The sequence below is a fragment of the Triticum urartu genome, chromosome 3A (assembly GCF_056163025.1).
Source record: "Triticum urartu cultivar PI428250 chromosome 3A, HENAU_Tu73, whole genome shotgun sequence".
Lineage (NCBI taxonomy): Eukaryota > Viridiplantae > Streptophyta > Magnoliopsida > Poales > Poaceae > Triticum > Triticum urartu.
The window spans coordinates 58,192,444-58,264,532 of record NC_141875.1 but is presented as its reverse complement, the minus strand read 5'-3'; the positions used below and the strand labels follow the sequence as shown (position 1 = coordinate 58,264,532).

Genomic DNA, 72,089 nt, shown 5'->3' with positions numbered 1-72,089 from the left:
TTTTCTGAAGAATACCCAATCCACGCCTACTTATTTTTCTACGCCATGATGGGCTGCAACTCTTTCAAGACGCCTGCAAATCTTGAAAGTAATATGAAATGAATTGTAAATATAAAAATAGATGACAAATCGGCAATTAGTTTATAATTTCTGAATTTTATTACATTTTCAGATTCCTATTTCACTGGGCATTAACCTAATTTAAATATATCTTCAAAGTACTTTAAATCTGGCTGGACATTTCAGTATTAAAAATAGTTTGGAACCCACAGAAATATGCGAAATTGGCCCTGGCCAACCAAAAAAACGATTGCAATAAATTGCATAAGAATTTGCCATGAGCTATATATAAATTATTAAAAAAAGGGAGTGGTCTGCCTTGTGGGCCTGTTTAGTTGACGCGTATGCAAGATTTTTTTAGTTATTATATACGTCAACAAACGATTCTAGCATACGTAACCGTTGGATTTCAATCCAACGACCGTCGTGTTTCTTCAGTCTCTGATCTTCTTGCTCCAGCCGCCAAAGCAGCGTCGGCAGGACCGCCTACTCCCGCCTCCCGTGGCCGGCTGTGCTGCCGTGCAGGCCTCAACGCCCCCTACTACTCCCACCACTGGCTAGGGCATCCCTCTACTCACCCACACCCCCTGTTATTCTGCAGCGACGGCAGCCTCACACCGCAGCCGAACCGGTGAACGCTCGTACTCCTCTGCGCGTGGGCATCCACTGCCGCGTCTTCCCCGGCTCCACGTCGTCCCCTTCCTATGCCTCGCCGTCGTCCACCGCCATGGAGCTCTCGGCGCGGCGTGGTCAATGTGGTCAATGACCGACTTCCATCGGAAGAATACTGTACGTGGAGAGGCTGACAGCTGGGTCCAGGGCAGCCGCAAGGAAGTGCCTCCTTATTACGCGGAAAATAATTATTCCTCCACCTGACAGCGGGGACCCACCGGACGGGCCACCGGTATTTTGCGAAAAAAAATCGTTTCCCCCTAACTGTTGGGACCCACACGGACGGGCCACCGTATTTCGCGAAAAAACGTCCCCCCTGCTGTCAACTCGGACCCACCGGAAGTTCCTCCTTATTACGCACAAAAAAATGAATACTCCCCCGTCTAGCTGGGACCCACCTTGGTGGGAGGCTGACTTCTGGGCCTACTAAGTTGACGGGGACGAAGGGTTTTGTCAACTTAGTCAATATGAACGATTCTAGCTCCAGTGACCGTACGATGTCCATCCAACGGCCGTAGTGCTTCTTCAACCTCTGGTCTTCTTGCTCCAGCCGCCCAAAGCAGCGCCGGTCGTGCCGCATGCTCCTGCCTCCCGTGGCTGGCTGTGCTGCCACGGAGGCCTCATCGCCCCCTACTATTCCCACCGATGGCCAGGCCCTGCGGTGACGGCAGCCTCACACCGCAGCCGAACCAGTGAACCCTCGTACTCCTCTCCGCCCGGGCTTCCACTGTCGCGTCTTCCCGGGCTCCGCGTCGTCCCCTTCCTAGGCCTCGCCGTCGTCCACCGCCGCGGTGCTCTCGGTGCAGCGTGGTCAATGTGGTCAACGACCGACTTCCATCGGAAGAGTACTGTGCGTGGAGACGCTGACAGCTGGGTCCACGGCCGCAGCAAGGAAGTGCCTCCTTATTACGCGCAAAATAATTATTCCTCCACCTGACAGCGGGGAACCACCCGACGGGCCACCGTATTTCGCGAAAAAAACGTTTGCCCCTGACTGCTGGGACCCACCAGCTACATCTTCGCACGCAAGGAAGTGCCTCACAGTCGGGACCCACCTGGTCGAAGCGTACATAGCGTTGTCATTCTGGTCGCGAACGTGTACGTACATATATACTGGTCGATGTAGAGGCGCGCACGTGTCGTAGTAGAGGCGCGCACGTAGCATGTACACGTACGTACAGCGGCCAGGGTGCAAGAAAGAAAATACGGCCACGTATGTGTACATACGGGCGGGGTCTCGAACGCCTACTCGCGCATACGTACGGCCAGGGCTCGTGTACATGGCTGGGTCGGAACGGAGAAACAACATCGTCGTCGTGTTAATGGGGAGGCAACGGAATGCGTCGTGTTCATGGGGAGGCAACGGAATGCGTCGTGTTCATCGGGAGGGCTTGGACAGAACAGGCGATGGAAACGAGGCCTGGCGTACCGCAGAACGGAGGAAACGGCCTTGTGTTCGACCGGCCACGTTCGAAACGGGATCATGTTCATCGGGAGGGGTCTGGCATACCGCAAAACGGAGGAAACGGACCTCCTACGGTCGAAACGGGGGTCCTGTTGATCGGGAGGGGTGTGGTGTACCACAAAACGGACGAAACAGACTTGTGTTGGAGCGCTACGGTCGAAACGGGGGTCCTGTTCATCGGGAGGAGTGTGGCGTACCGCAAAACGGGACTCCACGGGATACTGTTCATCTCCATCGTCGACCCCCTCTAGCCTCCACGAGCTACTGTTCATCCACCATCGACCTCCTCCAGCCTCCACCTACGACTGTTCATCCACGGGCTCCTGTTCATCCAGCCTCCACCGCGCGCTACTCCACCGGCTATTGTTCAACCATCCCTCTCCACGGGCTCCTGTTCAACCACCCCTCCACGGGTTACTGTTCATCCTGCCCTCCACTGTCTATTGTTCATCCTGCCCTCCACGGGGTGGGCCTGTTCATCCAGCCCTCCACAGGGTCCTGTTCATCCAGCCCCAACCAGCTCGACCGATCGGGGTCCTGTTCATCCAGAGGCAACACCACGGGGTCTTGTTCGTCCACCCCACCGGGAACTGTTCATCCAAACCCCCCTCCCCCCCCCCCGCAACGCTCACTATTCATCCAAAGGCAGCATCGATCGGCTTCAGTTAGCAGCAGTAGCGAAGGAATCGCTCGATCGGGTTCAGTTAACAGCCGTCGATCGATCGCTCGGGTTCAGTAACGCGTAGCCTGCAGTGCAATCGCTCGGCTTTAGTTAGAGCCCAACGCCTCGCTCGGGTTCAGCTAGAGTCAACGCCTCGCCCACATGTGCGTACGTGTACGAGAGAAGCGCGCATCGCTCGGCCCCCGACCTCCCACCGTAACTGGGAACTCCCTGAAATTTTCCTCGCCCTCGCTTCTACCACAGTTTTTTCCATCATGGACGGCCCAAAGAATATCATGCAGCTGCGTCTTCGGCCCGCCCAGGACGAAAAGCCCATTTTCTGTCATGATTTTTTTCATAGAAGTAGGAGCCCACCACATCTATGATGATACCGGGTTTTGTCACAATTATCGTCATAGAAGTGTCATATGTATGACAAAAAAAAATTAGTTCGGCCCAAAATGTCATGGATGTGTCTTTTTTGTAGTGTAAGCAGTATAATAAAGCCGGCATCCCTGACAATTCAGGGCCTCTGTCGTTTCACTTTCTTGAAGCTGAGTCTATCATCACTTAAGAGGCTCAACGCCCACAATCCTCGGGGACCAAAGAGAGTTGGATGCACAGCACAGCTCAAACATATGTCCCCGATGAGTAAGATTCATCAGTGTATCACTTGGGGGCTTCCTGCTCATCGAGCATAGCTGTCGGTACCCTCTTGATTGGCGCAATGCCAAAGTTTATATGGTCACTTGGGGGTTTCCTATTCAAACATAGGTGTATTCACCAAAGAGAACATAGCTGTCGCTACCCTCTTGATCGGCTCAAACGCCACACTTGTAAGTACGTCACTTGGGGGCTTCCTATTCAAACATTGGTGTATTCGACCAAAGAGAACATAGTGTTACTACCCTCTTGACCAGGTTTGTTCAAACATAGGCGTATTCGACCGAAGAGAACAAACTCTGACCGGGTCATCCTACCTGTAACCAGCTGCTTCAACTACATTGGGTCATCCTGATTGACCCGCCAAACTCTTAAACGATCAGTCTTTACGGCGTATTCGACCAAGATCTGAGCTCGATTAAGGTTCGAATGGTGGCTTGTCATGCGAGAGAACGGTTTACAGATAGTCAGGATGAACCCAGGATTCATAAGCCGCCTTCCTTGGAACTTGGATAAATTGGCCCGTGATGTATGTTGTTACTCTGGCCCCGCGTACTCTTGATAAGTCTTTGAGAAAGACCAGACTTTATCTAGGGTTCAAATGTCGATTGGGCACACCGTGAGTCAGGCTCACGGAATGCATGAATAATCCAGTGGCTCCGTCTAGTTTCATTGAAGAAGACACTTCGGCTTGGCAGCCTACAAAAGCCTCGAATCTCTATTGATTTCTTATTTGTATTTGGGTTTTTCACTATCTTCTAGTTTTTTATATAAGTCGGGCCCAGCTGCCCCGTTTACAGCTCATATTTGAAGCATATTTTGGGTTTATACAACCCGTCAGAAGGGAAGACTCTAAGTCGCCAGTACGTAATGAATCCTATGGTCAGAGTTATAGATCTAACACCGCTCAACTACATGAAGCTAATAAGCCGGCAGTTTAAGTGTATACCACAGGTATGTAATTTGACTTAACAATTATCAGACCGGCTCTGGTTATGGACTATTCGTCCCCGGCGGCTTTAATTGGGTATCATGACCCGCCCGACGGTAAGTCGCCAGGGCACTTGTGTTTTTCTTTGTGTGCATGACAATAATCATTCAAACCTGCATAAATCAAATACTATCACACCCATAATGGTTTTTAAACCGGTGGATCAGCAGTATTATGCAAAACAGAAACGTGCACGATGGTACGACAGATTTAAGTTTTAACTACCCTATTACATGGCTCCATGAGCCAAAATGAGGTCAAGTGTTTTTTCAAAGATCAAGTATTTAAGCCACCTGGCGGTTCAATCTTCTTGGCCTTGCTGATGGAAGGGGCCATCAAGGCATTTTACACCTTTATGTTGAGCGCTATACCCAAGAAACACACACTGCTTGGAGCGAAACATAAGCTTGCGGCTGTTGTAGGGACGGAGATTCAGCCAACAAGTGCATCCAAAAACACGAAGAGATTTATAATCTAGTTTTGTGTGGAGAAGCCTTTCTATGGGAGTTTCATTGTTGAAAACCCGACTAGGAAGCATGTTTATGACGTGGATGATAGTGAGGAATGCTTCGTCCCAAAATTTTAAGGGCATAGAAGCTTCGACCAAGAGAGCAAGACCAACCTCAACAATGTGCCTATGCTTACGTTCCGCAGACCCATTTTGTTGGTGAGCGTGAGGGCATGACACATGATGGGAAATCCCTAGCATTCGGAAGGAGTTTAATTTTTCGTACTCCCCTCCCCAGTCGGATTGGACAGCAAGAATCTTTCTGTTAAACTGATGTTCAACAAGAGCTTGGAAGTTTTTAAAGACTTGGAACACGTCTGACCTTTATTTTAAGAAGATAGAGCTAAGAGAATTTGCTATAGTCATCAATGAAGCTTACGTAGTATGTGTGTCTACCAACGAAGCTTGGGGCAAGATCCCATACATTAGAAAAAATTAATTGCAACGGTTGAGTAGAAACACTAGTGGAAACAGGGTAAGGAAGTTGATGACTTTTTGCTTTCTGAAAGGAATCACAAATGGTTTCAATATTGCGCTCACCAACAAACGGGTGCTTATTCTTTTTAAGTAAACGATCAACTAAAGAAAATGAAGCATGCCCTAAACGGTCGTACCACCATGTGGCTGAGAGCTTCATTGCACCACAAGCTTGTTTATTGTATCTTCGAAGCTCCGGAATCAACATGTAAAGGCCTCTACTACCTCTTGAGCATGCCTTGGTTTTCCCTTGAAGAGGAAAGGGTGATGCAGCAAAGCAGAGTAAGTATTTCCCTCAGTTTTTGAGAACCAAGGTATCAATCTAGTAGGAGACCACGCGCGAGTCACCTCGTACCTACACAAGCAAATAAGAACCTCGCAACCAACGCAATAAAGGGGTTGTCAATCCCTTCATGGCCACTTGCAAGAGTGAGATTTGATAGAGATAATAACAATAAGATAAATATTTTTGGTATTTTTATGATATAAATTGAAAGTAAAGATTGCAAAATAAAATAGATAGGAAACTTGTATGATGGAAAATAGACCCGGGGGCCATAGGTTTCACTAGTGGCTTCTTTCAAGATAGCATAAGTATTACGGTGGGTGAACAAATTACTATCGAGCAATTGATAGAATTGAGCATAGTTATGAGAATATCTAGGTATGATCATGTATATAGGCATCACGTCCGTGACAAGTAGACCGACTCATGCCCCAATCTACTACTATTACTCCACACATCGACCGCTATCCAGCATACATCTAGAGTATTAAGTTCATAAGAACGGAGTAACGCTTTAAGCAAGATGACATGATGTAGAGGGAGGGATAAACTCATGCAATATGATATAAACCCCATATTTTTATCCTCGATGGCAACAATACAATACGTGTCGTTTCCCCTACTATCACTGGGAGCGAGCACCGCAAGGTTGAACCCAAAGCTAAGCACTTCTCCCATTGCAAGAAAGATCAATCTAGGCCAAACCAAACTGATAATTCGAAGAGACTTGCAAAGATAACCAATCATACATAAAAGAATTCAGAGAATATTCAAATATTGTTCATAGATAATCTTGATCATAAACCCACAATTCATCGGATCTCGACAAACACACCGCAAAAGAAGATTACATCGAATAGATCTCCAAGAGAATCGAGGAGAACTTTGTATTGAGATCGAAAGAGAGAGAAGAATCCATCTAGCTAATAACTATGGACCCGAAGGTCTGAAGTAAACTACTCACACATCATCGGAGAGGCTATGGTGTTGATGTAGAAGCCCTCCGTGATCAATGCCCCCTCCGGCGGAGCACCGAAAAAGGCCCCAAGATGGGATCTCACGGGTACAAAAGGTTGCGGCGGTGGAATTAGGTTTTCGTGGTGCCCTCTGATGTTTTCAAGGTACATAGGTATATATAGGAGGAAGAAGTAGGTAGGTGGAGCCATGAGGGGCCCACGAGGGTGGAGGGTGCGCCCAGGGGGTAGGCGCGCCGCCCTGCCTCGTGGCCTCCTCGTTGATTGCTTGACGTCCACTCCAAGTCCTCTGGATCACATTTGTTCCAAAAATCACGCTCCCGAAGGTTTCATTCCGTTTGGACTCCGTTTGATATTCTTTTTCTGCGAAACACTGAAATAGGCAAAAAACAGCAATTTGGGTTGGGCCTCCGGTTAATAGGTTAGTCCCAAAAATAATATAAAAGTGTATAAATAAGCCCATTAAACATCCAAAACAGAATATATAATAGCATGGAACAATCAAAAATTATAGATACGTTGGAGAGGTATCAAGCATCCCCAAGCTTAATTCCTTCTCGTCCTCAAGTAGGTAAATGATAAAAACAGAATTTTTGATGTGGAATGCTTCCTAACATATTTCTCAATGTAATTTTCTTTATTGTGGCATGAATGTTCGGATCTCAAAGATTCAAGATAAAAGTTTAATATTGACATAAAAATAATAATACTTCAAGCATACTAACTAAGCAATCATGTCTTCTCAAAATAACATGGCTAAAGAAAGTTATGCCTACAAAATCATATAGTCTGGCTATGCTCTATCTTCATCACACAAAATATTAAATCATGCACAACCCCGATGACAAGCCAAGCAATTATTTCATACTTTTGATGTTCTCAAACTTTTTCAACTTTCACGCAATACATGAGCGTGAGCCATGGACATAGCACTATAGGTGGAATAGAATGGTGGTTGTGGAGAAGACAAAAAGGAGAAGATAGTCTCACATCAACTAGGCGTATCAACGGGCTATGGAGATGCCCATCAATAGATATCAATGTGAGTGAGTAGGATTGCCATGCAACAGATGCACGAGATCTATAAGTGTATGAAACCTCAACAAAAGAAACTAAGTGGGTGTGCATCCAACTTGCTTTCTCGCAAAGACCTAGGGCAATTTGAGGAAGCCCATCATTGGAATATACAAGCCAAGTTCTATAATGTAAAATTCCCACTAAGTTATGAAAGTGACAACATAGGATCATGAAGATCATGGTGCTACTTTGAAGCACAAGTGTGGAAAAAGGATAGTAACATTGTCCCTTCTCTCTTTTTCTCTCATGTTTTTTTTATTTGGGCCTTCTTTTTTTTCTTTTGGCCTCTTTTTTCGTCCGGAGTCTCATCCCGACTTGTGGGGGAATCATAGTCTCCATCATCCTTTCCTCACTGGGACAATGTTCTAATAATGATGATCATCACACTTCTTTTTACTTACAACTCAATACTTAAAACAAAATATGACTCTATGTGAATGCCTCCGGCGGTGTACCGGGATATGCAATGAATCAAGAGTGACATGTATGAAAAAATTATGAAGGTGGATTTTCCACAAATACGATGTCAACTACATGATCATGCATGGCAATATGACAATGATGAAGCGTGTCATAACAAACGGAACGGTGGAAAGTTGCATGGCAATATATCTCGTAATGGCTATGGAAATGCCATAATAGGTAGGTATGGTGGCTCTTTTGAGGAAGGTATATGGTCGGTGTATGATACCCGTGAAAAGTGTGCGGTAATAGAGAGGCTAGCAAATGTGGAAGGGTCAGAGTGTGTATAATCCATGGACTCAATATTGGTCATAAAGAACTCACATACTTATTGCAAAAATCTATTAGTTATCGAAACAAAGTACTACGTGCATGCTCCTAGGGGTAGGAAAATACCATAGCTCATCCCCGACCGCCACTCATAAGGAAGACAATCAATAAATAAATCATGCTCCGACTTCATCACATAACGGTTCACCATACATGCATGCTACAGGAATCACAAACTTCAACACAAGTATTTCTCAAATTCACAACTACTCAACTAGCATGACTCTAATATCACCATCTCCATATCTCAAAACAATTATCAAGTATCAAACTTCTCATAGTATTCAATGCACTTATATGAAAGCTTTTATTATGCCTAAAAGCAAATTACCATGTTGTTCTAAAGGACTCTCGAAATAATATAAGTGAAGTATGAGAGATCAATTATTTCTATAAAATAAAACCACCACCGTGCTCTAAAAGATATAAGTGAAGCACTAGAGCAAAAACTTATATAGCTCAAAAGATATAAGTGAAGCACATAGAGTATTCTAATAAATTCTGATTCATGTGTGTCTCTCTCAAATGGTGTGTACACCACGGATGATTGTGGTAAACTAAAAAAATCAAAGACTCAAATCATACAAGAAGCTCCAAGCAAAACACATATCATGTGATGAATAAAAATATAGCTCCAAGTAAAGTTACCGATGAATGAAGACAAAAGAGGGGATGCCTTCCGGGGCATCCCCAAGCTTAAGCTTTTCGGTGTCCGTGGATTTTACCTTGGGGTGCCTTGGGAATCCCCAAGCTTAGGCTCTTGCCACTCCTTGTTCCATAATCCATCAAATCTTTACCCAAAACTTGAAAACTTCACAACACAAAACTTAACAGAAAATCTCCTGAGCTCCGTTAGCGAAAGAAAACAAAACACCATTTCAAGGTACTGTAATGAACTAATTATTTATTTATATTGGTGTTAAACATAATGTATTCCAACTTTTGTATGGTTTATAAACTCCATTACTAGCCATAGATTCATCAAAATAATCAAACAACACACGAAAAACAGAATCTGTCAAAAACAGAACAGTCTGTAGTAATCTGTAGGTTTCGAATACTTCTGAACCCCAAAAATTCTAAAATAAATTGCTGGATGTGAGTAATTTATCTATTAATCATCTTCAAAAATAATGAACTAAATAACACTCTCCAATAAAAAATTCCAGCAATTCTCACGAGTGCTAAAGTTTCTGTTTTTTACAGCAAGATCAAAAATACTTTCCCCAAGTCTTCCCAACGGTTCTACTTGGAACAAACACTAATTAAACACAAAAAACACAACCAAAACAGAGGCTAGATAAATTATTCATTACTAAACAGGAAAAAAAAGCAAGGAATAAAAATAAAATTGGGTTGCCTCCCAACAAGCGCTATCGATTAACGCCCCTAGCTAGGCATAAAAGCGAGGATAGATCTAGGTATTGCCATCTTTGGTAGGCAATCGATAAGTGGCTCTCATAATAGATTAATATGTTAATTTAATTGTCTTTCTAGGGAAGTGTTCCATGTATTTCCTTAACGGAAATTGGAATCTAATATTGCCTTCCTTCATATCAATAATTGCACCAATTGTTCTAAGGAAAGGTTTACCAAGAATAATAGGACATGAAGGATTGCAATATATATCAAGAACAATGAAATCTATGGGCACATAATTCCTATTTGCAACAATAAGAACATCATTAAATCTTGCCATAGGTTTCTTAATAGTGGAATCCGCAAGGTACAAGTTTAAAGAACAATCATCAAATTCACAGAAACCTAGCAAATCACACAAAGTTTTTGGGATCGTGGAAACACTAGCACCCAAATCACACAAAGCATAGCATTCATGATCTTTAATTTTTATTTTAATTGTAGGTTCCCAGTCATCATAAAGTTTTACAGTCTGTCGTGTTTCTTCAGTCCTGTCTTCCTCCAGCCGCCAAAACCAAACCAGCGTCGGCGGGGCCGCCTGCTTCCGCCTCCCACGGCTGGTTGCGCCTCAGCGCACGCATCGTCCCCCCACCGTCTCCTAAATCGTTAACGCCGACGTCGTCCGCGCACTTTGGTGCGCTCGCCGCGGCGCCGCCCTCTCGCGTTGTCAACATGGTCAACAAACAACATGAATCGGCCGAAGTACGTGGAGAGGACGACAGTAGGGGCCCACCACGTCAGCGTATGGAAAAATAAAATGCTTCCTCCTAGTGTTTTCCTGACATCTGGGACCCACGACATTGTGAGCGTATATAGTCAATAGAAAAGAGAACAGCACAAGATCGGCTGACACCTGGGACATAGCTACTCGAGCAGTATTTTTTTGTTTGGTATTGTTGAGACGGAGCAGGGTTTGAACTGGGCTGTGCCCCGTCTAGCCCAGGCTTATATTTTATGTTCACCATGTGACCAGCCCAGCTATTTTTTCTTTGTGAAAATGAGCCCAGTTTATTTTTTCTGAAGAATACCCAATCCATGCCTACTTATTTTTCTACGCCCTGATGGGCTGCAACTCTTTCAAGACGCCTACAAATCTTGAAAGTAATATGAAATGAGTTGTAAATATAAAAACAGATGACAAATTGGCAATTATTTTATAATTTCTGCCTATTTCACTGGGCATTAACCTAATTTAAATATATCTTCAAAGTACTTTAAATCTGGCTGGACATTTCAGTATTAAAAATAGTTTGGAACCCACAGAAATATGCGAAATTGGCCCTGGCCAACCAAAAAAACGACTGCAATAAATTGCATAAGAATTTGCCATGAGCTATATATAAACTTTTAAAAAAAGGGAGTGGTCTGACTTGTGGGCCTGTTTAGTTGACGTGTATGCAAGATTTTTTAGTTATTATATACGTCAACAAACGATTCTAGCATACATAACCGTTGGATTTCAATCCAACGACCGTCGTGTTTCTTCAATCTCTGATCTTCTTGCTCCAGCCGCCAAAGCAGCATCGGCGGGACCGCCTACTCCCGCCTCCCGTGGCTGGTTGTGCTGCCATGCAGGCCTCAACGCCCCCTACTACTCCCACCGCTGGCCAGGGCATCCCTCTACTCACCCACACCCCCTGTTATTATGCATCAACGGCAGCCTCACACCGCAGCCAAACCGGTGAATGCTCGTACTCCTCTGCGCGTGGGCATCCACTGCCGCGTCTTCCCCGGCTCCGCGTCGTCCCCTTCCTATGCCTCGCTGTCGTCTACCGCCGTGGTGCTCTCGGCGCGGCGTGGTCAATATGGTCAATGACCGACTTCCATCGGAAGAGTACTGTACGTGGAGAGGCTGACAGCTGGGTCCACGGCAGCCGCAAGGAAGTGCCTCCTTATTACGCGGAAAATAATTATTCCTCCACCTGACAGCAGGGACCCACCGGACGGGCCACCAGTATTTTGCGAAAAAAATTGTTTCCCCCTGACTGCTGGGACCCACCGGACGGGCCACCGTATTTCGCGAAAAAACGTTCCCCCCGCTGTCAGCTCAGACCCACCGGAAGTGCCTCCTTATTACGCACAAAAAATGAATACTCGCCCGTCTAGCTGGGACCCACCTTGGTGGGAGGTTGACTTGTGGGCCTACTAAGTTGACGGGGACGAAGGATTTTGTCAACTTAGTCAATATGAATGATTCTAGCTCTAGTGACCGTACGATGTCCATCCAACGGCCGTAGTGCTTCTTCAACCTCTGGTCTTCTTGCTCCAGCCTCCCAAAGCAGCGCCGGTCGTGCCGCATGCTCCTGCCTCCCGTGGCCAGCTGTGCTGCCACGGAGGCCTCATCGCCCCCTACTATTCCCATCGATGGCCAGGCCCTGCGGCGACGGCAGCCTCACACCGCAGCCGAACCAGTGAACCCTCGTACTCCTCTCCGCGCGGGCTTCCACTGTCGCGTCTTCCCCGGCTCCGCGTCGTCCCCTTCCTAGGCCTTGCCGTCGTCCACCGCCGTGGTGCTCTCGGTGCGGCATGGTCAATGTGGTCAACGACCGACTTCCATCGGAAGAGTACTGTGCATGGAGACGCTGACAGCTGGGTCCACGGCCGCAGCAAGGAAGTGCCTCCTTATTACGTGCAAAATAATTATTCCTCCACCTGACAGCGGGGACCCACCGGACGGGCCACCGTATTTCGCGAAAAAAACGTTTGCCCCTGACTGCTGGGACCCACCAGCTACATCTTCGCACGCAAGGAAGTGCCTGACAGTCGGGACCCACCTGGTCGAAGCGTACGTAGCGTTGTCATTCTGGTCGCGAACGTGTACGTACATATATACTGGTCGATGTAGAGGCGCACACATGTCGTAGTAGAGGCGCGCATGTAGCATGTACATGTACGTACAGCGGCCAGGGTGCAAGAAAGAAAATACGGCCACGTATATGTACATACGGGCAGGGTCTCGAACGCCTACTCGTGCATACGTACGGCCAGGGCTCGTGTACATGGCTGGATCGGAACGGAGAAACAAGAGTGACATGTATGAAAAAAAAATTATGAAGGTGGCTTTGCCACAAATACGATGTCAACTACATGATCATGCATGGCAATATGACAATGATGAAGCGTGTCATAACAAACGGAACGGTGGAAAGTTGCATGGCAATATATCTCGTAATGGCTATGGAAATGCCATAATAGGTAGGTATGGTGGCTCTTTTGAGGAAGGTATATGGTGGGTGTATGATACCCGCGAAAAGTGTGCGGTAATAGAGAGGCTAGCAAATGTGGAAGGGTCAGAGTGTGTATAATCCATGGACTCAATATTAGTCATAAAGAACTCACATACTTATTGCAAAAATCTATTAGTTATTGAAACAAAGTACTACGCGCATGCTCCTAGGGGTAGGAAAAGACCATCGCTCGTCCCCGACCGCCACTCATAAGGAAGACAATCAATAAATAAATCATGCTCCGACTTCATCACATAACGGTTCACCATACATGCATGCTACGGGAATCACAAACTTCAACACAAGTATTTCTCAAATTCACAACTACTCAACTAGCATGACTCTAATATCACCATCTCCATATCTCAAAACAATTATCAAGTATCAAACTTCTCATAGTATTCAATGCACTTATATGAAAGCTTTTATTATGCCGAAAAGCAAATTACCATGCTGTTCTAAAGGACTCTCGAAATAATATAAGTGAAGTATGAGAGATCAATTATTTCTATAAAATAAAACCACCACCGTGCTCTAAAAGATATAAGTGAAGCACTAGAGCAAAAACTTATATAGCTCAAAAGATATAAGTGAAGCACATAGAGTATTCTAATAAATTCCGATTCATGTGTGTCTCTCTCAAAAGGTGTGTACACCACGGACGATTGTGGTAAACTAAAAAATCAAAGACTCAAATCATACAAGAATCTCCAAGCAAAACACATATCATGTGGTGAATAAAAATATAGCTCCAAGTAAAGTTACCGATGAATGAAGACAAAAGAGGGGATGCCTTCCGGGGCATCCCCAAGCTTAAGCTTTTCGGTGTCCTTGGATTTTACCTTGGGGTGCCTTGGGCATCCCCAAGCTTAGGCTCTTGCCACTCCTTGTTCCATAATCCATCAAATCTTTACCCAAAACTTGAAAACTTCACAACACAAAACTTAACAGAAAATCTCCTGAGCTCCGTTAGCGAAAGAAAACAAAACACCTTTTCAAGGTACTGTAATGAACTAATTATTTATTTATATTGGTGTTAAACCTAATGTATTCCAACTTTTGTATGGTTTATAAACTCCATTACTAGCCATAGATTCATCAAGCAAACAACACACGAAAAAACAGAATCTGTCAAAAACAGAATAGTCTGTAGTAATCTGTAGGTCTCGAATACTTATCGAACCCCAAAAATTCTAAAATTAATTGCTGGGCGTGAGTAATTTATCTATTATCATCTTCAAAAATAATGAACTAAATAACACTCTCCAATAAAAAATTCCAGCAATTCTCACGAGTGCTAAAGTTTCTGTTTTTTACAGCAAGATCAAAAATACTTTCCCCAAGTCTTCCCAATGGTTCTACTTGGAACAAACACTAATTAAACACAAAAAACACAACCAAAACAGAGGCTTGATAAATTATTCATTACTAAACAGGAAGAAAAAGCAAGGAATAAAAATAAAATTGGGTTGCTTCCCAACAAGCGCTATCGATTAACGCCGCTAGCTAGGCATAAAAGCGAGGATAGATCTAGGTATTGCCATCTTTGGTAGGCAATCCATAAGTGGCTCTCATAATAGATTAATATGTTAATTTAATTGTCTTTCTAGGGAAGTGTTCCATGTATTTCCTTAACGGAAATTGGAATCTAATATTGCCTTCCTTCATATCAATAATTGCACCAATTGTTCTAAGGAAAGGTTTACCAAGAATAATAGGACATGAAGGATTGCAATATATATCAAGAACAATGAAATCTATGGGCACATAATTCCTATTTGCAACAATAAGAACATCATTAAATCTTGCCATAGGTTTCTTAATAGTGGAATCCACAAGGTGCAAGTTTAAAGAACAATCATCAAATTCACGGAAACCTAGCAAATCACACAAAGTTTTCGGGATCGTGGAAACACTAGCACCCAAATCACACAAAGCATAGCATTAATGATCTTTAATTTTTATTTTAATTGTAGGTTCCCAGTCATCATAAAGTTTTATAGGGATAGAAACTTCCAACTCAAGTTTTTCTTCGTAAGATTGCATTAAAGCATCAACGATATGTCTAGTAAAAGCTTTATTTTGACTATAAGCATGAGGAGAATTTAGAACGGATTGCAACAAGGAAATACAATCTATAAAAGAGCAATTATCATAATGAATTTCCTAGAAATACAAGATAGTGGGTTCGTTGCTGTCTAAAGTTTTAACCTCTTCAATCCCACTTTTAACAATTTTTGCATCATGATCTAAAAACTCCGAATTTTTGGGATGCCTTCTAACTAAAGTTGACTCATATCCAGTCCCATCATTATCAAAATTCATATTGCAAAACAAGGATTTAATAGGGGACACATCAATCACTTTTAGATCTTCATCATTATTATCATGAAAACTAGAAGAACACGCTTTCATAAAGCAAGCCTTTTTTGCACGCATCCTAGCGGTTCTTTCTTTGCACTCATCAATGGAAATTCTCATGGCTTTGAGAGACTCATTGATATCATGCTTAGGTGGAATAGGTCTAAGTTTCAAAGAATCAATATCAAGAGAAATTCTATCCACGTTCCTAGCCAACTCATCAATCTTAAGCAATTTTTCTTCAATCAAAGGATTGAAACTCTTTTGCGAACTAATAAATCCTTTAATACTAGATTCAAAATCATAGGGAATCTTATTATAATTTGCATAAGAATTGTTGTAGGAATTACCATAATTATTAGAGGAATTAATAGGAAACGTCCTAGAATTAAAATTACCTCTATACGCGTTGTTACCAAAATTGTTCCTACCATCAAAATTCACATCCATAGATTCATTATTATTCTCAATTAAAGTAGACAAAGGCATATCATTGGGATCAGTAGGAGTACTCTTATTAGCAAACAATTTCATAAGTTCATCCATCTTTCCACTCAAACATTATTCTCTTCAATTGCATGCACCTTTTTACTAGTAGATCTTTCGGTGTTCCATTGAGAATAATTAACCATAATATTATCTAGGATTTTGGTAGCTTCTCCTAAAGTGATTTCCATAAAAGTGCCTCCCGCGTTCGAATCTAAAAGATTTCTAGAAGCAAAATTCAATCCGGCATAAAAAAATTGTATAATCATCCATAAATTCAAACCATGTGTAGGGCAATTACGTATCATTAATTTCATCCTCTCCCAAGATTGTGCAACATGCTCATGATCAAGTTGCTTAAAATTCATAATATTGTTTCTAAGAGAGATGATCTTAGCGGGAGGAAAATACTAAGAGATAAAAGCATATTTGCACTTATTCCATGAATCAATACTATTTTTAGGCAAAGACGAAAACCAAGCTTTAGCACGATCTCTAAGCGAAAACGGAAATAGCTTAAGTTTAACAATATCATTATCCACATCTTTCTTCTTTTCCATATCACACAAATCAACAAAGTTGTTTAGATGGGTAGCGGAATCTTCACTAGGAAGGCCAGAAAACGGATCTTTCATGACAAGATTCAGCAAAGCAGTATTAATCTCACAAGATTCAGCATCGGTAATAGGAGCAATCGGAGTGCTAATAAAATCATTATTGTTTGTATTGGTAAAGTCACACAATTTAGTATTACCTTGAGTGATCGCAACAAGCAAGCAATCCAACACACAAGCAAACAAGCGAAGAAAAAGCGAACGAAAAGAGTGGGCGAAAGGAAAAGAGGGCGAATAAAACGGCAACGGTGAAGTGGGGGAGAGGAAAACGAGAGGCAAATGGCAAATAATGTAATGCGAAGGGTAAGAGTTGTGATGGGTACTTGGTATGTCTTGACTTGGCGTACATCTCCCCGGCAACGGCGCCAGAAATCCTTCTTGCTACCTCTTGAGCATGCGTTGGTTTTCCCTTGAAGAGGAAAGGGTGATGCAGCAAAGCAGAGTAAGTATTTCCCTCAGTTTTTGAGAACCAAGGTATCAATCCAGTAGGAAACCACGCGCGAGTCACCTCGTACCTACACAAACAAATAAGAACCTCGCAACCAACGCGATAAAGGGGTTGTCAATACCTTCACGGCCACTTGCAAGAGTGAGATCTGATAGAGATGATGATAATAATAATAATAATAAGATAAATATTTTTTTATTTTTATGATATAAATTGAAAGTAAAGATTGCAAAATAAAATAGATTGGAAACTTGTATGATGGAAAATAGACCTGGGGGCCATAGGTTTCACTAGTGGCTTCTCTCAAGATAGCATAAGTATTACGGTGGGTGAACAAATTACTGTCGAGCAATTGATAGAACTGAGCATAGTTATGAGAATATCTAGGTATGATCATGTATATAGGCATCACGTCCGTGACAAGTTGACCAACTCCTGCCTGCATCTACTAGTATTACTCCACACATCGATCCAATGTTGGGGATATCGCTTATCGGGAACTTATCGGTCGACCCATGATAAGGGGAAAGGGTGATCCAGCATGCATCTAGAGTATTAAGTTCATAAGAACGGAGTAACGCTTTAAGCAAGATGACATGATGTAGAGGGATAAACTCATGCAATATGATATAAACCCCATCTTTTTATCCTCGATGGCAACAATACAATACGTGTCGTTTCCCCTACTGTCACTAGGATCGGGCACCGCAAGATTGAACCCAAAGCTAAGCACTTCTCCCATTGCAAGAAAGATCAATCTAGTAGGCCAAACCAAACTGATAATTCGAAGAGACTTGCAAAGATAACCAATCATACATAAAAGAATTCAGAGAAGATTCAAATATTGTTCATAGATAATCTTGATCATAAACCCACAATTCATTGGATCTCGACAAACACACTGCAAAATAAGATTACATCGAATAGATCTCCAAGAGAATCGAGGAGAAATTTGTATTGAGATCCAAAGAGAGAGAAGAAGCCATCTAGATAATAACTATGGACCCGAAGGTCTGAAGTAAACTACTCACACATCATCGGAGAGGCTATGGTGTTGATGTAGAAGCCCTCCATGATCAATGCCCCCTCCGACGGAGCGCCGGAAAAGGCTCCAAGATGGTATCTCACGGGTACAGAAGGTTGAGGCGGTGGAATTAGGTTTCCGTGGCGCCCTATGATGTTTCAGGGTACGTAGGTATATATAGGAGGAAGAAGTAGGTTGGTGGAGCCACGAGGGGCCCACGAGGGTGGAGGGCGCGCCCAAGGGGGTAGGCGCACCCCCTGCCTCGTGGCCTCCTCGTTGATTGCTTGAAGTCCACTCCAAGTCCTCTGGATCATGTTTGTTTCAAAAATCACGCTCCCGAAGGTTTCATTCCGTTTGGACTCCATTTGATATTCTTTTTCTGCGAAACACTGAAATAGGTAAAAAAAACAACAATTTGGGTTGGGCCTCAGGTTAATAGGTTAGTCCCAAAAATAATATAAAAGTGTATAAATAAGCCCATTAAACATCCAAAACAGAATATATAATAGCATGAAACAATCAAAAATTATAGATACGTTGGAGACGTATCAGCCTCGAACACATCTACCTTGATAGAGAGTTTTCCTCGTGACCTGATCCTTGATCAAAAAGAAGAAGGGATGAAATTCAATGTAAACATGATTATCAAGGGTGATTCGATGGACAGATAGAAGATTCTTGTCAGTGCTAGGGACATGCAAAATTTTCCTAAGATGAAATTTTTGATGTGGGGTACGAAAAACTGAATGACCAATGTGACGTATCCTCATACCTGCACTACTTGCGGTGTGGATCTGGTCCTTGCCATGATATTTCTCCTTGAGTATCACCTTCTCTAGTTCGCCGGTGAGATGGTTCGTTGCGCCGCTGTCGAGATACCAATTGGTATCGACGCCATATGAGCCGTCAACAGCAGCGGCCACCATTTCTTCATCTTTAGAGGAGGCCTCATCCTCATCGAGCCGGTACCAGCAATCTCTCGTCGTATGGCCCGGATTGCCGCAGATTTGGCAACGCACCGCGTCCGGGTGCGACCTGGAAGAACTGCCACAGCGGCCCCTAGTGTTGGTGGAGTTGGGCCATCCGTTGCGGGAGTTGGACCCGCCATTGCTGCCGCCACTCCCCTACTTGCCCTTGGAGCGAGGAGGACCACGATGACGTGTGTAGCCGCCGCGCCCGCGCGTTGCGGCGTTAGCCGACGACTTGAAGCCGCCCGATCCCTGCTACTGTGCCACCCTCTAAACAAAGTTGCTAAGCATTGAAAACAGCTCATCAAGGGATACCGGGGTGATGCGGGCGTCGAGGGAGGAGACGAGTGGTTGGTAGTCCATGTCGAGGTCGTGTAGGATGTAGGAGATCAGTTCATCATCCTGGAGAGGTTTCTCGGCGGTGGCCATCTCATCAGCGAAGCCACGCATTTCGGCGAAGTAGGTGGCGACGGTCTTGTTGCCCTTCTGGGCGTTCACCAGAGAGGTTCTGATGTTGTTGACGCAACTGAGTGACTGCGAGGAGAACATCCCCGACAGCGCCGTCCAGAGCTCGCGCGCCCTCGTGATCGCGGCCACCTGCACGAGCACCTCCTTGGTGAGGTTGTTCAGCAGGTACCCAAGCACCTGCTGGTCCTCTCGCACCCAGACGGAGTGAAGAGGGTTTGGCTCAGTTGATTCCTTCCCATCTTTGTCCTTGGTGTGGAGGATCCTGGCTGGCTCCGGTGTCGTGTCGTCGACGTAGCCGAAGACACCCGCGCCCCTCAGCTGCGGCGTGATCTGCGCGCACCAGAGGACGTAGTTGGTGCAGGAGAGCCTCTCCCTGACTTGGCCGTTGGGGCCAGCCTGGGAGGCACTAGAGGAAGACGACATAGTTGCACTGGATGGAGTTTTAGGGTTTAGACGTTGTGGAAGAGAAGGGCTCTGATTACCATGTGCGATGGCGGAAAGCGTCGTACCTCAACTCGAGGGGACGTCGTACGCATTTATAGGCAGGGGCGCACCTCCCTGATAGCGCATACAGTTTAGATACGATTACATCTTGAAGAGGAAGCTAGGTAGAGATAAAATTACAATGAAAAGATAAACTCTAGCTAACAACCTACCAACTACCTAAGATGATATGGTGCGGCAGCCTCCTTGTCACGTACATGTCAATATGGTCGTTTAACAACGACTACTCATTACAACATTTGGTTTCATGTCAATTATATTGTTTGGCCTATTTTATGCTCACCAAGAAGATGTCAAGAGCAAATCTATCATTCTTGTTTTGTTTGTTTGGCCGTGTGTAATTCTCAAGGTCGGTGTCTTCCCATGCTTCTCTTTGGAAATACTAGCACACATGCCCGTGCGTTGCAACGGGATAATAAAACTACATGCATCTGACTCAATATAAGAATGGATCAAGACCCCATATGTCTGTATTCTCTAGTTCAACACGATACCCTTTAATTAGAGCCAACCCGTTATATTCTCTTTTATTGACATGTGCTCACAATTTCCTTCAATTATAATTAACCTGCATATTCTCTTTTATTTGCACATGGAAGCTACCACAGTTAATAATTTATTTTTATTTTTTAGTCAATCGTCAACTTAGCTCGATATGTCTGATGCGGAGCAGGTCCAATATGGGAGTGATCGAACTCACGACCTCAAAGGCCCAGTATGAGCAGTCCCACATGTTAATAGCCAGTCAAACAAACCCGTCCTGCTAACCAATATTTAGCGTGAATATTTAAGGATATACTGCAATGTCAGATTCAAAACATTTCTTTTTCATTTTTTATACTTTCCAAAAAAAATCATAACTATGAATTGCTAAATATACTTGGCAACATGAATAATTTTCCAAATTCCAAACAATTTTTTTCAAAACCATACATTTAAAAAAACACGTACAAAAAAATTGAATGGAACATTTTTTGAAATTAAATGACATTTCTTAAAAGGATGAATCTTTTGAAAAAATACGAAGTTTTTTAAATTTGTGAACAATTTTAGGAAATGGAAAAATCTTTTGAGTAGAAAATGTCTTTTCACTGCAAAACTTATTTTCAGTTTTTGAACATCTCACTAAAACACGAATATTTATCAAATTTCTAGAATTTGTTAAATGCAATTTTAAATCTTGAACAAATTTGGAGAAACCCAAACAATTTTTAAAAAAATGGGAAATAATTTTCCATTTCTGAAACCAAAATTGGAACATGTAAATTTAAAAATTGCACACATTTTTGAAACAGGAACACAATTTTGGAATTCGTAACAGAAACTACGGAATATACTTGGGAACGTGAACAATTTTCCAAATTACTATCACTTTTTTTGAAAATTTCATACATTTTTGGGAAAAATAAGAATGAAAGGTTTCAACGGACCATTTCATGAAATTCACATACATTTCATAAAAACATGAACCTTTTTAAAAATACGATTTTTTAAGTTGTGAATAAATTTTGAAAATAGAAATATATTTTGAACATTCAGAAGAATTTAAGAAAATGTGTTTGTTTAATGGAAATATTATTTCTAATTTTTGAACATATCGGTAAAACATTAATATTTTCAAATGTGGAACATTTTTCAAATGCATTTTATTAATTATTGAGAAATATTTCAAAATACAACCATTTTAAAAAATGGGAATAATTATTAACATTTTGAACAAACTTTGGAGCGACAAATTTTTTTCCAAACATTTTCTAAAATTGGAACAGCCTTTTGGAATTCGTAACTTCTTATGAAAATTTGAATAAGAAATGAAATTCGAAACAATTTTTGAAAATTCCGAATTTAAGAAAAAAAAGGTATGTGTGGTAAAAATAAAAAATAAACATAAAATAAAAACAGAAAGAAATAGAAGAAGAAAAATAGAAACAAAACACAGAAAAAAAATGAGTGGGCCAGTCTTGGCGCCCTGTGTGTATGTTGAACTATTTACCGCGCTGTACGGGAAATAGGATTCTGTGTTTCTGCGGGAAGGAAAAAATAAACATGAATATTTTCAAATGTTGAAAATTGGTCAAATGCATTTTATTAAATATTAATTTTTTAAAAAAATAGACACATATAAAAAAATTCGGAATAATTTAAATGGAATTCGAATTATTTTCTGAAAATTTTGAATTTTCGAAAAAGGAAAAAATATAGACTTGGAACGGTAAAAATACAAAATTAACAGAAAATAAAAAGGGAAGAAACATAAGAAGTAAAATAGAAACAAAACACAGAATATAATGAGTGGCCCAGTCATGGCGCCCTGTGCGTACGTTGAACTATTTGCCGCTCTGTGCGGGAAATAGGATTTTTTTTGTTGTTGCGTGGGCAGAAATAAATCGGCGGACTTTAATGGTCCATAGCGCGCGGCCCATGGACGTAGATCTGGACAAATCTTTATCTTTTGCTAATAGACGGACGTACAAAAGTTTAGTAACACCTCGGATAGAAAAAAAAATATTATTTTGATGATGAACGGATGAAAAAATTGAAGAAACGCACCTTACTTTATTAGTAGGTATAGATATAGATATAGAAATGACCCTGTGGGATCTTGGCTCGCAGTGCTCAGCAATCAGCAAGACGAATCAAAAGGATAGTTTCAAAAAAATAAACATCAATATTTGTCATGTTGGCCGATTACCGACCACTCCCATTGTATGGTCTACAAAGCTACTTCCTTGTCTTACCATGCTGACTTTTCTAGTACCGAAGTTATGGCTAAAATTTATAACAACTCGGACAACCAAAGCTACCCAAGAAGCAAAGGAAAAGTACAGAAAGTGTGGACTGTGGAGGGTGTTAAGATTAAATTAACTAGATGATACCCCGCATGTTGTGGCGGAAATATTTTGCAACATATTTCAATGTGGTTCGTTGTTTGAAACCTGAATATTTGAAGTAATAATATAAAAAGCTAAAATAAAAAATACAAATAAGTTATTGTGTTTGATTACTATATAATTGTAAAATGTTTATTAAATATATATAGCATGATAGAATAAAAATTCTCATGTATGTTTGCATGTTAAGATGAGTCTTTTTTCATGCATGTCATGATGAAGTGGCATGCTTGCATGTTGAGAGACACATGGTAGTGGGATGGATCTTTTCTCATGCATGTTATGCGATAATGTGGTATGCTTGCATGTTAAGAGAAATAGATAATGAGGACTAGCTATTTAGGTATAGAAGATATGCGCTAATTATGTACATCCATGCTTTATTTATTATTTATTTTCTCAAACACGCACGAGTGTGCGTATCATTCATTAAAGAAGAGAGGGGTGGAGAGCCCCAAAAATCCACCGTTACAAGCTTATTTACATGCGGAATTAATCCGGCACTACCCTAGCTTCTACAAACAACTACTCGCGTGAGTCCCACACTCCTCGCTCCGCTTCGAATCCTTCCGCGTCACCTTTGAACAATCCCGCCTTTGCCCAAAGTGTACCTTCATCTCGTATGCGTTGGATGGTGCGTGGGATCAAAGGCACATCACCATTGAAGACCACATCGTTCCTCTGCTTCCATATCATCCACATCCCAAGGAGGCATTTTTCTTTGTGTGCACGCCCGCTGCTTGTGTTCCCATCCTGTCTTATAGACCATTGCTCTAATGACTCGTGTGGCTGTGGTTCAAGGTCCACCCTCTTTGTTAAGCGGCCGATGGCTACCCAGATCTGCCTCGTGAAGACACAGTCCATCATCAAGTGCTGCATGGTTTCCTCGTGCTGGTTGCACAATGGGCATGAGTCTTGGTGGGGTAATCCACGACGAGCAAGCCTATCAGAAGTCCAACACCGGTTCCTTAGCGCCGGCCAAGAGAAGAATCGGCATCGCCGTGGCGCCCTCGATTGCCAAGTGAACGATGCAGTTGTGGCCACTTGTCTTCCCATAAACCTAGCCGCATAGGCCGAACGAGCCGAGAAGGCGCCGTTCTGCTCCCACATCCACCTCACCGTGTCCTCAACCTCGTCATCTAGTTGCACATCAGCGATCATCGGCCAAAGGTTTAGAAACTCGTCCACCTCTTCCGGTGCTAGGTCAGTGCCAAAGTCCCTGGCCCAAGCATTGTTGTTAAGCGCGTCCACCACCACCTTAGATCACCGTACTTTCCTCGGGATGCAGAAGTATATCCGCAGGGCAAGCTCGCATAGCCGGAAACCGCCGATCCATCTATCCTCCCAGAATAGGGTGTTTCTGTCGTTGCCAATCAGGGTCCGAGTTGCTGCTTGAACCAAAGCTTGCGAGTCAGATGGCACCACGATAGAGAACTCCGCCCAAGGCCTTTCCTTGTCAACCTTTTGCAGCCACAGCCATCGGGCCTGCAAAGCTTTGTTCATCCAGAACAGGTTCGGTATTCCAAGTCCACCTGCCCACTTGGGCGTACACACTTCCTCCCACGCGACCGCACAGGAACCACCACGGGCCTCTTTCTTTCCACACCAGAGAAAGCTTCTGCAAATTTTTGTGATCGCCGCTAAAGTTTTCCTCGGCAGGTCCAAAGCCATCATTGAGTGCACTGGGATGGCACAAAGGGTGGACTGAATCAACATGAGCCTGCTACTCTTGGGTAGCAAGGCTGCTTTCCACATTGGTAGGCAATCTGCAACCTTGTCTACCAGCTCCTGAAACTGCGCTGCGGTGGGTTTCCTGATCATGAGCGCCATCCCCGGGTATTTGCATGGGAATGTGGAGTTGGCACAACCCAGGGAAGACGAGACCAAATCCATCCCCTCCTAAGAGCACCGTATCGGCAAGGCCACGCTCTTGGCCATGTTGACAGCTAAACCCGGTGCCTTCCCAAACAACTGTAGAATTTCTTGGCATGAGCTTGTTTCCAGCTCATTTGGTTTGAAGAATACAACCACATCATCCGCAAACATTGAGACTCGCTTCTTCAACCCAGTCCATGCCAAAGGTGCCAACAGACCCCGCTCCGTGGCATACTTGAACATAGCCCGAAAAGGCTCCATACATAGGATGAAGATCAATGGTGAGAGCGGAGCACCTTGCCTCAAGCCCTGACAAGAGAGAATCGGCCTACCAGGAATTCCATTTACCATGATTCTGGTGGAGGCGGTTGCAAGTAGCCCACAAATCCAGGCGATCCATTTTTGTCCAAAGCCAAACCTTTCCAAAACTTCAATGACAAATGGCCTACTGATCGAGTCAAAATCTTTTGTAATGTCCAGCTTCAGCAGAACTGCCGAGGATCTCAACGCATGTAGTAGCCGCGCCGTGCATTGGACGAGCATGAAGTTATCATGTAGTGATCGGCCCTTGACGAACGCACTTTGATGTTGCCCGATGAGCTTTGGTAGATCCACCGCAAGTCGAATTGCTAGAACCTTGTCAAAAAATTTGATGGGTCCACTAACTAGGCTGACCGGCCGGTAGTCCTTCATGTCCATCGCTCCGGCCTTCTTCGGTAGCAGCGACACCAGGGCCTTATTAACTGTAGCCATGCCTCTCATATCCTCCATATGAAACTGATCCAGAGCCCTCATGAAGTCCACCCTGATAATGTGCTAGCATGATGTGAAGAATCTGCCCGTAAACCCGTCTGGCCTCGGCGCTTTGTCGAGAGGCATACCCTTGATGGCCTTGCGCACTTCCTCCTCCGTGAATGGCTCCTCAAGGCCTGCCAGATCCAGAGATGGAAGGTCCAGTGCATCCAGGTTGATGTTTGCGTCTCTGGCCCCAGCCATGCCCAGCAGACCATGGAAATAATCATCCACCGCATCCGCTATCCTTTCCTGCCCAATGAAAATCGCACCATTATGTTGGATAACTGTTATAGAGTTCTTCCTCTGACTGTGCCGCGCGTGGCATTGGAAGAAAGCCGTGTTGGAGTCCCCAACTTTTAAATGAAGCAGGCGCGATCTTTGTCTCGCGATCATACGCTCCATGGAGCAGAGCCCCAACAGCTTCCTCTTCAGTCTTCCGGAGCCCGTGCTCCTGATCGGAAAGAGCCCTAGATTCCGACGCCACCTCCAAGCATGAGATGACTTCCATGGCCAATGCAATCTGGAGGCGGGTGTTTCCAATCCAGCGGTCACTCCAACTCTGCAAGGCTTTCGCCGTGGTACACAGTTTGTTATCCAGAACCACAAAAAGGATTGCCCTCTGACGGTATGGACCGCCACGCATGTTCCACCATGTCCAAAAACCCCGCCGCCTTGGTCCAAAAGCACTCGAACTTAAAATGGCGGCCAACCTCAAATTATGCATCCAAATCTACTAGAAGCGGGCAATGGTCAGAGATTGCCGAGCTAAGCATAGTTAGCAAGCTCCTCGGGTATATGTCCTCCCAATAGTTGGTGACGAAAAAGTGGTCTATCTTCTCCATTGTAGGGTCGCAACGTTTATTGCTCCACGTGTATCGCCTCCCATTGAGGTACAACTCTTTCAGCTCAAGCCTATTAAGCATGGCCCTGAATCTAGCCATCATGCGCCTATTGGTTGTGGCTTTATTCTTTTCCTCCGAACTGACAATCAAGTTAAAGTCACCCACGATCACCCACGGTCCAACATGCAGGTCACGAACATCCCGTATCTCCTCGAGAAACGCCACCTTATCCGCATCCCCTTGCGGCCCATACACACCCGTTAGCCACCACATAGGTAGCCCCTCCTGTTTGATGAGCGCCGTGAGGGTATTCGTCGTTAAGTGTCGATTGGTGACGGACACCACCAAATGATCCCATGCAAGTAGGATCCCACCTCTAGTGCCAACCATTGGAACGTAGTAGAAATTCTCAAATCTATTGCCAAGAGTTTGACATACAATATCACTCGAGATCACTTCCATCTTAGTTTCCTGAAGGCACACGATATCCACTTCAGCCGCCTCGACCGCTTGAAAGATAGTGCACCTACGCGCCGGTGAGTTGAGGCCTCTCACATTCCACACCAGGACCTTAGGAGGTTGTGTTGTCATTTTATCATCCCACATCCACCGCGAAACAAGGCGCTAGTGGCCTTCCACCATCGTATCCTCCTCACCCTGAAGGGGCAAATCGACGCGTACCAACCGAAGAGAGCCAAGATTGCCTTGACGTGGCAATCCAACAGTGGCTTGTCAAACAACCTTGCATACGCTTCCAGGGTTTCGTCGCTGATCAGATCCGCCCCGTTCGCGAGACACAATTTTTTTGATAAGTACAGCTTGCTGTTTCGATGCCCGTGAACCACGGCCTCCCCTGGCAAGTCGCACACTGCGCCTGGGAGTAGTAACTGGTGCCCTCCTTTGGCGCGGCCTACGCTGCTTCGTCGCCAGGCCTCTGCCTATGGGCTGCTCCAGGAGCGGGGTGATGGTGCCCCAGAGTTCAGAGGCCAGCTGAGCCGCACGTTCCTGCGGAGACGGGTTTGGGATGGCAGGTATGGGCGGCAGGTCCGGCTCTTCAAGTTGCTCCGAAAGGCTAACTAAAAACCACCCGGCGTCCCTCGTGCATGGCGGTGTCCCATCTGCATGCAGCTCGGGCCCTGCCATACTCCCCACAGATGGCGACTGGAAAGACAAATCCGCTAGTAAGGAACTGCCCTAGCTGGCATTGTCTATATCCACTTCGGGTGAAGTGCATGTCTCCCGCAGCGGGCTCTCCTCCACATGAGACAGGCGCAGTTCCCAATCACCCACTCTGATTCCGGGCAAAACTCATGTGCCCGCAGATCTCGCCTGCCCCACTGCCGGATGCGACAACATGTGGTCCTGCTCTGGCCGACCAGCCAGAACCTCGGGCGCCGCGACCTCTTCTACTGGTTGGTTGATCGACTCCACCGAACCCTCTCAAGCCAATAATCTTGGCCCACAGCTTGCTTCACCCACAACGTGGCCCCGCCACTGCTGCCTCGTGGGGCCGACTCTGCTTTCCATCGACGAGGCATCGACGCAGCCCGAAGCGCCTAGAGCCCTCTCGACCACCAATGGGCGTTCCACGCTGACCTCACCCACGATCAGGGTTGCGTCAGCTGTACCTCCTGACACCACGACCGTATAGTCCACCTGATCTTGTTGGCTGGCGACGTGGTTTCGAGTCCCGCCATGTTGTGGCTGCGGCGGCGAAGGGGCCGAGGCCGCCGATGAAGACTGCGGCGAGCCCTGCGAAGGCGGCGCCGGCGGGCCTCCGGCCGCGTCCCTACATCCATCACCTCGATCGCCATCATCCGACAGCGGGGAAGGGGGCTGGAGGCGGAGGAGGAGGTACCGCACCAGCCAAAACATCCACACGAATCACATCCTCCACCTGCCTAATGGAGATAGGGTACCACAGGGCATCGTCCTGCCTCCCGGCGGCCATGGCGCGCTCACTACGTCTGCCCTGCTCTTCCACCACGAGAATGCGCTTGGAAGGGATCCTAGCCGGATCGTCACTCCGCAACCAGACCCTGAACTCTGCCATGTCATTGCGGGACGCCATGGACACCGCCACCTTAACCACAAATCCGAGCCCATGCAACAGCACCTCCGCCGTCCTCCTCGTCCAGGCGTTTGCCGGCACACCATGCAATGCCAGCGGGACCAAGAAGGGCATGGAGATTCCCGTGGCCCTCGCGTGGCAAGACCACGGCGAGAACACCAGGCCGAAGAGGGGCGTCCCAGCGAGGCCACGTCGGAGCATTCTGTTTCTCAGCGCCACCGAGTTACACAAGACGAGGAAATCTTCCGGGTAGTACTCCCTGATTGACATGTCACCTGGCAACAGCTCGAGGTCTTCCACCATGGAGGCAGCCGCCGAGGCCAGATCCGCGGCCTGGCGCGCGCCCACCACGGTCACCACCACCGCCCTGGACAGCTCTTCCCCCAGAGCGCGCAAGTCTGGCCCCGACTCCAGGAAAACGCAGTCCACCTGATCATCCACCTGGGCGCACGAGGCCGCCGGCGACACCACCGGCTCGAAAGGGACTGAAAAGCCCGGGCCTTGGATGCTACCCGCCGACTCCGCCCGCACGATCTGACTCCACGATATGCCAAGGCGGACCGCCCCAGCAGGAGGAGGCCCAGGCGGCAGAGGTGGCGACTGACGGATCTGGCGAGTTGCAGCGGGAGGCGGTGACGAGGAGGGCAAGCGCTGGCGCAGCACCGGGGGCGCGCGGGGGGGTCCACCAGCGAAGGGCTCCGAGGGCGTCGACGCGGGTTGGTGCAGGCTCTTGAGATGTGGCCATGCTCACCGCAACGCACACACACCGGCGGGTTTGTGCACATGGCGGAGATGTGACGGTCGCTTCCACAGTTGTAGCAGCAGCCGACCAGCTCAGCTGTGATGTGGCTCCTTAGGGGCCTGGAGGAGGGGAGGATGTTCGGCCATCTGCCCGGCGGAGAGCGCCTTGCCGGAGCAGGCGGCGGACGCGCCGCAGGGCGGGATTGCCACGCCCCAACTGCCCTAGTAACATGCGCAGGAGGGCGAGAAGGCTCCCCGCGCATGATAGGACCCCGCGGGGTGCCGACCATGTTTGGGACATGGACGATCGAGCGCAGCGCCGGCCTGGTCGGGGCAGGAGGCGGAGAGGGGGGAGCAGAGGAGTCCGACGACGCCGCCGAGAGCGACACACGCGAAGCCATGGTGGCCGCCGGGTCGGGAGCGGAGGCCGGCGGGGTTTGGTGGGCGCCAGGGCCGGAGTGGCCGCCGGCGCAAGGCAGGGGAGCGGGGGAGCCTTCTTCTAGATATAATTTAGTTCATCGTGTGTCACAATACCTACTATGATTTAAGGGAACCGTCAAGAGGTTGCTAATTTGGCAACTCGCAACCGTCAAGAAATTATGAGTTTGTGTTTCATTGGTGAGGCGGGTCATGACAATTTGCTCCTTGCTGCTGGCTGGGAATAATTACACATTGAACGCAGAGCAGAATCAATAGCACGTACAGAATTCAACCTAGAGTGTGCACGCAGTTTATCTTACAGTTGTCTTGAACCGATGATGACGTATCTAAGAAGGACCAAGTTTTTCAGTGTGGGCAGAGTTGATCTAGTGGAAACAGAGCATGAGGTGCTTCAGCTCCAGTTTCGCTTCAATGGCACAAATATATTCTGAATTGCATTTACTTAAGATGCAGCTGCCTGGAATGTATCCTGATGGGCATGCAATTCGAGGAATTAAATCACCACCTGATGGCAATGGAGAAAGCAAAAATCAAGAAACATTAAATTCAGATTGCCAGCAGAAGAGATGGAAGGTGCTACATAAAAGCACCACTCGATATGGAAGTCGCGACCGGTCCAACAATATCAAACACATGAGATATGGTTGTTCCAGAGGCAGCAGGAGAGATACAACACACGAGTAGCAGGAGCCTAACACAAAAGCGCGTCATAAACTACTATAACAACAATGGATGGCATATTGCGACCTTCACAGAAGCGGCTGGGCAAGATGAGCCTCTCTGCTGCCGAGTGCCCCTTCTCCGGGACGAAGACCGTTAAGTGCTTGCTGACGCAGCAGGATGTGGTCTGGTGAAGCAGAAGCTGAAGAGCAAAAGGAGATGGCCTAAAATGCTTACCTTGGTTTATTTTTGAGTTGATCAAGAGAAGCACCTTGTTGTAAACACATATGGATAAATAACAACTTGATGGAAACTGGTGAGCGCTCCTTCAGTTTTGAGGTGAGCGCAACTTCAGTTTTGAGTGCTCAAAACACAACTATCACATAATTTTTGAATCTAACCACAACAACAAAAATTCAAACCAGGAACTGAACCCTGAAGTTTCCGCTGTTTTCTTTCGACCGGCAACCAAGATGATAGATCTACAAACTGCTGAGCAAAGCAAACTTATCAGGAATAAAACTAACTAATGTGCTTACAAAGCACGCGCCAGCTTTTCACAGGAATTAACACAAACACTTATCAACAGAGATTTTCAGGAGTCCACAGGCAATGGGTTTTTGTCACCCAAGAATTCAGCAATGAAGTTGTCCCAGCCAATCCCTGTGGGGTTACAGAGCTGACGAAGCAGACGAGAAGAAGCAGAGCTTCGAAAGAACTTGTTGTCGATGATGTGTGCATTATCGGCCTCAATGACAGAGATGTTGCAGGTCCATGGTGTACCCTCTCGCTTCCCTTCTCCCCTTCTTCTCCTCTTGGATCTGGCGTCCCCCAGCTGGCTCACAAAGAGAGAGAAGCGTCTCTGCTTCATCTTCCTGATGACAACCAGCTGCCTTCTTTCACTTCGGCCCCCCTTCTTATATTGAGTTCACAGGAGCCGATCCAACCACCTTCACTGTACTTTCTTAGTCAGGCCATCAGCTAGCCACCGATGTTGCAATTTAGCTCTCTTTGACAGCAAGCAGAGTCTTGAGATTTGGTTAGGTCAATTGCTTCTGTCCTTGGCTAAAGATTTGCGTGCCCCGTCACGCTTTTCCTGCAAAAAAGGATACACAGGTCTGTAATATTGCATGAGTTCGCTTACGGTTGTTTCAGAGTTAAGTCAGTGAAACAGAGAAGACATGATGTCTATCAAGAGCTATGGTAACTTATCATCGATTTTTAACATTGATCACAAATCAAGCAACCCAACAGTACACTGAACTAGTGCTTCAATTTCTACAGCAGAGATGCATGCATGGTTGCTGCTTGGATCTCATCCATCTCTTCTGGATTACCGCCGCCAGTATATATTTTCTGGCATGACAAGGCCCAAAAAGCAATTATATATTTCCGCCTCCAATATTACTGGAAGAGTTAAAGTATCCTAGCATCCGTTTCTTCTTGATTTTATTATTTCCTTCTTGTTCTACAACTTGATGGAAACTGGTGAGTGTTCCTTCAGTTTTGAGTGCTCACATACACAACCACCACACCATAATTTTTTGACATGCGACCAGAAGATCTGATAGATTTACTCTAGTGTAGATATATTGTCTACGTGTGAACATAAGAGTATGACGGGAGTACTAAAGAGCACAAATCATCATGTGCAGAGCTAGACCTCACCTTTGGACGGCTCCATGAAGCTTTTTTGCTTTCCCAGAGAAGACGTACTCCTATCATTTCAGCTGATTGATAACGGTGCACGTATGCTTCTGCAGTTCCTGTAGAATGGATAGGTTCTGCACCTGGTTAGGGTGCATTTTAGTTTTTCATTTTTTTCAAAATTCTGTGCCACCGTATTAAAAATAACAACAGATGTACATTGTGTGCATGTAAAGGAAGCTTAGAAGCTGTATTTAGATAGTAAATTTTTGTAGAGCACTTACAATGTTTTTGATGCGGGCAAGCCTGGTTCACACAACAGCCTTAGTTCACTGCTGTCCACATTATGTACCATATGGGGACTGGTGAGTTGTTGTAGACACTGTGGCAAGGACTTGATGCTCTCGCATCCATAACCTTAACCTCTTCCAATGATTTTTAGGTTTCCAGCTCCCAATGATTTTCAGGTTTCCAACCAGGTTCTCAAGGCTCTCTGGAAGGTACTCTAGTTTACTACAGCCTCCAATGTCGAGTGTTTGAAGATTTTTGAGGCTTCCAAGGCTCTCCGGAAGGTACTCTAGTTTGTTACAGCCTCTGAGGTTCAGTGTTTGAAGATTTTTTAGGCTTCCAAGAGTCTCTGGAAGGGACTCTATTACCCAGCAGTGTGTGAGGTCGAGGGAAGAAGGTTTGTGAGGCTTCCAAGGCTCTTCGGAAAGGGCTTTAGTTTCCAGCACCATGTGAGGTCTAGTGTTTGAAGGTTTTTGAGGCTTCCAAAGCTCTCTGGAAGGCACACTAGTTTCATACATTCTGAGAGGTCTAGTGTTTGAAGGTTTTCGAGCCTTCCAAGGCTCTCTGGAAGGGACTTCAATTGCCAGCAGTATAAGAGGTTCAGTGTTCGAAGGTTTTTGAGGCTTCCAAGGCTCTCTGGAAGGGACACTAGTTTCTTGCACCGTGCGAGGTCGAGTGTTTGAAGGTTTTTGAGGCTTCCAAGGCTCTCTGGAAGGGACTCTAGTTTCTCGCACCATGTGAGGTCTATTGTTTGAAGGTTTTTTAGGCTTCCAAAAGCCTCTTGTATGACTTCAACACTGGTACAATAAGATAAGTCAAGATGCGCTAGACTCTCAAGTTTGCCAACCGAGCTTGGTATTGCAGAAATTTTATCTGATCCACTGAGGTTCAGGTAATGTAATTTTGAGAACTGAGTGATACTCTCGGGAAATTGCCGATCTTCGAGATTTGGAGCAATAAGAACCTCCAATTGCTTCACTTGTCCTAGAGCACTTGGAAACTCTGTGATGGAGCATCCAGATAGATCCAAGACACGCAAGCACTTTGGAAATGAAAATACACCACCATGGATTTCAGAATTGAAAAAATGCATCGCCCCTAACTTGGATGGAAAAATAGTTGACATCTTCCTTGCCTTGTTGTAATCTGTAGTATTGTAATTTGTAAGAGACGCATAACAGCAATATTCTTTTCTTCTAGTACTACTCGCTCTTTTAGCATCAAAGACAACCAACTCTTCAGTAATGATCGATCTCGCGAGATCATGCACCAGATCATGCATGGTAAAGATTGTTTTTGGAATTATCTGAAACAAAAAAATAGGATTAATCCCACCGGAAAAATTGTCAAGCGAACAGTATTATTTACCTAAATGAAGTTACATGATCCTTTTACAGAAAGATTAATATGCTCAACTTGGCAGGCCAAAAAATTGTCTATGTTTGCACTTCTGCTCGCCGCAATTCACAATGGCCCAACTAACTGTGCCGTCCAAAAAACAGCTCATCGCACCTACGCTTGCCCTTATGCGCTTAAAGCAAATCCAGCAGTCTAGCTAAAATCCTCTACTTAAAAGCACTTTTAGATAGAGTACCTACAATAGGTAGAGCACAAAAAGTGCCTCCCCTCCCTCGATTTACCTATAATGATCTACCTATATTTCATTTTTGCTTCTATCTCCCTCCCAATTTTGTTGAGCACCTTGTAGGAATTTTATAGAGCACCTCATATCCTCCGAACCCAACGTCGGGAGCTGCTGAGGGCGGCAACGGAGCTAGGCGGAGGTAGATCTCGCGGCGGGTGCACACGACGACATACCTTCCACCGTGGGTCACCTCCACGACGGTGTACAGTCGAGGCTCTATCAAAGAGGTAGCAAGCAGAATGAGGACTACAATGACAACTTGGTAGTAGTCATAACTCACAAGATGAGAGAGGGAGATAGAAAATGTAGTGAGAAGGTAAAAATATTGTCCCAATGTCAAGCTGGCCTGGTGGTCAAAATTGATCCGTCTTGCCAGTTGCCACCTCCTCTCACCTCATAGGCAAAAGTGGTTGTGGTGCAAATGCAGACTTGTTTAAAGAACCGGGAAACTCAATACAAATTCTTTTGGAGAGTAGGGGGAGAGATTTACTATGGAAATGGCATGTAACTTTAGGGTGCTCCAATGAAATTTTCTAGCATGTATTAAGTAATTCCATCTTGTACGTGTTACATTTTTTAGGGAAAATATTGTTCAGCCAAGTATATAGTAGGCTGTACTATTCGGTAAGCCAAACAAAATACAATACCATGCATTAACTGTATGTATGTGTAGTGATCCAAATGGCATTTGACGAGGGTAAACTACAACGGGATGGATGAAGAAGTTACTTTGCTTTTTTCTTCCAGCAGGTACCCTACAGTTGGGCTATTTTTAGAGGAAAGAGTGAAGTATATACTGATGCACCAATATCTTGAGTGCTTTATTTGCCACAAAGGGAGAAACATATGCATGGATTAATGTACCAAACTGTTAACATATATAACATGCATGCATGCTTTTTCACAGCAGTTGTTGCATGCCATTTGATAACGAGTAAAAAAGAATACTCTTTATCTATATTGTATAAGTATTTTGTACTAACTCACCTTAGGCAATTCTGTGGGCAATTTTGAATGCTGAAGGAAAGACATCCCCAGGAATTGCCTAATATACTTCTCGGCAAGTTGTATGGCCGAAAAGTTATTAGATGGCTCGATGAAACCAAGGGCAATCCATTGATGGATAAGATCATCTTTATTTATCTTGTGACCTTTAGGAAAGATTCCACAATAGGCAAAGCATAACCTCAAATATGGTGTCAAAGTATTGTAAGTTAACTTCAAGGATGGTAACACTGTACTATCAGAAAATGGTTCATCCCAAATATCATTATTGCACATTGCTTTCCAGTCACTAAGATCCATTCCAGATAGCAAGAATCCAAGTGCTTGAGCTGCTAATGGCAAACCTCCACATTTCCTTGCAATTGTCTGTCCAACTGGTTCAGCTTGGCCTTTATCAACCCTAGATTCGAAACCACTATTTTGCTTGATTATTCTCCAGCACATGTCGTTGTCCAAGGGATCTAGGAAGTATGGTTGAACACCAACAGTACACATTTTTCTTGCAATGTCTTTGCTGCGTGTTGTGACCAAGACTTTCATCTTGGAGCCTACATTCAACATAAGCTTGAGTTGATCCAGTTGGAAGTTATCTGTCTCCCATATGTCATCTAAAACAATTAAAGTCTTCTTATCTTGAAGTAGATCTTTAAGGCGTTGGTCTATCAACTCCCTTGTATCTAGATTTTGTCTTCCTTTTCTGAGTACTTGAGAAATTATGGAGTTCCCTATTTTTTTCAAATCAAACACCTGGGATACATAAACCCAAACCCGATGATTATAATCTTTGAATTGAGTATCATTGAAAACCAGTTGTGCCAAAGTTGATTTTCCTATGCCTCCAAGCCCACAGATAGGAAGAACAGTTATATGTCCTTTGTTGTTATTGCTTGTGGATAACAAAGAAAGGACATTCATCCTGTCTTTGTCTCTTCCTAAGATGAGTGATTCAATCACATTTGATGTTGTTTCCCGTGGATCGGGAAGCTGGTGCACATCAATTAGGCTGGAGTTATCATGTGTGAATTTGAAACTCTCGTGATCCTCTTTGATCTTCCTCAGCTGGCCTCTCATTTTCTTCATCTTATAAGCCATGGCAATCTTGGGTGCAATAGCAAAACAGTCCAGCTTCCCAATCATATACAAGAAATTTCAACAAGTCATTATGATATAATATAAGACTTGGGAGCAACTAGAGTACTAGACCCGGCATTAATAAGATGTATTTTCGATCTCTCTACCCAGTAAATGCATGATGCATGGTAGATGTATAACGTAATGCACTTCGAATTTAACGTAAAACTTTGATGTAAAATATAGCTTGTCTTGTAGTACATGTACACCCAGCTTCACGGGATTTGTACCGTGCAGGTGCTGATTTAAGTAGGGCCATCATTAATTTTCTTTTCTAGAAGGGGACTAACAAATTTCAAGATTCAAGTGTTGCAATTTAACTAGAGCACCAGTTGCTTACATTACAAAGTACTTTTAGATGATCAAGCATGATTTTGTAGGCAATAATATAATTAATAATCAAATTATTTCACCAAAGCAACAAACTCTGTACTACCTAGGAATATTAACTAACGAGAAACCGATGAAGATAAGGCATGGGTGAAATATGTATACCTTTCTGGAGGCTAGTTCATTATTAGCTTGGAACTCATCGAGCATGTAAGCGATGTCGTAGGCAGCGTTTTTTAGCCGGTTGAGCCACAGCCGCACCAACTCCTCCGTGACTGACCGCCTCTCAGCATCCTTGAGCGCCGCCTCCATGTACTCTAGCATGTCCTTCATGTCCTTGAGGTCGTCCTTACGCTGCACAACATCATGACCTCATCCCCAATGGCTGATCCCAGCTTATTGCCCACCGCTGACACCACAGCCGAGGCGAGCCATGTTGTTCGTCTTCACACCTTTTCTCTCTCAAGTTGTAGAGTATGCCAACTGGAGGAGGTGAGAACACAGACAGGTGCCAGAAATGACGCAGTTACCAGTTCATGCATGGCCATATGTTATTTATGACACGATGCTCCACCGAGATGGAAAGGGATCATCTACCTTGCTTAATTGTGGTCATGCACGGAACACAACACACGTTAGCTTTAGCTTTACCAGCAGGCAAGGGTCAAGAAAAGAATCTCAGGTCTTTCTAGCTGTAAAGGAAAAAGGAAAGGAACCAGGAGAAGGAAAGAATGTGAACTCCCTCTGGAAAAGAAAGGGATTGAGAAGAATCCTATTATCTGATGCATGCTTTGGTGTGTTTGTAGTTTTTGAGTTCAATGAAGACTACCTAAATCTTTAGTTCTAGAGTTCACTGATGGACCATCTAACAGAAATACTATGGATTGCACAGTTGCCCTCATCCCCCCAAAAAACATACAGTTTACGATACAGATAGCAGGATCACAAACAAAAGAGTATCAGAAGATTTGTAGGATTACTTACAGTGAACCCACCTTGTTTGTATCCGTAGTCAGGCTGCTTGACCAAATTTAGAAATATGCTTGGCACCTTGGTTAATTTTTAATATCCTGCAAAAACATATTGCATCAGGATATAAAAAAAGCTGGGAACAAAAAGAGAGAACACATATTATGATACTCGTGCTTGCTTGTTTGATTGAAAAAATTTCTAAAGGGGGCAGAAATCAGAAATGACAGAAGGGGAGGACGCTCTCAATTATTACAAAATTAGGCAACAACGCATAAATATTTACAGAAGCCATGGGTGGCACCTTGCTTGTGGCACGGCCAATAAGATCCAGGTGTAGGGAGCCTGTTGTACGTACCTGCCGCCGTTCATCAGGTTTCCTCGACACCGCCTCAGCCTAGCCGCCAGCCGTCGCAGAAGCACCGTCTGTCAGTTCATGCAGAGATGATGCCAAGCCACCGGAGCCGGTACCCCCTGATGCGAGGGAACAGAGCATGCTACGCCTCGGAATCACAATGGGAAAGTTGTGGCTACTCTCGGGTTTAGGTACACCCGAGTTTGCAAAACTTCAAAAAATGTGATAAAACAAGGTCCGAAAAATCTGAAATCTTGAGACAACAAGCTTCATCAAGTGTTTGAACTTTTTGCAAAGTTTCAGCTAAAAACAACATCCGAGGAGCTCTCACAAAAAAAAAAACAAAATCAATGCTCAAACAGTGCGCAAACTTAGAACATTGATTTTGTTTTTTTTGCCGAGAGCTCCTCTGATGTTTTTTTCCGCTGAATTCTTGCAAAAAGCTTGAACATTTGATGAAGTTTCATGTCCCCAAACTGCAGATTTTTTTGACATTGTTTGATCATGTTTTTCTTTTTTTTTCCAAACTCAGGTGTACCTACACCCGAGAGTAGAAAAGCTGGTCTCAATCACAATCTCCTCTGGTCACCTCTCCCATTGGCCATTTCGCACGCTGCGACCACTCTGAAATATAAACAAGGCTGAACCGAAGCACACAAATATATAAGAAAAATTGTTTATCTACAGTCAATAGATCCAAAATTTTGGGTGCTCTGCTGGTATTTACAAATCTGCCACGTCTTCATCTATATAATCCACACAATCAATTCATCAAACACTTCATGGGATAAAATCAGAAGTTCAATCTACCCACCGATTCTTCAAAATTATGCAGGAACACGATCTCTATCCACAACGTCACAATAAAAGTTTCTGTTTACATATCAAATATGCAATGTGAGCAAATTCATGGTTTAGTTCAAGCATCCATAAATTTGCATTTGATCTTAATATGCAAGGAGCACAACATGAATTTAACTGAAGAAGCAGTAATTGTAGCCACATTTGATGAGGCAGCAACCCATCACAGGCAGGATGAAGTGGAAAACAGAGAAACGATCTTCTTCACCTCCGGCGACCATGCCACCAAATCTTACCACCTGTGCCGCACACAAATCAGTCCGAGCGCTGCCTGGAAAGGATCCACGGGAGGACCGGAGATCAAGCAGGCGGTTGAGGAGGGCCGGGGCGGAGGCGTCGTCGGGAATCGGGATCGTCCTAGAGGTGCGCGTCGCTCCCCATCCGCGCCACCACGGACGGCGCCGCTCAGGCTGCTCGCCTGCAGACCGAACGTCGTCCACCGGCATGCCCCCCGAACTCTATCCGTCTGCGGCGGCGAGGCTGGGAGCCGCAGAGCTCGACGGCGGGAGCTCCTAACCGGCGCCTTCGGCATTTCCTATTTGGCGCCACAGGCGCCGGTTAATGTGTTATTTTGCTAACCGGCGCCTGTGGCAAAGATAGATGGGCCGGCCCATTTGGTTCAACAGATTTCAAACTCGATGAACTTTTTTCTTAATTCGATGAACTTTTTTCCAAACTTGATGAACTTTTTTCGAACTCGGTGAACTTTTTCCAAAATTCGGTGAACTTTTTTCAAAATTTGATGAACTTTTTTCAAAATTGGTGAACTTTTTTAAAATATCGGTGAACTTTCTTTGAAAATCGATGAACTGTTTTCATTTCTTGTGAACTGTTTTCTGAATACGATGAACTTTTTCAAAATTGATGAACTTTTTTCAATTTTGTGAACTGATTTGGGCCTGTAGAGATTCGACCCATTTGCCCCAGCTGCAGGAGCCAGTTAGCCTAACTGGCGCCTGTAGCGCTGAATAGGAGCTCCCTGCGCCTTCTGCGCGGTAAGGAGAATGAGCGCTCACATACATCCAGTCATGGGCCGGCCCAAGATAAAAGAGTGTGAGCACTAGTTTGTTCCCTTGATCGCTCGTTCAAAAAACAAAAGGTGTTGCTTCGCTTCGTTTTTTTCTGGTTCGATCATTTTACTCAGTTTCGAATTAACCTGTTGTTGTTGACCGCTGATCAGTTCAACATTGACTGTTGACTTTTCAGAAAAGGTTCACAAAAAACGCGATTTTTTTTTCAAAAATCACGAACTAAAAAAAGGTTCTTGGAATCCGAAAAAAGGTCAAATATTTTTGCAAAAAAAATCGCAAATTTTAAAAAGTTCATGAATTTCAAAAAAAGTTCATCTAAATTGAAAGAGTTCACCAAATTTTAATAAAAAATTCATCTAATTTGGACAAAAAGTTCACCGACTTTCAAAAAAAGTCATTGGTTTTGAAAAAGGTTCACGAACCCGAGAAAAAGTTTATCGAACTTGAAAAAAAGTTCATTGAATTTGGAAAAAGTTCATCGACTTCAAAAAAGAGTTCACCCAAAATTGAAAAAAAGTTCATCGAATTTGAAAATAGTTCACCGGTTTTGATAAAATGTTATCGAATTAGAAAAAAGTTCATTTAATTTGAGAAAAAAATTCACCAATTTTGAAAAAAGTTCATCAGATTTGAAAAAACGTTCATAAATCCGGCGAACTTTTTATATTGAATTAGAAAAAGAAAAGGAAGAAAGAAGACTAAAAAAGAAAAAGAATGAATAAAAAGAAAAACGAAAAGAAAAACGAAAAAAATAAAAGGAAAAGAAAGAAAGAAAGACTAAAAGAGGTAAGAAGCTCAAAGTTATCCCATAACTCAACTAGCGCGGGTGGCTAGCGAGTCCTGCGCTGTAAGCCTGCGTCGTAGGATCGAATCCTTCTCAGCACGTCGATTTTTGCATCATTTTACAAAAGAAAAAATGAAACATAGGCTGGCCCATCGCGGAGGAGGGGTGTGCGCCCTGTACCATTAACACGCTATAACGGGCGCTACGGGTGCCGTTTAGGGTTTGCCCTCGACGGCGGCGGAGAGGCGAACGGAGAATGTGCAAAACCACACAACCTGGGCCGCCATTTTAGAGGGCTTGATGGGCTGGGCCGGTATAACATTGGCTAACCTGGGCCGCTTTCCTCCCCCAAATCCATTGACGCCGGCGACGCTCCTTCCGCCGCTGCATTCCTCACCCCTGCAGAGTTTGGGACCAATTCGCTCGAGGTCAGTCAAGTGAGCAGCAGACGACGGGAGATGTCAAGCGAAGGAGGAGGACGGGGCATCGCGCACCGGCTCGCTCCCCACGCCGGCAATGAGTGTGCCGACGGCAGGCGGAAGCGGGACTCGGCTGCTTCATCCGCGGTGAGCCTGCACTAAACACCCTTGTGCAAACTCCCATTCCCTTGCCCAAGTGTTTACCAAACAGGCTGTTATAAACACCCTTGTGCAAACTCCCATTCCCTTCCCCTAGTGTTTACCAAACAGGTTGTGCAGTTTTTTAGTCCCACGTCACCGATTTAGGCGGATTTAGTTAATTCTATGCTAAAATTCTCAAGCATTTTATTTGTTTAAAGAAACATCTTATACAGTACTATCCATGTGCTGTGCTTGATATCTTCTGTTGCCTCTGTTAAGTTTTGGGTTGCTAGCTAGATTTCTTTCCTTACCATTGCATTGTTGATTCTTCTCAGAAGTGTATGATCACTTCCGGCAATGTATTCATGTCATCTCCTTGATATGCAGCTTGCTGATTCTTCAGAGAGAGCAACCAGAATTTGTCTGTTGTATTTGATACCCTGAGAAAAAAGAAGAGTGCGAGGCTAGGGAACCTCGTTTTGAACATACCATCATTTGCCCAAACGGTTGAGAATGGTTTTGCACTGTCTTTTCCTAGTTAAAGATGTCAGCGTGGCAATGGATCACTTCCGACAATGGATTCCTTAATATGCAGCTTTATGATTCTTCAGAAGGAGCAAAGACAGACACTGACCGGAATGTGTCTGTTGTTTGACATCTTGAGGAAAAAAGAAAATGCGAGGCTGAAGAACCTCGTTTTGAACATACCATCACTGGGCCAAACGTTTGAGAATGGTTTTGCACTGTCTTTCCTAGTTGAAGATGGCAGGGAGGCAATGCACACCATATATTATAATATGTATGAATTTTCTCCTGCGGTTTCATTTGTGCTGTAATAGTACTACAAAGATGCTTGTGTATCTAATGTAAATTCTGCGGGCCTTTAACAGATCCAAGAAATGCACCTGCGGCTAGTGCTATAGCGCCATTTGCTTTCAGATTTGATTGTAGGGATTGGAAGGCATCATTTCTGCTCATAGAAATCTCCTACGGATTTGAATATTTTACTTGAATGATCAACCTCATTGTTGGTAGTGGATTCATGCAAGTGCAGTATAGAAGTGTATTAGATTTAGTTTATAGAACTTGATAAAAAATTAGGAACAACTTTCGATTTGATTTGAGTACCCGTTGTGAGCCCATGGTGCGGCTGCTTTTGTAATGGTCCCTAGATTATAGGGTAGATCAGACTGTTAGACTAGGCTTGAGAAGGAAGACAAAGGTAACGAGGATATAGAAGGAAACAGGAGATTAGAAACTAGCACAGACCGAAGCAGGAAAGAACAAACAGTTGGAGCAAAACAGCCCCTGTGCTGAAGAGAAATATTGCTCGATAACGTATCCTTTACAGAAAAGTAGGTGCTTGAGCGGTTAAGATTCCTGGAGGGGGAAAGAGAGAATAGAAATGTAAATAGATCCCACTTGGAAATCTTTAGACCAGGCTTGTATAATGTCGCTCACCATTGTGTGTTGGTACTAAAAGCAAAATGTTTGCTTCAATCTGAGCCAAGTAAGATTCCTATTAACAGCCTATAATTTTGTGTGTGCCAGTCCATTCTGTTGTTTTGCGGTGCATCTGCTTCACCATCTCAATTTCCAAATCACGGCTGGAGTGTACTTGATTGAGATAACTAGGCAATATTTCACTACTGCTCAATTGAGCATAGTGGGAGACATCAAACCTTACTTTCCGTCTCTCGGTGACTTCTTGCTTGGCAGAATGTTTGGCTAAAAAAGTTGGGTTCCCCGGTTCAGTAAAACCAGTGCCAGTGATCAGAATGTCATCAGCATAAGTCTCTGACGGCTTAGGTGAGCTTGACAGTTCGGTGTTTAAAGGGTCAAGGTTGGCTTGGTCAACAGAGAGGTCAGGTATCTCAGCTTGAGTGTAAGAAGCAGGTTCTTCTGGCTGTTGGTTGGAAGTTTCAGGTGCAGGGACTTGCCGCTCCGGTTCAGCAGATTCAGGTGCCTCAGTTGGCTTGGTCACCTTCGCCTTTTTGTTAGGCTTCACTTGACCACTGCACGGGTTATGACAAGTCAGTATAAATATAAGAGTATAAAGAGCTTCAGAATAAAATTAAGTGCTATTACCCGAGGGCAATTTTCAAAGTAGGCAACTCAGTTTGTGATGAGTCGCTAGAAGAAGAACGGGCAAGTTCCTGGATAATAGTCATCAACAGAGTTAAGTGATAGGAAAATAAGACCCGCCAGCATGTTAAAGGAGTAAAGTTAAAAAATGAACTGTGTTTTGCCGTTTTCGAGGAGCGGGAGTGTTCGGTAAGCCGGAGGATAATTCTTCACCTCCGCTGGTCCGGATCTGACGTTGATTTTCGTGTTGCTGTCGTTTCAAAAGAAAGTGAGGATCTAAATAAGCCAAGGGGTGTGAAAACCTTACTTTCCGGGTTACTTCCCGAAGTTTCTGTCTTGGCAAAGGTTCTGAGTCGGAGGAAATAATAGTTACCTCTTCCTCAATTGCTCGGCTGGCTCCCGTGTCATCTTGATAATAGTCAGTGTCAATAAGATGGTTGAAAAACAAGCCAAGAGAGTCAAGGGCTACCTCTGACTCAGAGATGTCATCCAGATTAAGCAGATCAGAGGCAGTTGGTTTCTTCTTTTTCTTGGTGGTCTTCTTGGCGGCCCTGGCTTTCTTGGCAGCCTCATGATCATATGTCTTCTTCCAAAAGTCAGACTTAGCCTGTAAAAGTCATCAAAGGTTGAGTTAAAAGTTTGAATAATGAAGTAAAGGTAAATAAGTTCAGAGACTCACATCCGGTGGCGGGTTAAGTCTGCAAAAAGGGTTTAGACCCACTTTGCTGCAGTCCTCAGAATCTTCATTTAGAAGAGACTTAACCATTTCGTTTACTGCCTCGTCAGTTAATGGGGCAGAGCTGTGGTGTAGTGGATCCTTCACCCCACCAGTGTAAGTGCACATTAAGCCGGAACGGCGACTCAAAGGTATGATCCGCCAAGAAACCCAGCACCTGACCAGGTCAACACCAGTTAAACCGTTTCCTAGCAAAGTTGTGACCTTTGCAATGGTAGGAGCAAGTTTTGCCCGTGCAGCGGTGGTAAGCTTCTTAGGAAAATTGCGCTTTGAGTCCAGGCGCTCGAGACGGTAACTCGGCAGTGGATTCTCGTCAGCCGGAGAGGTATCTTTGCAGTAAAACCATGTCTAATTCCAATCCTTTGGGTGACTCGGCAGGAGTGCATAAGGGAAAATGGTGTCTCTTCTGCGTTGAATTGAGATTCCACCAAGTTCCAAACTGGGTCCATTGGTGAACTCATTCTGGCGGTTCAAATAGAAATATTCTCTAAGTCAATGTTGGGCTCCTCTTGAAGGTATACTTCGCAGAAGACTTGAAAGTTACAAATATTTGACATGGAATTGGGTCCGATGTCTTGAGGATGGAGTTGGAAGAAGTGCAGAACATCTCGGAAAAATTTAGAGTCGGGCGGTGAGAAGCCTCGGTTCATGTGATCAGTGAATACAACGACTTCACCATCCTTTGGATGAGGTCTTTCTTCGCCCGGTTCAGGGGCGCGATAGTGCATGACACTCTTGGCGGGTAAGTACCCGACTTTAACAAAATCCCTAAAAGTGCTCTCAGTGACGATGGAGGGAACCCAGTTGCTTGTATAGATTGTCTTTGGCGGCATTGTGAAAGAAAGAAAACATAAAGAAAGGAAATAATTTGCCGGCTTAAGTCAGTTTGTTAAATCGCAGGTGAACAATTATAGCATAAATATTCAAAATGGCGGCTTAAGTGAGGACTAATGGTATATGAGTAATTATAAGCCGGACATGTACTGACATTCAGGATCTGACAAGAGCAAAATTTTACTAAGTGTTGAGACAAACATGTTTCACATATTAAGGATATAAGATTGGATCTGCAGCTATTCAGAAAAATGGAATAAAATTTAAACCTAGGAGATGGCAGCAGAAGAGCAGAGGTGTTCATATGCGATCTATTCCAAGAAAGATAGGATCTGATATAAAAAATGAGTGCTAAACTATTGCCACATAAGGTCTATGTGGTTTGTCGGATCTAAGGCATGAATCTAAGCAAGGAAAAAGAAGGGCGGTGATGAACATCGATGAACAGAGAAACCCTAATGGAGATCCGTTACAGCAGAGAAAGAAAAGAAGTACTTACTGGATATAGGGAACAACAAAGAGGCGCCGCAGTTTTCTGGTCCAGTACAGGGTGATGCAGTGGCCGAGGTTGAAGAAGACGATGAGCTTCGCGGCGGCGCTGGTGTTCAGAAGCGCAGACGCGTCGCGAGGGAAGGTGGAAGACGAGAAGGAGAAGAGAGGAGAATGAGAAGAGGGCGGTTAGACCCTATTTATAAGGAAAATAGTAACATGTGGGTGCGAAAAACAAGGAGGCCAAATGATGATTATCCAACTAATTGAACGCCTCGATTTTCGGAAGGTCATTAAAGATAAAGATCCGTTAAAGATATGTTATGTCACGTGCGAAGTTAATGGTAGATGACGTCATGGAGTTTTTCCGAAATTTCTGGAGATGACATCATGGCGGGTTACACTGTTTTACAGCAGATGAAGAAGGATTTTTCTATGTGTTGAAGATTGACACGAACAAGTTCAAATCAACCTGGGGCCTAATGTTGGGGATATGACTATCGGATATGACCCGCCCAGGAGGGGCCGGGGCATCCCTATGGCAGTTCATCTAGATAAAGCCCAAGAGGATGTTAACAATGGCGGTTCGTATATAGGCTTAGTAAAAGGCCTAAACCCGGGGGCGGCTTACGTCCCATAAAGTGTAAACCGCCATGTACGTGTAGACTTGTAATGTAAGGCATGTAAGATACGTCACCGAGTCGGACACGTTGTATGAGCCGGCCGGGACTCTGTAGGCCGCAGGGCGTCAACCCATGTATATAAGGGGACGACCCGACAGTGGCTTAGGGCAGAAAACAACAAGTCAAAAGCCGGACAAAGCGTGTTTGCTCCCCGGTAATCGAAACCCTAGAATTACCACCTCAAACTAGAGTAGGCTTTTACCTTCATCGTAAGGGGCCGAACCAGTATAAACTCCCCGTGTCCTTTGTCCCGTTTTAACCCCTTTAAGCTAACCTCGTCGCAATGGCTCCATAACTAAGTCCTTCCATGAGGACATCTGTCGTGACACTTCCACGACAGGTACTGCCCTTCCTTGGACAAGCATCCCACTTATGATTAACCCCCCTCGCAAGCATCCGCAACTACTAAAGAAGCATTAAGGTAAACCTAACCATAGCATGAAACATATGGATCCAAATCAGCCCCTTACGAAGCAACGCATAAACTAGGGTTTAAGCTTCTGTCACTCTAGCAACCCATCATCTACTTATTACTTCCCAATGCCTTCCCCTAGGCCCAAACAATGGTGAAGTGTCATGTAGTCGACGTTCACATAACACCACTAGAGAAAAGACAACATGCATCTCATCAAAATATCGAACGAATACCAAATTCACATGACTACTTATAACAAGACTTCTCCCATGTCCTCAGGAACAAACGTAACTACTCACAAATCATATTCATGTTCATACTCAGAGGGGTATTAATGTGCATAAAGGATCTGAACATATAATCTTCCACCGAATAAACCAACTAGCATCAACTATAAGGAGTAATCAACACTACTAGCAACCCACATGTACCAATCTGAGGTTTTGAGACAAAGATCGGATACAATAGATGAACTAGGGTTTGAGAGGAGATGGTGCTGGTGAAGATGTTGATGCAGATTGACCCCCTCCCGATGAGAGGATTGATGGTGATGACGATGGTGACGATTTCCCCCTCCTGGAGGGATGTTTCCCCGACAGAACAGCTCCGTCGGGGCCCTAGATTGCTTCCGCCAAGGTTCCGCCTCGAGACGGTGGCGCTTCATCCCGAAAGCTTCCTTATGATTTTTTCCAGGGTAAAAGACACCTTATACCAGAAGATGGGCATTGGGGGGCTGCCAGGTGGCCCACAAGGCAGGGGGCGCGCCCAGGGGGTAGGGTGCGTGAAAGGATCGATATAGTTGACTAGAGGGGGGGTGAATAGGCAACTAACAATTTTTAGCTTTTCTTTAGCAATTTAAACTTTGCATAAAAGTAGGTTGTCTAGATATGCAACTAAGTGAGCAACCTATATGATGCAACAAAGATAAGTACACAAGCAAGCAAGAGATATATCACAAATAAGCTTGCACAAGTAAAGGCAAGAGATAACCAAGAGTGGAGCCAGTGGAGACGAGGATGTGTTACCGAAGTTCCTTCCCTTTGAGGGGAAGTACGTCTCCGTTGGAGCGGTGTGGAGGCACAATGCTCCCCAAGAAGCCACTAGGGCCACCGTATTCTCCTCACGCCCTCACACAATGCGAGATGCCGTGATTCCACTATTGGTGCCCTTGGAGGCGGCGACCGAACCTTTACAAACAAGGTTGGGGCAATCTCCACAACTCAATTGGAGGCTCCCAACGACACCATGAAGATTCACCACAATGGACTATGGCTCCGCGGTGACCTCAACCGTCTAGGGTGCTCAAACACCCAAGAGTAACAAGATCCGCAAGGGATTAGTGGGGGGAATCAAATTTCTCTTGGTGGAAGTGTAGATCGGGGCCTTCTCAAATCTCAACCACTCCCGAACAAATCAACAAGTTTGATTGGCTAGGGAGTGAGATCGGGAAAAAATGGAGCTTGGAGCAATAATGGAGCTTAGGGTTGGAAGAGGTGGTCAACTAGAGGAAGAAGACACCCCTTTTATAGCTTAGGACAAAAATCCAACCGTTACCCACCTACCAGCCCACGACCAGCGGTACTACCACCCCAGACCAACGGTACTACCGCAAGGCCATGCGGTACTACAGTGAGCAACCGCGGTACTACCGCAGCAGCAGTAGCTAGGGAAGACCTGTAGCACAAGGGCTGAGGGCGGTACTGCCGCAGGCGCGGTACTACCGCTCCCCCTTGCGGTACTACCGCAAGGCAGGAAACCCCTAGCCTGGGAAGAGCTTGGATGAATAAAATTACATCCGTGCCTACTTCCGCTGGAAAACGGACGAAGCAAAAACCCGACGCAGTACTACCGCAGAGGAGCGGTACTACCGCCTGGCAGCTGAGACAGGCCGCGCACAGTACTACCGCGCAAGGAGTGCGGTACTACCGCGGTGGCGCGGATGTAAAAAATTACATCCGCCCCTACTACCGCGAAGGAGCGGTACTTGGTCTGGGGGCCACTGTACTCCGACTCCAGAGGAGTGGTACTACCGTGGGCACCTGCGGTACTACCGCGCCGTGGAACAGTACTACCGCGGGTGCCTGCGGTACTACCGCTCCAGGGAGCAGTACTACCGCAAGCCCAACAACAGCAACCCGGACAAGGCAAACAGGATAAACGGAGGATGCTCCAAAGTGCAAGGGAAAGGAGGAGACAAGGAAGAAAACGTGTACGTGATGATTCCACCCTAACCTTTCCGACGTGGACCCCCTCTTAATAGTACGGCTTTCCTACGACTCAAATCCACCAAAAAGAAACGTAGAAAAATGCCGTCTTCAATAGTCTTCGAGGGGCACCAAACCGTCTTCTGCCTAGCGAAGAAACGTCTGGGAAACTCAAGGCACACGATTAGTCCGCAAAAGCATTGTCATCAATCACCAAAACACCTTAGGGATAAATATGCCCTTAAAATCTCCCCCTTTTTGGTGGATTGATGGCAATACGGGATTTGCACAAGGGAAATAAAATTAAGCAAACGCAAACCCCTCCTCTCTAGAATATAGACGGGCTCCCCCTAGATGTGTGCCAACTAGATGGGTGCTTTGGACTGCACGGCACACATACTAGGATCAAAGCTCCCTCTACATTATAGAGACAAGGCATATCTTGGAATAGTAAGGCTAACACTAGACAAGATATCAAATACGAGCATAACATAAGTAGCACAATCATAAGCTCACTAAGATAGAATAGAGTGCATATGTTTTACACCATATGAAGGATAAGACTCAAAGGCGCAAACCAAACCAAAGCAAACGAGGTCCAAATGACAAAGCAAACACACCAAACATGACACACGACTCGCAAGCACGGAAATCCCTACACTCTCTCCCCCTTTGGCATCGAGACACCAAAAAGGCAGAGAGGACACCTACACACAAGGGGTGGCTCAGGCAGAGGAATCATCCCAACTCTCCTCGTGCTCCTCATCAGACTCGGCGGCGGGGACGGTCTCCTCGATGTCCTCCTCAGAACTATAGTCCACTTGAAGCCTTGCTTCGCCATCCATGCGGTCTCTGGCGTGATGGCATCCTCAGAACCGCCAGAGACGTCCTCTCCAAAGAGCCTCACAACCTTCTTGTCGCGGCGGTGGCTCTCCTTGGATGCCACGTGAGTCCTGTACTGTCCCTTAGCTTGCATGCAAAAAAGAGTCTTCATCTTCTCCTTCAACTTCTTGGCCCATGAGGGCTCAGAGGCAGGTTGGGAAGACCTAGCAGCACGGTCCTCAGTAACATCCTCTGCTCGAGCCTCCTCCTCATCAACACCCCTCCTAGCAGCAGACGCCTCAGCACGAGTAGTAGTGTTGGCCCAGTTGGGCTTGACGCGGAGACTGATGGACTCATGCCGAATCTAGTCTGGAGCAAGGAACTCATCACCAGGGTATAGCTTCTCCCAAGTCGTGGAGATCAACAGAAACATGTATGGTCCATAGATAGGTACCTTGCGGGTGTACACTGCAAACCGAAGCTCACACCACATGATGTGTGAGACATCAAGTGGCTAAGTCTGAGACGTACGTGCCTCCTCGCACATGAGCATCATGTCCACCAGATAGGCATGAACCTTGTCCTTGTCGCCAATGCGGGGGAACAGAGTGTTGCGGAAGATGCGATGCATGATATCCAGAAAAGAGTTCAGCATCCAAGTTGACTTGCCACTGGGAAGCACCTTCTCCACATAGTACTGCTGAAGCTTGTTCTTACTAGCTGATTCATAATTGGCATGGGGGCGAACACCAACGGGTGTGTGGAGCCCGTCATCAGGAACGTGGAGCAGATCCATGAACTCCTTCCAGGTAGCAGTCAACTGACGGCCATTGGTCATCCAAGTCATCCTCCGCTCATCCCCGGGGTGAAAGTGAACTGAGGCAAAGAACTGATAGATAAGCTCAGGGTCATAGTCAAGGTGGAAGGAGATCACATGTTCAATACCGAACTGCTCCACCAAATCCAAAGCTTCTCCAAATTACTCACGAAACTTGTCCTTCCTCAAGTGATTCATGTCTATCCACTTGACATCCACGTAGGTGTTTTGCTTGTTCTTGATTACATCCAGATAAATGACTGTTGCTTGGTCCAAAACAACTCAGTGCCTCTGAGGATAGCACGAGCATTCACATAAGGGTTGATATTCCGGCGTTCAATGTACTCAGTGAGGGGAATCTCGTCCATGCCCTTAGCAGGTTCCTTGTGCTTGCTGGCAGTAGTCTTGACATTGCGCTTGGGGGCACTGGAGCCCTCTGGTGCTTCATCTTGAGGATTGCGCAGTCGCTTGGAGCGAGTGTCACGACTGGGATTGGAACGGCGACAGCCACCACCTAAGACACAAGAGAAAGCACACACAAAGAGCGAGAAGAATCAATGCAAAGACCACGGAAAAGCAAGGGAAACAGGTACAAAGCATACGGGATAAATGCCATGAGGAAGATGGGACAACAACAGTAGTGCCGCCTGGTCGTGCGGTACTAAAAGTTTAGTACCGCTCCTAGTCGCGGTAGTATCGTGTGAGGATTCGGTAGTAGAGTGGCTTGGAGTGGTAGTAAGACTTTAGTTCCACAGAATGTGCGGTAGTACCGCACCGAACGGGCGGTAGTACCGGACAAGCGGTAGTACCGCACCAGAAGCACGGTAGTACCGCACCGTGTCAGATCTGAACCTACTTTTGAATCTGAGAAGACCCGCGAAACCATGGCGGTGCTACGGTTGATCAAATCTACCGCGAGACAATATATCAGGTATAATATCTATGCAACAAGACTCCCCTACATCCAACTCTTGCAAAGATTTGGCCTAAAATCTCAAGAACAACATGCATCTCCCCAAAAACCTAGAAGCGAATGAACAACCAAGAAAGAGAGGGATTTTGGGGAGAAACCTTGGTCCATGGCAAGAGGCAGTGGTGGGGAACGATCCCACCGGTCGGAATCCGAGGAGAGTGGCCGGAGAAGGAGATCCGGCGAGGACCTCCGACGCCGTTCTTGAGCGAGAGAGAGATAGAGAGAGAGAGAGGCGGTGGGGAGAGAGAAAAGTGAATGGATATGGGGAGTTGGAACTCCCCTGCCCGAGTCATAACCTCCACGCACTCGTCAGCGCGGTAGTACCGCGCTTCATCGCGGTAGTACTGCTCGGCGGAGGTACCGCACCTAAGCAGTAGTACCGCTCTCCCAGGCGGCAGTAAAAAAATTACTGCGGCGCTAGGTGCGGTAGTACCGTGCACTTCACCACGGTAGTACCGTGGCTCACCACGGTAGTACCGCGGGCTCAAGAAGAAGCAGTTTCCAAACACAAGAAAAGAGAGGTCTTCGCAAGGAAACTTCACACAAACAACACACCACAAAACCAACTCAAACACAAAGACAAGAAGGGGAAACATGACAACAAGAGACGACCACGAGACACTGCCTCTACAAGGAGAGGGCGGTGGCCGGAGCCACCTATGTTTGAGTCAATTGGTATGGCACCACGAAGAATTATCCTTGGGCCCATGACCAAAACTCGTCTTTGAAGCACAAGTACCATCAAAAATGGATAATGTGAAAGATTTGATCAATTTATGCATAATGGGGGGGAGGGAGAGTTCATTGAGAGAACAACACTCCCCCTATGTCCATGCCTACATCTAAACAAGACAACAAGTTGAGTATGGTGGGGTGTGCAAGGGTTCAAGCAACATTGCTCGAATCAATGATATTTAGCTCATGCCTTAACTTGCGAAATCTTGCTTCATCCAACGGCTTTGTGAAAATATCTGCAAGGTTATCATGAGTGTTGACGTAGTTGAGCTCGATCTCTCCTCGCATAATGTGATCCCGGATGAAGTGATACCAAAACTCAATATGCTTCGTCTTGAAGTGTTGCACCGGATTGAGAGAAATCTTGATGGAACTTTCATTGTCACACCAAAGAGGCACTTTGTCACAAATGACACCGTAATCCTTCAAAGTTTGCCTCATCCATAAGAGTTGTGCACAACAACTACCGGACGCTACATACTCCGCTTCGGTGGACGAGAGAGACACACAACTTTGCTTTTTGGAAGACCAACTTAACAAAGAGCAACTAAGGAATTGGCACCCTCCGGAAGTGGACTTCCTATCCACTTTGTCTCCCGCCCAATCAGAGTCCGAATACCCTACAAGCTTGAAGTTTGCTCCTCTTGGGTACCATAAGCCAAAGTTTGGGGTATGAGCCAAATATCAAAAGATTCACTTGACCGCCACATAGTGACTTTCCTTAGGTGTAGCTTGAAACCGTGCACAAATTCCCACACTCAACATGATATCCGGTCTAGATGCACAAAGGTAAAGCAAGGATCCAATCATGGAGCGATATACCTTTTGATCCACCACTTTACCATTGGGATCTATGTCAAGTTGGCACTTGGTGGGCATTGGAGTGGAAGCCGGCTTGACATCACTTAGCTTGAATCTCTTGAGCATGTCTTGAGTGTACTTGGCTTGGTTGATGAAGGTTCCTTCTCTTCTTTGCTTTACTTCGAACCCTAGAAAGAACTTCAACTCTCCCATGGAAGACATCTTGAACTTTGAGGTCATGGGAGTAGTGAATTCCTCATTGAAAGCTTTGTTAGGGGAACCAAAGATAATGTCATCAACATATAGTTAGCATACAAACAACTCCCCTTTGACCTTCTTAGTAAAAAGAGTAGGGTCGATTAGCCCAACTTCAAACCCACGATCTTATAACAACTCGGTAAGGTGGTCATACCACGCACGTGGGGCTTGTTTGAGCCCATAGAGTGCCTTATCGAGTTGATACACATGATCGGAAAAGTAGGGATCCTCGAACCCGGGGGGTTGCTTGACATAGACCAACTCATTAATAGGACCATTAAGAAAAGCACTCTTCACATCCATTTGTTGCAACTTAAAGTTGTGATGAGAAGCATAAGCAATCAACAAACAAATGGATTCAAGGCGAGCAACGGGAGAAAGGTTTCACCGTAGTCGATGCCCTCGACTTGGGAGTAGCCCTGTGCCACCAGTCTTGCCTTGTTGCGAATGATTGTCCCATGAGCATCTTGCTTGTTCTTAAATATCCACTTGGTTCCAATGACATTGTGGTTCCCCGTTGGCCTTGGCACCAATCTCCACACCTTGTTGTACTCGGAGTTGTTGAGTTCTTCATGCATGGCATTAAGCCAATCCGGATCTTCGAGTGCTTCATATAGCTTTTTGGCTTCAACACAAGAGACAAACGCGTGATGTTCACAATAGTTTGCCAATTGTCTACGATTGCTTACCCCCTTTTGAATGCTTCCAAGTACATTCTTCATGAGATGACCCTTAGTGGAGAGCTTGGAAGCAATCTTGCCGGCACGACGCTCCAATTCCTCCTTAGTGGTGAGTTGAGGAGCGGTCACTTGATCATCTTGAGCGATGTCTTGAGCTTGTTCTTGATCATGAACTTGCTCGGAGGAGAGAACTTGACCTTGGGCATCACTTGGTGTGTCAACACCATCTTGAGCATGATCTTGCCCTTGGTCTTGTTCATGAGGATGAGGGCCTTCACTTTGTTCTTCGAAAGCGTGTGGGTCTTGGGTTGGTGATGGCTCCACTAGAGTGGAGCATTTTCCTTCTCCTTCGGCCACAAGGGGTTCCCCAATGGGTACGATAAAAGCAACACCCATTCTTCTTATGGCTTGAGGAGGAATTTCATCACATACATCACAAGTGCCACTTTGCTCCACTTGGGAGCCGTTATTCTCATCAAACTCCACGTTACACGTCTCCTCAATAAGTCCCATGGATTTATTGAGGACACGGTAAGCATGAGAATTTGTAGCATAACCAACAAATATGCCCTCATAAGCTCTGGCCTCAAATTTAGACAACCGAACACCTTTCTTGAGAATGAAACACTTACACCCGAACACCCGAAAGTACTTGAGGTTGGGCTTGTTACCGGTGAGTATCTCATATGGAGTCTTGTTCAAGCCCTTGCGGAGGTAGAGACGATTGGATGCATGACACGCGGTGTTGATGGCTTCGGCCCAAAAGTTGTACGGAGACTTGAACTCCGCCATCATGGTCCTTGCCGCATCCATCAACGTCCGGTTCTTCCTCTCCGCAACACCGTTTTGTTGAGGGGTGTAGGGTGCGGAATATTGATGCTTGATCCCTTCATCACTAAGAAACTCATCCAAGGTGTAGTTCTTGAACTCGGTGCCGTTGTCACTTCTTATTGTCAAGATCTTTGCATTGTGTTGACATTGTGCTTCATTTGCAAAGTCAATGACGGTTTGTTGGGTCTCGCTCTTCCTCTTGAAGAAATACACCCAAGTATATCTTGAGTAGTCATCCACAATCACCAAGCAATACTTCTTACCCCAAATGCTATCAAAGGATGGAGGCCCAAAGATATCCAAGTGAAGGAGCTCCAAAGGCCTCTTTGAGTAAATGATAGTCGTGGGAGGGTGAGCCTTCTCATGTAGCTTTCCTTCAATACAAGCACTGCAAGCACGATCTTTAGCAAAACTAACATTCGTTAGTCCACGGACATGGTGCCCCTTGAGAAGACTTTGCAAAGATCTCATATTGACATGGGCTAAATGGCGATGCCAAAGCCATCCCACATCAATTTTAGCCATTAGGCATGTCGCGGTCTTAGTGGGTTGCTCCGAAAAGTTAATCACATATATACCGTTCTCGACATGCCCAACAAAGGCTACTTTAAGAGTCTTGCTCCACAAGAGGGCCACGGTATCAACATCAAAGAAAGTGGCAAAGCCCATGATTGCAAGTTGACGAACGGAAAGTAAATTGTATGCAGGGGACTCAACAAGCATGACCTTCTCGGTCGAGAGATCTTGAGAGATGACAACCTTACTGTTGGAAATATGCCCTAGAAGCAATAATAAATTGGTTATTATTATATTTCCTTGTTCATGATAATCGTTTATTATCCATGCTATAATTCTATTGATAGGAAACTCAGATACATGTGTGGATACATAAACAACACCATGTCCCTAGTAAGCCTCTAGTTGACTAGCTCGTTGATCAATAGATGGTTACGGTTTCCTAACCATGGACATTGGATGTCGTTGATAACGGGATCACATCATTAGGAGAATGATGTGATGGACAAGACCCAATCCTAAGCATAGTACTAGATCGTGTAGTTCGTATGCTATAGCTTTTCTAATGTCAAGTATCATTTCCTTAGACAATGAGATTGTGCAACTCCCGAATACTGTAGGAATGCTTTGGGTGTATCAAACGTCACAACGTAACTGGGTGACTATAAAGGTGCATTACAGGTATCTCCGAAAGTGTCTGTTGGGTTGGCACGAATCGAGACTGGGATTTGTCACTCCGTGTAAACGGAGAGGTATCTCTGGGCACACTCGGTAGGACATCATCATAATGTGCACAATGTGATCAAGGAGTTGATCACGGGATGATGTGTTACGGAATGAGTAAAGAGACTTGCCGGTAACGAGATTGAACAAGGTATCGGGATACCGACGATCGAATCTCGGGCAAGTAATATACCGATAGACGAAGGGAATTGTATACGGGATTGATTAAGTCCTTGACATCGTGGTTCATCCGATGAGATCATCGTGGAACATGTGGGAGACAACATGGGTATCCAGATCCCGCTGTTGGTTATTGACCGGAGAACGTCTCGGTCATGTCTGCATGTCTCCCGAACCCGTAGGGTCTACACACTTAAGGTTCGATGACGCTAGGGTTATAAAGGAAGCTTGTATGTGGTTACCGCATGTTGTTCGGAGTCCCGGATGAGATCTCGGACGTCACGAGGAGTTCCAGAATGGTCCGGAGGTAAAGATTTATATATGGGAAGTCCTGTTTTGGTCATCGGAAGAGTTTCGGGGTTTATCGGTAATGTACCGGGACCACCGGGAGGGTCCCGGGGGTCCACCAAGTGGGGCCACCAACCCCGGAGGCTTGCGTGGGCTAAGAGTGGTGAGGGACCAGCCCCTTAGTGGGCTGGTGCGCCTCCCACAAGGGCCCATGGCGCCTAAGAGGTGGAAAGGGGGCAAACCCTAAGGGATATGGGCCTTAAGGCCCATATTGGTGCGCCTCCCTCTCCTCTCCCCCTCTTGGCCGCCATCCTTGATCCCCATCTAGGGCTGCCGTCCCCCTAGGGGTTGGGAACCCTAGAGGGGGCGCAGCCCCTCCCCTTCCCTATATATATGAGGCATAGGGCTGCCCATAACAGACGCGATTCGATCTCTCGTTGGTGCAGCCCTGCATCTCTCTCTCCCTCCTCTTCTGTGGTGCTTGGCGAAGCCCTGCAGGATAGCCACGCTCCTCCATCACCACCACGCCGTTGTGCTGCTGCTGGATGGAGTCTTTCTCAACCTCTCCCTCTATCCTTGCTGGATCAAGGCGTGGGAGACGTCACCGGGCTGTACGTGTGTTGAACGCGGAGGTGCCGTGCGTTCGGCACTTGGTCATCGGTGATTTGAATCACGACGAGTACGACTCCATCAACCCCGTTCACTTGAACGCTTCCGCTTAGCGATCTACAAGGGTATGTAGATGCACTCTCCTTCCCCTCGTTGCTGGTCTCTCCATAGATAGATCTTGGTGACACGTAGGAAAATTTTGAATTTCTGCTACGTTCCCCTTCAGTGGCATCATGAGCTAGGTCTATTGCGTAGATTCTATGCACGAGTAGAACACAAAGTAGTTGTGGGCGTTGATTTTGTTCAATATGCTTGCCGTTACTAGTCTTATCTTGATTCGGCGGCATCGTGGGATGAAGCGGCCCGGACCAACCTTACACGTACTCTTACGTGAGACCGGTTCCACCGACAAACATGCACTAGTTGCATAAGGTGGCTGGCGGGTGTCTGTCTCTCCCACTTTAGTCGGATCGGATTCGATGAACAGGGTCCTTATGAAGGGTAAATAGCAATTGGCATATCACGTTGTGGTCTTTGCGTAGGTAAGAAACGTTCTTGCTAGAAACCCATAGCAGCCACGTAAAACATGCAAACAACAATTAGAGGACGTCTAACTTGTTTTTGCAGGGTATGCTATGTGATGTGATATGGCCAAAGGATGTGATGAATGATATATGTGATGTATGAGATTGATCATGTTCTTGTAATAGGAATCACGACTTGCATGTCGATGAGTATGACAACCGGCAGGAGCCATAGGAGTTGTCTTTATTTATTTATGACCTGCGTGTCAACTTAAACGTCATGTAATTACTTTACTTTATTGCTAACCGTTAGCTGTAGTAGTAGAAGTAATAGATGACGTGACAACTTCAAGAAGACACGATGATGGAGATCATGATGATGGAGATCATGGTGTCATGCCGGTGACGATGATGATCATGGAGCCCCGAAGATGGAGATCAAAAGGAGCTATATGATATTGGCCATATCATGTCACTATTTGATTGCATGTGATGTTTATCATGTTTATACATCTTATTTGCTTAGAACGACGGTAGTAAATAAGATGATCCCTCATTAAAATTTCAAGAAGTGTTCTCCCCTAACTGTGCACCGTTGCTACAGTTCGTCGTTTCTAAGCACGCCGTGATGATCGGGTGTGATGGATCCTTACGTTCACATACAACGGGTGTAAGACAGTTTTACACATGCAAAACACTTAGGGTTAACTTGACAAGCCTAGCATGTACAGACATGGCCTCGGAACACAGAAGACCGAAAGGTCGAGCATGAGTCGTATAGAAGATACGATCAACATGAAGATGTTCACCGACGTTGACTAGTCCGTCTCACGTGATGATCGGTCACGGCCTAGTTGACTCGGATCATGTAATCACTTAGATGACTAGAGGGATGTCTATCTGAGTGGGAGTTCATAAGATGAACTTAATTATCCTGAACATAGTCAAAAGGATTTTGCAAATTATGTCGTAGCTCGCGCTTCAGTTCTACTGTTTAGATATGTTCCTAGAGAAAAATTAGTTGAAAGTTGATAGTAGCAATTATGCGGACTAGGTCCGTAAACTGAGGATTGTCCTCATTGCTTCTTAGAAGGCTTATGTCCTTAATGCACCGCTCAGTGTGCTGAACCTCGAACGTTGTCTGTGGATGTTGCGAACATCTGACATACACATTTTGATAACTACATAATAGTTCAGTGCGTAATGCTAAATGGTTTAGAATTGAGGCACCAAAGACATTTTGAAACGTCGCGAAACATATGAGATGTTTCGAGGGCTGAAATTGGGATTTCAGGCTCGTGCCCACGTCAAGAGGTATAAGACCTCCGACGATTTTCTTAGCCTGCAAACTAAGGAGAAAAGCTCAATTGTTGAACTTGTGCTTAGATTGTCTGAGTACAACAATCATTTGAATCGAGTGGGAGTTGATCTTCCAGATGAGATAGTGATGTTTCTCCGAAGTCATTACCACCAAGCTGCTAGAGCTTCGTGATGAACTATAATATATCAGGGACATATATGATGATCCTTGAGATATTCGCGATGTTTGACACCACGAAAGTAGAAATCAAGCAAGAGCATCAATTGTTGATGGTTGATGAAACCACTAGTTTCAAGAAGGGCAAGGGCAAGAAGGGATACTTCATGACACGGCAATTCAGCTGCTGCTCTAGTGAAGAAACCCAAGGTTGAACCCAAACCCGAGACTAAGTGCTTCTGTAATAAGGGGAACAACCACTGAAGCAGAATTACCCTAGATACTTGGTAGATTAGAAGGCTGGCAAGGTCGATAGAAGTATATTGGATATACATTGTGTTGATGTGTACTTTACTAGTACTCCTAGTAGCACCAGGGTATTAGATACCGGTTCGGTTGCTAAGTGTTAGTAACTCGAAATAAAAGCTACGGAATAAACGGAGACTAGCTAAAGGTGAGCTGATGATATGTGTTGGAAGTGTTTCCAATGTTGATATAATCAAATATCGTACGCTCCTTCTACCATAGAGATTGGTGTTTGTGTTGAGCATAGACATGATTGGATTATGTCTATCGCAATACGGTTATTCATTTAAGGAGAATAATGGTTACTCTGTTTATTTGAATAATACCTTCAATGGTCTTACACCTAAAATGAATGGTTTATTGAATCTCGATCGTAGTGATACACATGTTCATGCCAAAAGATAGTAATGATAGTACCACCTACTTGTGGCACAGCCACGTAAGTCATATCGGTATAAAACGCATGAAGAAGCTCCATGTTGATGGATCTTTGGGCTCACTCGTTTTAAAAAGTTTGAGACATGCGAACCATGTCTATTGGTGTGTATGCATGAAGAAACTCCATGCAAATGGACCGTTTGGACTCACTTGATTTTGAATCACTTGAGGCATGCAAATCATACCACATGGGCAAGATGACTGAAAGCCTCGGTTTCAGTAAAATGGAACTAGAAAGCAAATTGTTGGAAGTAATACATTTTGATGTGTGTAGTCCAATGAGTGCTGAGGCATGTAGTGGATATCGGTATGTTCTTTCTTCACAGATGATTTGAGTAGATGTTGAGTACATTTACTTGATGAATCACGAGTCTGAATTATTGAAAGGTTCAAGTAATTTCAGTGTGAAGTTGAAAGATCATCGTGACAAGAGGATAGAAGATCTATGATATGATCATAGAGATGAATATCTGAATTACGAGTTTGGCACAAAATTAAGACATTGTGGAAATTGTTTCACAACTGATACAGCCTGGAACACCATAGTGTGATGGTGTGTCCGAACATCATAACTGCACCCTATTGGATATGATGCATACCATGATGTCTCTTATCGAATTACCACGATAGTTTATGGGTTAGGCATTAGAGACAACCGCATTCACTTTAAAAGGGGCACCACGTAATTCCGATGAGATGACACCGTATGAACTATGGTTTAGAGAAACCTAAGTTGTCATTTCTTAAAAGTTTGGGGCTACGACGCTTATGTGGAAAAGTTTCAGGCTGATAAGCTCGAACCCAAAGCGGATAAATGCATCTTCATAGGACACCCAAAACAGTTGGGTATACCTCCTGTCTCAGATTCGAAAGCAATAAAGGATTGTTTCTAGAATCGAGTCCTTTCTCGAGGAAAAGTTTTTCTCGAAAGAATTGAGTGGGAGGATGGTGGAGACTTGATGAGGTTATTGAACCGTCACTTCAACTAGTGCATAGCAGGGCACAAAGAGTTGTTCCTGTGGCACCTACACCAATTGAAGTGGAAGCTTATGATATTGATCACGAGACTTCGGATCAAGTCACTCCTAAACCTCGTGGGATGACAAGGATGCGTACTACTTCAGAGTGGTACGTAATCCTGTCTTGGAAGTCATGTTGCTAGACAACAATGAACCCACAAGCTATGGAGAAGCGATGGTGGGCCTGGATTCCGATAAATGGCTTGAGGCCATATAATCCGAGAGAGGATCCATGTATGAAAACAAAGTGTAGACTTTGGAAGAACTACTTGATGGTCGTAAGGCTGTTGAGTACAGATGGATTTTAAAAGGAAGACGGACAATGATGGTAAATGTCACCGTTAAGAAAGCTCGACTTGTCGTTAAGATGTTTTCCGACAAGTTCAAGGAGTTGACTACGGTGAGACTTTCTCACTCGTAGCGATGCTAAGAGTCTGTTGGAATTATATTAGCGATTACTGCATTATTTATGAAATCTTGCAGATAGGATGTCAAAACATTGTTTCCTCGACGATTTTCTTGAGGAAAGGTTGTATGTGATACAACCGGAAGGTTTTGTCAATCCTAAAAGATGCTAATAAGTATGCAAAGCTCCAGCAATCCTTCTAAGGACTGGAGTAAGCATCTCGGAGTTGGAATGTATGCTTTGATGAGATGATCAAAGATTTTGGGTGTATACAAAGTTTATGAGAAACTTGTATTTCCAAAGAAGTGAGTGGGAGCACTATAGAATTTCTGATGAGTATATGTTGTTGACATATTACGGATCAGAAATGACGTAGAATTTCTGGAAAGCATATAGGGTTATTTGAAAAGTGTTTTTCAATGGAAAAGCCTGGATTAAGCTACTTGAGGATTGAGCATCAAGATCTATAAGGATAGATCAAAACGCTTAATGGTACTTTCAAATGAGCACATACCTTGATATGATCATGAAGGTGTTCAAGATGGATCAGTCAAAGAAGGAGTTCTTTCCTGAGTTGTAAGGTATGAAGTTAAGACTTAAAGCTCGACCACGACAGAATAGAGAGAAAGGATGAAGGTCGTCCCCTATGCTTAAGACGTAGGCTCTTCAGTATGCTATGCTGTGTACCGCACCTGAAGTGTGCCTTGCCATGAGTCTGTTAAGGGGTACAAGACTGATCCAAGAATGGATCACAGGACAGTGGTCAAAGTTATCCTTAGTAACTAGTGGACTAAGGAATTTTCTCGATTATGGAGGTGGTAAAAGAGTTCGTCGTAAAGGGTTACGTCGATGCAAGCTTAAACACCTATCCGGATAGCTCTGAGTAGAGATACCGGATACGTATAATGGAGCAACAATTTAGAATAGCTCCAAGTAGAACAGTTATTTGGAATAGCTCCAAATAGAACGTGGTAGCTACATCTAGGAGATGACATAGAGATTTGTAAAGCACACATGGATCTGAAAGGTTCAGACCCGTTGACTAAAACCTCTCTCACAAGCAACATGATCAAACCTAGAACTCATTGAGTGTTAATCACATAGTGATGTGAGCTAGACTACTGACTCTAGTAAACTCTTGGGTGTTAGTCACATGGCGATGTGACCTGTGAGTGTTAATCACATGGCGATGTGAACTAGATTATTGACTCTAGTGCAAGTGGGAGACTGTTGGAAATATGCCCTAGAGGCAATAATAAATTGGTTATTATTATATTTCCTTGTTCATGATAATCGTTTATTATCCATGCTATAATTGTATTGATAGGAAACTCAGATACATGTGTGGATACATAGACAACACCATGTCCCTAGTAAGCCTCTAGTTGACTAGCTCGTTGATCAATAGATGGTTACGGTTTCCTAACCATGGACATTGGATGTCGTTGATAACGGGATCACATCATTAGGAGAATGATGTGATGGACAAGACCCAATCCTAAGCATAGCACTAGATCGTGTAGTTCGTATGCTATAGCTTTTCTAATGTCAAGTATCATTTCCTTAGACCATGAGATTGTGCAACTCCCGGATACCGTAGGAATGCTTTGGGTGTATCAAACGTCACAACGTAACTGGGTGACTATAAAGGTGCATTACAGGTATCTCCGAAAGTGTCTGTTGGGTTGGCACGAATCGAGACTGGGATTTGTCACTCCGTGTAAACGGAGAGGTATCTCTGGGCCCACTCGGTAGGACATCATCATAATGTGCACAATGTGATCAAGGAGTTGATCACGGGATGATGTGTTACGGAATGAGTAAAGAGACTTGCCGGTAACGAGATTGAACAAGGTATCGGGATACCGACGATCGAATCTCGGGCAAGTAACATACCGATAGACGAAGGGAATTGTATACGGGATTGATTAAGTCCTTGACATCATGGTTCATCCGATGAGATCATCGTGGAACATGTGGGAGCCAACATGGGTATCCAGATCCCGCTGTTGGTTATTGACCGGAGAACGTCTCGGTCATGTCTGCATGTCTCCCGAACCCGTAGGGTCTACACACTTAAGGTTCGATGACGCTAGGGTTATAAAGGAAGCTTGTATGTGGTTACCGAATGTTGTTCGGAGTCCCGGATGAGATCCCGGACGTCACGAGGAGTTCCGGAATGGTCCGGAGGTAAAGATTTATATATGGGAAGTCCTGTTTTGGTCACCGGAAGAGTTTTGGGGTTTATCGGTAATGTACCGGGACCACCGGGAGGGTCCCGGGGGTCCACCAAGTGGGGCCACCAACCCCGGAGGCTTGCGTGGGCTAAGAGTGGTGAGGGAACAGCCCCTTAGTGGTCTGGTGCGCCTCCCACAAGGGCCCATGGCGCCTAAGAGGTGGAAAGGGGGCAAACCCTAAGGGATATGGGCCTTAAGGCCCATATTGGTGCGCCTCCCTCTCCTCTCCCCCTCTTGGCCGCCATCCTTGATCCCCATCTAGGGATGCCGTCCCCCTAGGGGGTGGGAACCCTAGAGGGGGCGCAGCCCCTCCCCTTCCCTATATATATGAGGCATAGGGCTGCCCATAACAGACGCGATTCGATCTCTCGTTGGTGCAGCCCTGCATCTCTCTCTCCCTCCTCTTCTGTGGTGCTTGGCGAAGCCCTGCAGGATAGCCACGCTCCTCCATCACCACCACGCCGTTGTGCTGCTGCTGGATGGAGTCTTCCTCAACCTCTCCCTCTCTCCTTGCTGGATCAAGGCGTGGGAGACGTCACCGGGCTGTACGTGTGTTGAACACGGAGGTGCCGTGCGTTCGGCACTTGGTCATCGGTGATTTGAATCACGACGAGTACGACTCCATCAACCCCGTTCACTTGAACGCTTCCGCTTAGCGATCTACAAGGGTATGTAGATGCACTCTCCTTCCCCTCGTTGCTGGTCTCTCCATAGATAGATCTTGGTGACACATAGGAAAATTTTGAATTTCTGCTACGTTCCCCTACACTTACCAAGTCCCAATACCTTAGAAGATGAGGCATCACCCCACTCGACATTGGTGGGCATAGATGGAATCTTGTGCACGTCCACCACCAAGTCCTTGCTTACGGTCATATGATTTTTAGCTCCGCTATCGAGCAACCATGATCCCCCACCGGAAGCAAACACCTACAAGAAATCAATGCTTGGTTTTAGGTACCCATTTTGTAATGGGTCCTTTGATGTTAGTAACAAGGGTCTTAGGAACCCAAATAGACCATTCAATGTACTCATGGGGAGAACCAACAAATTTGGCATAGACATGCCCATCACTAGCACGACATAACACATAAGAAGGATTAAAGTTGTCGGCTTTGTTGGGAGGGGTAGCATCGCCCTTTTTGACACCGCCACCCTTCGCATTGTTCTTCTTATCCTTGGAAGCACTCTCTCCCTCCTTTACAAAAGTTTGCTTGAGAGGAGGAGGTCGTTTGGTCTTGTTATCCTTCTTCTTGTTCTTGGGGTTGGGTGCGAACCCAATCCCCTCCTTGGCCACAACTTCCTTTTGATTTCTCAAAAGGTCGTTTAGGTTCTTCTCACCTTGTATGCATGACACAAGGCCTTTCTCAAGTTGCTCCTTCAACTTAACATTCTCCTCAATAAGAAGCACATGCTCACAACAAGGGTTAGTAGCATTTGCATTATCAATTAATACCATGTGAGTAAATGTTGCTTTCTCCTTGGTTAGCTTCACTTGGAGTTGATCATGAGACTCCTTGAGGGTAGCATGAACACCCTTCAAGACTTTGTGAGCCTTGTCGAGAATGTCAAACTCCTCTTTGAGTCTAGCAAAATCAACCCCAAGCTTTGCCTTCTCGGAGTTTAGCACCCTAGAAACAACAAGCGCATGATCAAGATCTTTCTTTAATTTAGCATGATCATCGTTGTGAGACTCCTCAAGAGCCAAACGAAGACCACGCTCTTCCTCAAGAGCATTGGAAAGATCCGAAATCTCATCGGCATAGTCATGACTATGCCCCTCCATCTTAGAGATGGTATCTTCATGAGCCTCGATCATGTCATTGGCTTCACCAAGTTGTTCCAAGAGAGCAACAAAGTGCTTCTTGGATTTACCCTTGAGTTTACCCATAAAGTCATCAAACTCATTCACCTCCACATTAGTTCCCTCATGTTCATCAATGCAATCTATCGAAGAGGGATGATTAATGATGGTAGTTTTGATGTTAGGGGTTACCTTGTTGGTGGCCTTAGCCATGAGGCACTTGGCGGTGATGCTCTCATTGGGTGAGTCGAAGAGAGACACCCGTGGAGTCGTCACTATGACAACGGAGGCCATGGCAACCGACTCACCATCTTCATCATCGTCATCATCCTCATTGTACTCTTCTTGTACCACCAATGCCTTGGGAGGAGTCTTCTTGGTGAAGTTGCTCTTGTTGGGGAATGACTTGGCCTTGTCCTTTCGGATGAGCTTGCCACCATTGTCTTCCCTCTTCTCATAAGGGCACTCCGCAACAAAGTGGCTTACATTGCCACAATTGAAACAAGTACTCACTCGTTGCTTGCTCTTTGTGCCACTTGAATTGTTCTTGTTGAAGTTGGGCCTTGAGTTCTTCTTGCTCCAAAATTGCCTTAAAGCAAGGGCCATGTGTTCATGATAGGCATACTTTGTATCTTCGAGGTTGCTCTCCTCTTCTTCCTCTTCGTCCTCTTCCTCCATACTAACCTTGGCCTTTAGAGCAAGGTTGGGTTTCTTTACTCTTTGAGAGCGAAGTACCGCATTATCGGCGGTCTTGTCCAAGATGCTCATAGCAACGAACTCATCCAACACATCACTTGAGGACAAGGTGTGGAAGTCCGACCTTTGACGAATGAAAGAGGACATGGCTTTGTGGTAGGGCATCATTGCCTTGAGGAATTTGTGCTTGATCCAATTGTCATCCGTGTCCTTGCTTCCATGATCTCGGAGCGAGACCGCGAGTTTGGTTACCCTCCGATAGAGCTCACGAGGTTCTTCATCTTCTTTCATTGCAAACTCATCGGCTTCATCTTGCACGACTTCATAATTGGAGTGTTGAATGCTTACGCATCCCCGGTAGAGGGAAACCACTTGGCGCAAAGCATCTTTGGCCAAGGAGTAAGGCCGGAGATGAGGAAGGTCTTCGGGTGGGATAGCTTCTTGAATGATGAAGAGAGCATTCTCATTGAATTGATTATCCATGACTTCTCTAGGAGTGAAGTTGCTTCAGTCATGCGGATAGAAACCTTCTTCAATGATTCTCCAAAGGTTAGTGTTCACATGATTTAAATGACGCTTAAAACGATAGACCCAAGAGTCAAATTCAACATTCTTCTCAATCTTAGGGGCCGGCCCGACACAATTCAAATGAGTGGAAGGGAGAGGTCCACCATAGACAAGTGGAAGTTCCACATGGGCAAAGATGCCGGTGCCACTCTTACCACTAGTAGGAAGGGCTTTCTCGCTAGTAGCTTCCCCCTTGTCGGAGGTAGCATCCGTCACCTTGTTGGCGGGATCACCCACTTTCAACGGTGCGGTGGAAAGTTTAAGCTCTTCTAAGAAATCTTTAAACATGCTTTTGACCTCGATCGTCATGGAGGTTTTAAATGTGTCCAACGCCACATTGAACTCCTCACGAGAGACCGCGGTTCCCCCATCTCCCGTAGAAGATACCGGATTTGCACCGGAGTGCTCCTCCTCACCTTCTACGACGTCAACCATACTCTTCGGATGATAAAGTCCTTAATAAAGAGACGAGGCTCTGATACCAATTGAAAGGATCGATATAGTTGACTAGAGGGGGGTGAATAGGCAACTAACAATTTTTAGCTTTTCGTTAGCAATTTAAACTTTGCATCAAAGTAGGTTGTCTAGATATGCAACTAGGTGAGCAACCTATATGATGCAACAAAGATAAGTACACAAGCAAGCAAGATATATATCACAAATAAGCTTGCAGAAGTAAAGGCAAGAGATAACCAAGAGTGGAGCCGGTGGAGACGATGATGTGTTACCGAACTTCCTTCCCTTTGAGGGGAAGTACGTCTCCGTTGTAGCAGTGTGGAGGCACAATGCTCCCCAAGAAGCCACTAGGGCCACCATATTCTCCTCACGCCCTCACACAATGCGAGATGCCGTGATTCCACTATTGGTGCCCTTAGAGGCGGCGACCGAACCTTTACAAACAAGGTTGGGGCAATCTCCACAACTCAATTGGAGGCTCCCAACGACACCATGAAGCTTAACCACAATGGACTATGGCTCCACGGTGACCTCAACCGTCTAGGGTGCTCAAACACCCAAGAGTAACAAGATCCGCAAGGGATTAGTGGGGGGAATCAAATTTCTCTTGGTGGAAGTGTAGATCGGGGCCTTCTCAACCACTCCCGAACAAATCAACAAGTTTGATTGGCTAGGGAGTGAGATCGGGCGAAAATGGAGCTTGGAGCAATAATGGAGCTTAGGGTTGGAAGAGGTGGTCAAATAGAGGAAGAAGACACCCCTTTTATAGCTTAGGACAAAATCCAACCGTTCCCCACCTACCAGCCTGCGACCAGCGGTACTACTGCCCCAGACCAGCGGTACTACCGCAAGGCCATGCGCTACTACCGTGAGCAACTGCGGTACTACCACGGCAGTAGTAGCTAGGGCAGACCTGTAGCACAAGGGCTGAGGGAGGTATTGCCGCAGGCGCGGTACTACCGCAAGGCAGGAAACCCCTAGCTTGGGAAGAGCTCGGATGAATAAAATTACATCCGTGCCTACTTCCGCTGGAAAACGGACGAAGCAAAAACCCGACACAGTACTACCGCAGAGGAGCGGTACTACCACCTGGCAGCTGAGCCAGGCTGCGCACGGTACTACCGCTCAAGGAGTGCGGTACTACCGCGGTGGCGCGGATGTAAAAAATTACATCCACCCCTACTACCGTGAAGGAGCGGTACTTGGTCTGGGGGCCACGGTACTCCGACTCCAGAGGAGCGGTACTACCGTGGGCACCTGCGGTACTACCGCGCCGTGGAACGATACTACCGCGGGTGCCTGCGGTACTACCGCTCCAGGGAGCAGTACTACCGCAAGCCCAACAACAGCAGCCAGGACAAGGCAAAGAGGATAAACGGAGTATGCTCCAAAGTGCAGGGGAAAGGAGGAGACAAGGAAGAAAACGTGTACGTGATGATTCCACCCTAACCTTTCCGACGCAGACCCCCTCTTAATAGTACGGCTTTCCTACGACTCAAATCCACCAAAAAGAAACGTAGAAAACACCGTCTTCAATAGTCTTCGAGGGGCACCAAACTGTCTTATGCCTAGCGATGAAACGTCTGGGAAACTGAAGGCACACGATTAGTCCGCAAAAGCATTGTCATCAATCACCAAAACACCTTAGGGATAAATATGCCCTTACAGCGCGCCCTCCATCCTCGTGGACGGTGGGTGGCCCCCCTCTGGTGCTTTCTTCGCCAGATATTTTTAATATATTCCAAAACTGACTTTCATGGAGTTTCAGGACTTTTGGAGTTGTGCAGAATAGGTCTCTAATATTTGCACCTTTTCCAGCCTGGAACTCCAACTGCCGGCATTCTCCCTCTTCATGTAAACCTTGTAAAATAAGAGAGAAAATGCATAAGTATTGTGACATAATGTGTAATAACAGCCCATAATGCAATAAATATTGAAATAAAAGCATGATGCAAAATGGACGTATCAACTCCCCCAAGCTTAGACCTCGCTTGTCCTCAAGTGGAAGCCGATATCGAAAAATGTGTCCACATGTTTAGAGATAGAGGTGTCGATAAAATAAAATACGGACATGAGGGCATCATGATCATTCTTATAATAGCAACATATATATATATATATATATATATATATATATATTGTCATATGATTTTTTATGCTGAAGTAACAATCTATTCACAATGTAAAGTATGAATCAGAAACTTCATTGAGAAACTAGCAAACTATAGTCTCAGTCATTGAAGCAACTGAAATTTTTCATAACATCGGAAAGAGTCAATATAAGAGCTTTTCAGCAAGTTCACATACTCAACTATCATTTAGTCTTTCACAATTGCTAACACTCACACAATACTTATGGGTATGAAGTTTTAATCACACAAAGAGAAAGATAGGGGCTTATAGTTTTGCCTCCCAACCTTTTACCTCAAGGGTAACGTCAACAATAATGCGTTATGGAAACCCACAATGTGCTTGCCAAAGGATAAAGTGTAAAAAGGAAAGGTGAAGATCACCATGACTCTTGTATATGAAGTAAATATGCCCTAGAGGCAATAATAAAGTTATTATTTATTTCCTTATATCATGATAAATGTTTATTATTCATGCTAGAATTGTATTAACCGGAAACATAATACATGTGTGAATACATAGACAAACAGAGTGTCACCAGTATGCCTCTACTTGACTAGCTTGTTGATCAAAGATGGTTATGTTTCCTAGCCAAAGACATGAGTTGTCATTTGATTAACAAGATCACATCATTAGGAGAATGATGTGATTGACATGACCCATTCCGTTAGCTTAGCACATGATCGTTTAGTATGTTGCTATTGCTTTCTTCATGACTTATACATGTTCCTATGACTATGAGATTATGCAACTCCCGTTTACTGGAGGAACACTTTGTGTGCTACCAAATGTCACAACGTAACTGGGTGATTATAAAGGAGCTCTACAGGTGTCTCCAAAGGTACATGTTGGGTTGGCGTATTTTGAGATTAGGATTTGTCACTCCGATTGTCGGAGAGGTATCTCTGGGCCCTCTCGGTAATGCACATCACTTAAGCCTTGCAAGCATTGCAACTAATGAGTTAGTTGCGGGATGATGTATTACGAAACGAGTAAAGAGACTTGCCAGTAACGAGATTGAACTAGGTATTAAGATACCGGCGATCGAATTTCGGGCAAGTAACATACCGATGACAAGGGGAACAACATATGTTGTTATGCGGTCTGACCGATAAAGATCTTCGTAGAATATGTGGGAGCCAATATGAGCAACCAGGTTCCGCTATTGGTTATTGACCGGAGACGTGTCTCGATCATGTCTACATAGTTCTCGAACCCGTAGGGTCCGCACGCTTAACGTTACGATGACAGTTATATTATGAGTTTATATGTTTTGATGTACCGAAGGTTGTTTGGAGTCCCGGATGTGATCAAGGACATTACGAGGAGTCTCGAAATGGTCGAGACATGAAGATTGATATATTGGAAGCCTATGTTTGGATGTCGGAAGTGTTCCGGGTGAAATCGGGATTTTACCGGAGTATCGGGAGGTTACCGGAACCCCCCGGGAGCTTAATGGGCCTATATGGGCCTTAGTGGAAATAGAGGGAAGCAAGGGGAGTGTGGGGCGTGCCCCCCCAAGGCCCAAACCGAATTGGTTTAGGGTAAGGGGGGGGGGGCGGCCCCCTCTTTCCTTCTTCCCCTCTCTTTCTTTCCTTCTCCCGAATCCTATTCCAACTAGGAAAGGGGGGGAGTCCTACTCCTCCGGGCGCGCCCACTTCCTGGCCGGCCGCACCCCCTTGCTCCTTTATATACAGGGGCAGGGGCACCCCATAGACACAACAATTGATCATTGATCTCTTAGCCGTGTGCGGTGCTCCCCTCCACCATAGTCCACCTCGATAATACTGTAGCGGTGCTTAGGTGAAGCCCTGCGTCGGTAGAACATCAACATCATCACCACGCCGTCGTGCTGACGAAAATCTCCCTCAACACTCGTCTGGATCGGAGTTCGAGGGACGTCATCAGGCTGAACGTGTGCTGAACTCGGAGGTGTTGTGCGTTCGGTACTTGATCGGTCGGATCGTGAAGACGTACGACTACATCAACCGCGTTGTGATAACGCTTCCGCTTTCGCTCTACGAGGGTATGTAGACAACACTCTCCCCTCTCATTGCTATGCATCACCATGATCTTGCGTGTGCGTAGGAATTTTTTTGAAATTACTACGTTCCCCAACAGTGGCATCCGAGCCTGGTTTTATGCGTAGATGTCATATGCACGAGTAGAACATAAGTGAGTTGTGGGCGATATAAGTCATACTACTTACCAGCATGTCATACTTTGGTTCGGCGGTATTGTTGGATGAAGCGGCCCGGACCGACATTACGCGTACGCTTACGCGAGACTGGTTCTACCGACGTGCTTTGCACACAGGTGGCTGGCGGGTGTCAGTTTATCCAACTTTAGTTGAACCGAGTGTGGCTACGCCCTGTCCTTGCGAAGGTTAAAACAACACCAACTTGACAAACTATCGTTGTGGTTTTGATGCGTAGGTAAGAACAGTTCTTGCTAAGCCTGTAGCAGCCACGTAAAACTTGCAACAACAAAGTAGAGGATGTCTAACTTGTTTTTGCAGGGCATGTTGTGATGTGATATGGTCAAGACATGACGCTAAATTTTATTGTATGAGATGATCATGTTTTGTAACCGAGTTATCGGCAACTGGCAGGAGCCATATGGTTGTTGCTTTATTGTATGCAATGTAATCGCCCTGTAATGCTTTACTTTATCACTAAGCGGCAGCGATAGTCGTAGAAGCATAAGATTGGCGAGACGACAATGATGCTACGATGGAGATCAAGGTGTCGCGCCGGTGACGATGGTGATCATGGAGGTGCTTTGGAGATGGAGATCACAAGCACAAGATGATGATGGCCATATCATATCACTTATATTGATTGCATGTGATGTTTATCTTTTATGCATCTTATCTTGCTTTGATTGACGGTAGCATTATAAGATGATCCCTCACTAAATTATCAAAGTATAAGTGTTCTCCCTGAGTATGCACCATTGTGAAAGTTCTTCGTGCTGAGACACCACGTGATGATCGGGTGTGATAGGCTCTACGTTCAGATACAACGGGTGCAAAACAGTTGCACACGCGGAATACTCAAGTTAAACTTGACGAGCCTAGCATATAACAGATATGGCCTCGGAACACGGAGACCGAAAGGTTGAGCGTGAATCATATAGTAGATATGATCAACATAATGATGTTCACCATTGAAACTACTCCATCTCACGTGATGATCGGACATGGTTTAGTTGATTTGGATCACGTGATCACTTAGAGGATTAGAGGGATGTCTTTCTAAGTGGGAGTTCTTAAGTAATTTGA

General features: G+C 45.3%; 3 pseudogenes across 1 annotated transcript; all 3 read right to left on the bottom strand.

The window, feature by feature from the left end:
- Positions 1-19,440: 19,440 nt before the first annotated feature.
- LOC125549703 (small nucleolar RNA Z247) lies at positions 19,441-19,584 on the bottom strand (annotated as a pseudogene).
- Positions 19,585-24,935: 5,351 nt separating this feature from the next.
- On the bottom strand, positions 24,936-29,761 carry LOC147978519 (uncharacterized; annotated as a pseudogene).
- Positions 29,762-30,831: 1,070 nt separating this feature from the next.
- On the bottom strand, positions 30,832-43,918 carry LOC125528505 (putative disease resistance RPP13-like protein 3; annotated as a pseudogene). The gene is made up of 10 exons (XR_015599257.1): positions 43,874-43,918; positions 43,622-43,759; positions 43,156-43,223; positions 42,750-43,082; positions 40,838-40,906; positions 36,673-36,951; positions 35,029-36,171; positions 32,393-33,702; positions 32,130-32,227; positions 30,832-31,557 (listed from the first exon to the last, which is right to left on the bottom strand). The product of XR_015599257.1 is annotated as a putative disease resistance RPP13-like protein 3 (transcript).
- Positions 43,919-72,089: the final 28,171 nt, after the last annotated feature.